At 46.6% G+C, this 70225-nt stretch overlaps 4 protein-coding genes across 7 annotated transcripts; 2 read left to right on the top strand and 2 right to left on the bottom strand.

Annotated features, from left to right (window-relative positions):
- Nucleotides 1-8011: 8011 nt before the first annotated feature.
- RYBP (ring and YY1 binding protein) lies at nucleotides 8012-20358 on the bottom strand. The gene is made up of 4 exons (XM_089552151.1): nucleotides 20062-20358; nucleotides 16471-16599; nucleotides 14039-14346; nucleotides 8012-10370 (listed from the first exon to the last, which is right to left on the bottom strand). Exons 1-3 carry the CDS (start codon nucleotides 20085-20087, stop codon nucleotides 14055-14057), a joined length of 447 nt encoding a protein of 148 aa, XP_089408277.1. The 5' UTR covers nucleotides 20088-20358; the 3' UTR covers nucleotides 8012-10370; nucleotides 14039-14054.
- A 1000-nt stretch (nucleotides 20359-21358) lies between these two features.
- Nucleotides 21359-35460, top strand: LOC149335474 (uncharacterized). 2 transcript variants are annotated; one of them, XM_089552149.1, is made up of 10 exons: nucleotides 21360-21897; nucleotides 24013-24119; nucleotides 25367-25488; nucleotides 26589-26714; nucleotides 27579-27671; nucleotides 28576-28682; nucleotides 29194-29289; nucleotides 29407-29550; nucleotides 33389-33478; nucleotides 35162-35460. In XM_089552149.1, the coding sequence occupies exons 1-10, from the start codon at nucleotides 21535-21537 to the stop codon at nucleotides 35387-35389; spliced, it is 1476 nt and encodes a 491-aa protein (XP_089408275.1). In that variant the 5' UTR covers nucleotides 21360-21534; the 3' UTR covers nucleotides 35390-35460. The 2 variants fall into 2 exon arrangements, with proteins under 2 accessions (XP_089408276.1, XP_089408275.1); XM_089552150.1 differs by lacking the exon at nucleotides 27579-27671 and having other exon boundaries at nucleotides 21359-21897.
- A 2815-nt stretch (nucleotides 35461-38275) lies between these two features.
- Pex13 (peroxisomal biogenesis factor 13) lies at nucleotides 38276-56914 on the bottom strand. 3 transcript variants are annotated; one of them, XM_089552147.1, is made up of 7 exons: nucleotides 56619-56914; nucleotides 49283-49459; nucleotides 48985-49189; nucleotides 48312-48498; nucleotides 46323-46505; nucleotides 44081-44203; nucleotides 38276-38571 (listed from the first exon to the last, which is right to left on the bottom strand). In XM_089552147.1, exons 1-7 carry the CDS (start codon nucleotides 56705-56707, stop codon nucleotides 38420-38422), a joined length of 1116 nt encoding a protein of 371 aa, XP_089408273.1. In that variant the 5' UTR covers nucleotides 56708-56914; the 3' UTR covers nucleotides 38276-38419. The 3 variants fall into 3 exon arrangements, with proteins under 3 accessions (XP_089408273.1, XP_089408271.1, XP_089408274.1); XM_089552145.1 differs by lacking the exon at nucleotides 56619-56914 and adding an exon at nucleotides 51409-51583; XM_089552148.1 differs by lacking the exons at nucleotides 44081-44203; nucleotides 56619-56914 and adding an exon at nucleotides 51409-51620.
- A 224-nt stretch (nucleotides 56915-57138) lies between these two features.
- mTTF (mitochondrial transcription termination factor) lies at nucleotides 57139-65985 on the top strand. Its single transcript, XM_089553814.1, has 4 exons — nucleotides 57139-57576; nucleotides 59023-59292; nucleotides 63609-63881; nucleotides 65684-65985. The coding sequence occupies exons 1-4, from the start codon at nucleotides 57148-57150 to the stop codon at nucleotides 65948-65950; spliced, it is 1239 nt and encodes a 412-aa protein (XP_089409940.1). The 5' UTR covers nucleotides 57139-57147; the 3' UTR covers nucleotides 65951-65985.
- Nucleotides 65986-70225: the final 4240 nt, after the last annotated feature.

Raw genomic sequence — 70225 nt, 5'->3', positions numbered from 1 at the left:
CGAGCAGGTGCTTGACCCTCTTCTTGGTCAACGGAGTGCCGCGAGTGGATGGGACTTCCTTGGGCTCCTCCGCATCTTTCTTGGCTTCATCGCTGCTCTTATCTTCATCCTCTGCGAATGCCAACAAAAAGAAATACATCAAGTGCTCAAATTTAACGAACACCTAGGAGGTGCGAGCGTAATTCCGCTTATAGCATGTGGAAAACTGCCTACAGGGTTCATATGTGGAAGCTCTACTTAATTTCTGCTAAAGACCTCTGAGGTTAGGTCACTTCCTCCACTTAAGACACTCGGATGAAGTACCTGAAATATGCTTAACAAGGAGTTGCAGGGCGCTACCAGTTGCTGAAAGTCCAGCTGGTGGACAGTAATTAAGATTTGTTATGGGCAGGCACCGATCAGAGTTTGAGCCATTACCTTCATTCCGAGTTACGTAACCACGACCGAGCGGGTCTCAGAAGCAGATAATGCAATCCACTACCAGCGTTAGCACCCTGAGTTTACTATGAGAACTCGGTGCTAGGTAGCGGCTTTCACTGCTTGGGTTAACTGACTGGTACTGTAGCTCAATTACTATGACTAGTACTTACTGAGAGGACAGTGTAATTGTCTATCATCGGCAGTTTCGCTGCATCCGCACTACACCTTCTTTTCAATGAGTTCTTCTCCCAAGAGCTTGCGTACGAAGAAAATACGTGAGGGGCACACCTCGCCGACGAATCAGGTGAGGATTTTCGGGTCGAAAGGGAACCGTTGAAAACTGAGTTTGGAAACTCGAGTTAAATCTTAGGTGAACTGTGACATAACTGTTCGGAATGGAGGGTTGACATCTTTGATCTAAGTTCCCAAAGCAGCAAAGACGCTATGAGTGACGTTGCGGTGCAGGGCTGTGGATGTCTTTAACATCTAGGTGTCATTAACGTGCACTGACATCTCACAGCGCATTGGCGTGTTTGCATTTGACCTTCACCGAAAGGCAGCTGCGTATGCAATGGCCGGGATTTCATCCACGATCATCCGCTGTGTCAAAGCCACAGAGGCACTATGGCGAATGTAATGCCTCTTAGGTGTGATGCCTTCGAGGTTATATCATTACATGGTTTGAACTCGGTGGTCAGCCTTTTGCTTACTTTGCTTCTCATCCATTTCTTGAGTCTGCCGCCAAGGACCCAAGTCTCGGCAGTCCTGATGAAGCCAACAACCCCACCAAGCGTAGGCAGTATGGCGTCGCTTTTCTTCTTCTTCGTCGTCCTCTGTAGACCAAGGCAGTTTCAAAGACCGTGAAAGAAAGAAAGAAAGAAAGAAAGAAAGAAAGAAAGAAAGAAAGAAAGGAAGGAAGAAAGAAAGGAAGAAAAGAAGAAAGAAAGAAGAAATGAAAACAGCCTATGGCATGGTGCGAACACCTCCTCTTTAAGCAGGCGCCTGCTAGAGCACCCGTTACGACAGCTCGGTCCAAGTCTGTCTACTGGGGTTGTTCTGTCTCTTGGTGCTGCCTCCCTTGGGCACAGTAACTGGAATGTGCTTTCCGCGATTCAAACTTCCCTTCAAGACCCGAAGCGGCTGTCATATCCTAAACTCCTTCTCGTGTTCAAAAATTTATCTGTAACCAAAGCTTCCTAAACGCGGCACGTTTAGCCCCGTGTCCGATTTGTCACCCATCTAACAGTGTTCGATTTGTTTATTTAAAATTTAAATCAGCAGCTCCGAATTTACTTTTATTTATTTAATTATTGCTATTACTTTTATTATTCTTGTTGTTTTTGTTATTACTTTTATCATTTTTATTTCATTTTTGAACGCTTTGAGCCCTGCCAGTCGCCGTCTGTGTCGTGGCCAATCTCCCGCAGTGCGTATGCGCCATTATCTTCTCAAGGACAACAAAAACAACAACAACAACCCAAAGCAGAAGCAGGTGATTGGTTTGGTTTGGTTTATTGGGGTTTAACGTCCCAAAGCGACTGAGGCTATGAGAGACGCCGTAGTGAAGGGCTCCGGAAATTTCGACCACCTGGGGTTCTTTAACGTGCACTGACATCGCACAGCACACGGGCCTCTAGAATTTCGCCTTCAAGAAATTCAGCCGCCGCGGCCGGGATCGAACCCGCGTCTTTCGGGCCAGCAGCCGAGCGCCGTAACCACTCAGCCACCGCGGCGGGTAGAAGCAGGTGAGACAGCTCGCCAGACAGAAGAACTCAATCAAATTCTAGATCAAGATCCAGATCGATCCCGTTTAACGGCCAACGACGGGACCCACCTGAGGCGGGCCCAGCAGTCAGGAGCGAGAAAAAAAGATTGGTTGGTTTATTTTTAAGGCGAAAGCCTTTAATGCCTCATACTGTCGTTAGCAGACGCGTCAGCAGCCATGTCGACAGACGCGTCGGCAGGAGTGTCGACAAACGCGTCGGCAGCCGTGTCGACAGACGCGTCGGCAGATTCGTCCGCCTTTCGGCGTCACTGTTTAAAAGGCTCAAGGTTCCAGCATGAATAAACACGCATCTAGTGAATGCATGCCGAAACTGGTCTACACTCCTTCTTTTAACTTTCTGTAACCTACATTCCACTCCCCCTTTTCTCAACTTATGCCTCATGGCAGACTTCTCGAATAAAAAAAAAGAAAAGAATAATAAAAATAAGAAAATAAACAAAAATAAAAACAAAATGAAAATCACATGTGAAAATAAAAATAAAAAAACAATAAAATTAAGGAAAGGAGCAATAAATAAATAAAAACATGAAAAATAGAAAGTAAATAAAAACAAACAGTGGCCAGGAAACGCTTTCGCCTTGCAGCACTTTAGAGAGCCAAAGTGCCCCCTGAATGTTTGGGGTTTAACGTCCCAAAGCGACTTAGGATATGAGGGACGCCGTAGTGAAGGGTCCGGAAATTTCGACCGCCTGTGCTTCTTTAACGTGCACTGCCATCGCACAGAACACGTGCCTCTAGAATTTCGCCTCCATCGAAATTCAGCCGCCGCGGTCGGGATCGAACCCGCGTCTTTCAAGTCAGGAGCCGAGCGCCGTAACCACTGAGCCACCGCTGCAGGAGGAGAAGGAAAAAGAATAAATGTAAATGAGAAGTAAACCTCTCGAAGCGTCAACGAAGTGAGTTGGGCTTCACGTCTCATACCATACTTATTTTTCTTTCAAATAAAACTTGTAACCACCACCATCACCCCGATCCACTGCTCAGTTTGATAAATCTGATCACTTCCCCTTCAGAAGGACTTAAACAACGGGTCGCTTAGTTGACGGCCAAGATGAAGATATTTATTGGTTTATTGAGGTTTAACGTTCCAAAGCGACCCAGGCTATGAGGGACGCCACAGTGAAGGGCTCCGGAAATTTCGACCACCTGGGGTTCTTTAACGTGCACTGACATCGCACAGTACACGGGCCTCTAGAATTTCGCCTCCATCGAAATTCGAGCGCCGCGGCCGGGATCGAACCCGCGTCTTTCGGGTCAGCGTCCGAGCGCCGTAAGCACTGAGCCACCGTGGCAAGTCATTTAGTCATTAGAATGATGCACTTAAGAATGCCAAAGAAACGAGTAAAAACAAGGTACGCAGGATGCTGAGAAAAGAGATACAGCAAGCCTTGATCGTCAATCCAAGGCTATCTTTAGGCGCGCATGCCTGAGCTCTTCTCTCCCGGGCCTTCCGAACGTTCGATCCCGCATGCTCGACCCCATTTCTCAGTCTTAACGCACTTCAGGCTAGGCAGAAGGAAGCTCCCACCTACCAAAAAGCATCGAAGCAAACAAGAAGTAGTCCTCTACTGAACACTGTCGACTAATTATATTCTTAGTCGTACAAAACTATGCCATACAGACCGAACTCTACCAGCCAGAATGTTCGCATTGTGGAGACGCTGCAGCTCTCAGGCATATAGTATATGGTCTTGCCAGGAACACCCAGATCCCCACAGATACCCAACTCCTCTCTAGAGCAGTGGGAAAACGTGTTGTCCGAATCGGACCCGGGGCCCCGGCGTAAGCTGGAGGCGAGGGCCCAATGGATCCCCAACGGGACTCCAACGGCACTCCAACGGGACTGCGAAACAGAAGGTCCGACCACCGCGCATGTTCTTTAGTCAATAAGATTGCTTCTCTCTCTCCTCCTCAACTGATCCGCGTACTTCCGCCTCAAATCTCATTAATTCATTTTCGCTCATTTTGAGCAGAGAGCACCGAATCAGGTACCAAGCAGTTGTTAAAGAGAGAGAGAGAGAAAAAACTGTTTCCTTGCCTTCTTGAATTTCGCACCCCCCCAGGGAACACTCCACGGAGCGACTTATTTCCCAAATTTGCGACGTTCTTCGGGGCAACAGTCACTCCACAGGACGTCACAAATCTTCACAGAAGGAAAAGGCAGTTCTATATGAAAGAAAATATGGCTACAGAGAAAAAAAAAATGAGAAAGAGACGGTGCTATCGGAGATAAAAATCTCCAGGACATGCCAAAAGCAAGCTTGGTGTATATCTGCAGTAATAATCAACGAAAGTCTCATTTCACTACCACACATTAAAACACGTTAGTCGACTTCACACTCACGCGTCCTGAACACTTGACAAAGTACAGTCATGGAAAAAAGTTTATGGTATGAAGATTCGCGGAGTATTCCTGCGTTCCCTTCCTAAGCAGTCATTTGGTATTAGTGCAAAAGCACTATTCCAGACGTACCAAACCCCAACGAAACGGTCGTGACGTCACAGTGCGCGAATTCCAAACAGGGCCAATTGCACACTGGCTAGTAACCATGCAACCAATTAAAGGGATCGTATAGTGATGCTCCAACTAAATGGGACTGAGTTTAGTTCATTGCTTAATTAACCAATTAGCCTAATTAAGCTTTCTAGTCAGACCAGGTAAATAAATAAAACCGAGAAGGAATTTGGTCGTGTTCGGGAATCGAACCACGGTGTCCGGAGTGCGAGACGAGCACGCTGCCACTCCGCCATGCCAGCTTTTTTTTTGTTTTTATTGCATCGTTCTTTGTTCATTCGAAACCATCGAAATGGCATGGTCCGCCCAGGGCCGTATATTCCCTGGCTCTGGGTCCGCCATGCCAGCTCGTTGGTTTCGAATGAACAAAGGCGCGTCTAGTAAATACGGTTTCTTCGTTCACTCCCATCTTCCTCCCTTCCCGTTACGGCGAGGTTCAGGTGTCCACCGAGGTATGCGAAAAAAGATACATTTCCTTTCCTCAAAAACCAATTTACCGACGAGCAAGGCGCAGAACCAAACGGGCTATGGCGTTCTGAGGACTCCCTGGCAGCGTTGCAAGACGCTGTCACGTTTCACACACAGAGGCGATGCTTAACATCTTAAAGGGACAGTGAGGAGAGCTCTATTAATATTTTTTTAAAAGCAAAATTCGATAGTTCGGCATTCCATTGCTTTGTTGCCACTTGGCCGGCAGCGAAAGATGCATTTATTTCTAAGAAATTTGAATTCGAAGTTGAAAAAGTTTTTCCCGCCGCTCTGATTCAAACTTGGGACTCTCTTATGACGACACAGGACTAAGTGACGTGAAACATGACGTGCACATGACGTAACGCAGACTCCGTGATTTCTGACAGCCAGCAGTGCGGCCTAGCAGCAGCCGAAAAGAAAGCTACCGCCGGCCGCACGTTGAAGGCATCTATCGACTATTGTGGCCGTCGCTACCGCGGCGTTTTGCCAGCGTTACGATGGGTCCCGTTCTCGAAGTCGTCAACGAAGTTCTCGCAAATAGACACCTTTAGCACACCGTGTACCTTGTTACCGTTAGCGGAATACCGGGAGCCCGCCTACCGCCGGTGAGCAGGCGCTGATTGGTAACGATGCTGCAGGCGCGCGCGTAGCTGCCGGGTACGTGGCGCCATCTGGCGACGTCAAGGAGACTTGCACATGCATTGGCTGCGCTTCAGTGATTCGTGCCTTCTCGTGTCGTAGTGTTGCTAGAATCAACGGTTCTACTGTTTTGTCCTATGACGTCATCACGCTTGTACTTGCGAGTTTGGCCCGTGGCGGCGATACCTGTATTTTGGTTCTTGCTCTTTTCTACGTTACAAGAGCTTTGTTGTCAGTATGAGTGGCGTTTTTGTAATCAGGAGCTGGTATTCTGTTGATACAAGCCAACTTCAATTTCTCCTCAGTGTCCCTTTAACAACACATCAGTTACACAAGCACCAACACTGCGCTTAAGGCTTTCACCTCACCATATATAAAGTCAACAAAGTGCACCCCCCTGAATTTTTGGGTGACTCAGGAGGCGAAACCGAAAGTTGCGGTAAAGTCGACAATGGAATTAATTGGTTTGCAGCATTAAATGCAAATAGGCCGACGAGAACTGGAAGCCATGGACACATCCAGAGATATACTATTACTAATACTGGTTTTCCTATTGCGACGTAGTGTATACTACACAAACGACAGCCTTGCCCGTGGGCTATGCGATGTCAGCGCACGTTAAAGAGCCCAAGTGGTCTAAAAGAATCTGGAGCACCCCACAACAGCGTCCAAAGCCCAAAAAGATGCCTCAAATATTTGTCGACACAAGGTCGACCCACGAAGCACAAATCAAGAACAGTTCGTGGAAAGATAGGCTTCTGCAAACATCTCGTGCTATGAGCCACCGCTTCTCCACTCTCGCAAACTTTTTGTCCACGCGGCTAGTGTCTCCATCTCAACTTGTACTTTTCTATTGATTCGTTAAATCGCAAAACGCTAATGTATCTTTTTTCAGCCTGTACACCAGCATTGCCCTTGTGTTAATTTAACCGTACCCTGTATATTGTCTTACCTATGCAACTTCATAATTCCTCAATCGTTTATGCCTCAATCCCTTGCTTTTTGAAACTGTGCTGTTACTCTTGAGCTCCGTGCGTGTTTTAACGTGGTAGTGTTAGAGACAACGTTCTGAGGAACTGCAAGGGGTTCTATGCCGCCTGCGCACCGCTCGTTCATATACCTCTTATATTCTGACAACGTATACGCAATATTGTACGTCTAATCCCCAAGCTGCGTTACCGAACCCTTTCCTTGCACCAACACACGCTAAAGTTATCAGCTATGCGTTGTAGGCCCCGTGAAAGGGCTATGCTTTCGAAAGTGAAGGCATTCTCATAAGAAAAACTGAAAAGAGCCAGTTGCACGGGCCTGCAGAAACTACCAAAGCCCTAAACCGAGGACCCCGCCGACGAGGACCGGTCTTCACAGTCGCCCTTACTACAAATGTTAAGAGTGTTAGCTCTTATAAGATGCAGGTGGCGCCACCTGCCTCGGTTGGCAGTTGTGAAAGTGGAATCCCCCCTTTCCACTTTTAGGGGCGAGTGCGGTAGGCGACGTGCGGCCTAGTGGCTTGGCCGTCTGTCTAGGCTGCAGGGGGTGGTTGGTTCGAAGCCGTCAGACAAGGGTGGGAGGCATCAGCAAAAAAAGTGGATCGAGATATCTCCCTCTCCACACTTAAGGAAGAGAAGGTTTTTGGTCAGCTCCCGCCAAAAGGCGTTTGCATAGTTACCCCCAGATTCCATGCTGTTGACAGCATTCTGAACACACTTGTGCAGCTTAGATTAAAGAATCCCTTCAGTAGAAATGGTTCAGAGCAGAGCCCTCCACTACGGCATCTCTCATAGCGTTAGTCGCTTTGGGACGTTAAACCCCATAAACCAAACCAACCAAACCAGCCTTTTGACAAGCCTAGCAACTATTCAAGGCTTGCATTTAGTTTACAATGGTCGAACAGAATATGGTTTGGTTTAGTTTATGGGGTTTAACGTCCCAAAGCGACTGAGGCTATGAGAGACGCCGTAGTGAAGGGCTCCGGAAATTTCGACCACCTGGGGTTCTTTAACGTGCACTGACATCGCACAGTACACGGGCCTCGAATTTCTCCTCCAAAGAAATTCAACCGCCGCAGCCGGGATCGAACCCGCGTCTTTCAGGTCAGCAGCCGAGCACCATAGCCACTGAGCCACCACGAATGCTCAGAGAAAATAGCACACACAGTGAGAATGCGAGGCAGCAAAGCAGGCAGTGTAAAAAAATCTTTATTTTCTGCTTCTAAAAACTCTCGCCCTGTACAATCTGTGATGGAGCCCCGAGGTCCACAGTGAAACAAGCTCACAGGCCGTACAGAGTGCAACAGGCTTGTCGAGAGCACTCTGGAATGCAAAGCAAACTACAGCCGGCGGTAGATTCTGAACTCCAGGGCAGCACTTGTGAGCAAACACAACCATACAGTCGCAATACGTTGTACAGACGCGGGCATTGTACTTCATATCCAGCTTCAGTGGCACACTGCTAGAGTGTTCAGTACAGGCCTGGTGCACTGTGTACAGCCGGAGAGGCCCTGTACCGAGGCAATAAATAATTTCCTGTACCGCAGCAGGGCCCTCAACAGAATACCTCGACGACAGCTTTTTTTTTTTCCCCCATGACCAGAAAAGGGCACTGCGAGGCATATAGCCTTTTATTTCTCGCAATGCACCATCTTGAGCGGGCCACACATGCTGCGATGCGAGAGAGTGGCAAGCTGTGCAGTGCACACAGCCGACACAGGGCACATAAAGAGATCTCTGTAGCACCTCTGTTTACACGAGGTCCATTGACATGCCTAATTTTGCCTGGTCAATTGCACCTTAATCAACTACTTGAACATACTGAGTTGCTGTCATTTCATGCCCAACATATGCACTACCATCAAGCAAAGCCAAGCCGAGAAGTGGTCGCAGCAGTGGCGGCGTAGCTACACAGCGGGAATGAAATGTCAACATACAAGAGTGAATCAATAGAAGGGGTCATAAGTGGCACAAATCACCCACGCCTCGAAGAAACATGACAACGGCAGGATGACGAAGTGATGTGCAGATGAACAGGGGTAGCATTTAGCATTCCGTTGTCAAAAAAAAAAAAAAAAAGGAATGAAACGGCACAGAAAAAGGATAGGGAAAGGATGAGAAGTATGAGACTGGAATACTTGGGCAGTGTAAGGAAAGTGGCTCGAGCTGCTAAAAGTGGTGCCAGCGAGAGGCCGAATGTAGTGCAAGCATTTTGCGACTGCCAACCTTCCGGTAGTGCTAGCCAGCCTGCTGAAGTCAAAAGAGGCCAAATGATCGCATACACACCGAGAGCAAACGCCACGGTCTTTCTACAGCTGTTTTTACTGGTCATAAAACTTCTGCCAAACTTCCATGCAGGAAAAGATTTCGCCATGATTAGAGGTGCAAGCACTGATTAGTGGAGAGCAAGCAGATGCACAGCCAGCTGACCCCATGGCAAAACCTTTGCACAGAGAGGTAACTATGCAACACAGCCAAGTTAACAGGGGAACAGATTTATGCAGATGAGAACAGTTTCTTTTCTGCACAAGAAAAACAGTACTTTAGACTAATGCTCCGTCCTTTTGTACCGCATCTGCCCATGTTCCACTCACTGGATGAAAAAACTCAGTGGTCACTGAGGTAAACCCCATTCAAACAGAAAAGTGCAGATTTCAGTCAATGTGCCAGAGTTACTCTAAGAATCCACATAGCGTTAGACAGATGTTTTAAAACCAGTTCAAAAGCATCGATAAGACCTTGCCAATCCTCATAGATAATGAGGGATCGAATACCTGCATCCTTCTAGCCTTTCATATTGGGATAGCAACAGCATGGCGATGCCATGTACGAAAAAAAACTGCATCAACACTTGTTATGCAGCGACGGTCACGCACTGTCAGCACACGCAGTCACCTTCATCCCCACAGAACTCATTTTTCCAGTTGGAAGTCGTGGCAATCCTAAGCCAGTGCTGGTCGATCGTGCACACACTGCGGAGATGGGAAACACTGGGAGACCACTGTTATCTGGATATAATTACAGAGTGCACCATCGCCCCTCGGCATGACCCACAACCTTCAGCGCTGCACGTGCTCTCAGGATGCGTCGATGCCCTACGATGACCCCCACACCCTCCATCAAACCAGTGTATGCAGAAATGTAACGGCAGTCGGTCTATGTGGGCACGATGATGCCAGGCTCCTTTTTTCACATAACGATAACACATAACACCAATCAGCAAGTCCTTGCAAGCATCCCCCTCCTAGCACTTGCGGACTGCGGGTCACATGAAGTTCGATACGTGCACAGCGGTGCGTGTCATTAACTCGAACACTACTCCAACACGCTGTTTGTCCCATTTGTTGAGGTGATGACGCAGGAGTTTTCATGACAAAAAAAAAAAAGGTCACAGCACCAGTCACTCGCGCTTAGTCACCGGAGCAAGTTTCACACGTGAAGCACCACCAAAGCTGGATGGCTTGGTATGGTAGAGGGGGGGGGGGGAGCTTGACATGGTGGAGAGTAGCTGAAGAACACACGAGTGGCCGGCAACGTTGTTTGGCAACACCTGCGTGCATGGTTGAAACGCAGTTACACAGCGTTAACAGCAACCGTCTCAGCAATGCTGCGGCCACCATTCAACAACAGTCTAACTCAATGGTGAAAAACCAGCTGCAGCTAGGATAGCAACAGGAAGACCAGACAATAAAAGAATCCCTCTTGCCTCTTACTAAATCATGTGCTCCTTCCTAACCACATCTCTCCATTCCTTATTCAAGTCTACATAACTCTAGACCTTACCACCCTATGGCTGCTGCACCTCACATTGTCAAGCACCTCCACATTCTGCACGATGTCAGCATAGGCAAAGATTATGTTCATTTCATTTTTATTTCATTTCCCAACCTGGCCTCTTCCATGTCCACTTCCGGTTCTCCTGTTTGCAGAAGGTATTCGGAATCTGTAAATTATCATGAAAACCCATTTATACTGTATAAATGCATCTAACTTTTATGTTTATGGAGATTTAATGTTCCAAAGTGACTCAGGCTATGAGGAACGCCGCAGTGAAGGGCTGAGAGAATTTCGACCACCTGGGGTTCTTTAATGAGCACTGACATCACACAGTACACGGGCCTCTAAAATTTCGCCTTCATCGAAATTCGACCACGTAGTCGAGATTGAACCTGCGTCCTTCAGGTCAGCAGCTGAGCGCCATAACCACTTAGCCACCCCGGCGGCAAAAAACGCATCCTGTTTTCCCAAAGGAAATATATGTAAAAAAAAGACCCTTGTAAGGGTCGCACCCACAACCAAAACTTCCACGACCTACACGGAAACAGCCTTTGAGATGCATGTGCACAGGAGCCTCCAGGTGCCACCCACGGATGGCGCCCGAGACCGTGGATCATCGTCATCATCGTTGACTTTTTTCTCTGCCGTGAGCTCCCGCTATCCCTATTGGCACCATCACCAGCTTCAGCTTTTTGTGGCTGTCAAAGGCACGGGAGTTGTGGTAGTTCATTTTCATCAGCATATAATGAAAGTGAGGAAGGCTCACTGAAATCCTTTTTTTACACTGCATTTCGCACTTCAGTGATCATGATGATTAGTCTTCAGAATTCATTCATTCATTTTATTTCTACTTTTGCCATACAAATTACCAAAACACTGACTGAACCCATAGCCAGAGGCTAGTGTGGGGTTCAGAAACAAAATATATGAAGGCAATGACACAGCGCTTGTGAAAAATGAAAAGCACAAAATCACGGCGAAAGACCCAAATACATCATACAACAAGGAAAGAATAAAATAATGTGCATTTTACAGCAGAATGAAAAAAAATCTTTCATGAACAACATGGTACAACAGACACAAACCGAAGCAACTGTCACATATGTCAAATAAGGCTCATAAAGTATGTTCGCAATTCTCTATTTGTTTCATGAGACTGCTTTATTTCTGGGGGTAAAGCATTCCAAACCTTGGCTTCTGAAAACTGCACCAATCTTTCGCTGTAAAAATTATAATTCGGTGGTAGATTAAAGTTACTATGTGTAAGGTTTCTTGTGAGTCGAGAAGATGAGCGAAACAGGGAGGCATTGAAAGGTTGATTATATATGACTATGTTGTTTACACACACCGCTATCTTTAAAGAGCGCAAAAGGTCAAAAGGAAGGATATCTAATAGCTGGAAAAGTGGTTTACTTGGCTTGGTATACTTGCTTTGTGTTACAATTCGGATAGCCCGTTTTTGTAATCGCCGGATCGGATCAAGGTAAGTATTGTATGTCAAACCCCATGATTCTATACAGTATGTTAAATGACTATTAATAAGTGCAAAATAAAGGGTACGCAGAGTTTGTGTGTTAAAACAATCGCGGGCCTGTAGTAAGACGTAACAGCCTGAGGCCAACTTCAAACAGACGGCGTTAATCTGATTTTTCCAGTGTTGAGCGCATCGAGCGCATCCGATATCCCACGTTTCTTGAGAGTGTGACCAACGAGCTCCTCGGGATTGCTGGTGCAAGTGTGCGCAATCCATTTTCAGAGCTGTGCAGTCGTCCAGTGGCAGTGACTGCAGGTTCTCGCTACCTCATCTTGTCCATGCAGCAGCACCCGATGCCGTGCTATGTTTTCGCCAGCTACTATATTACCATACATTTCCACGTGTAGGCTGACTCTGCCTCAACTGGGCAGCCAGAGAGAGCAAGAAAATGGACATCTACATTGTTTCCTATAGGATGGTGCAGCTCAAAGCAAAGCAACAGACGCATAACAATGCAGTCAGGAGGCAATCCATCAGAGGTGAATGAAGATCAAAACTGACAAAACTGCCCACTTCCCTGCCTTCCACACTCGCATACGCCCTGACCGAGTAGCCCGATAAAGTGGCAATCCGAACTGCCAACGCTTCTGTAGTTTGAGATTTCGGCATGACAAACAATGTGGAGATTACAAGAGGTCTGCTCTCCCGCTAGCTGCGAGTAAAATTTTTTTTTTTCAAGAGCCAGGGTAAAAAGTTGGGAGTGCACAAATTACTGAGAGTAAATCCAGTAATTATAACTGCTACTGTCTCATTATTGCACGAGAATTCTTAGATGTTGCCAGCTATATCCCTGACCATGAATCACACAACTACTGGTTCCCCTTCTGCTAAACTGTGATAGCAGAATACGGGCGTACTAACGTTGCATATGTCTCGATCATCCACCTCCCTAATCTTATTAAATTTGATGATACCTCAATTAATGCCTGCCACCTCCTTCAACTGCACTGCTAGACTAGCCTCATTCAGTAACATTCTAGTGTCAAATGTTGCCAGGTTCGGTTTCCAAAGGCAGCCTGTATAGATCCAGAGATTCTTAGCATACTACATCTCAATGCCAGGGGTTAAATGGTGTATTCCGATAGGAGGTCGTGGCCATGTACTACACCAGAGTAGTTAACTCCTGTTCTTGTATGAGGACGCATCTTTTCATTCCCTCAGTGAGCCTTTCTAGTGTGAATGTTTACTAGTATAACCTCACTGGTTCTCGCCTCTCCTCGCCAGGATCAGGCAAAACCCCAAGCCTGGTTGTTCAACTTCCTCAAAACTCACATTGTTTTCTTTTTGTTTTGCTGATGGAGAATTGCAGCAGCACCAGGATTAAACCAAGGGCCCCTCGCAAATGAGGCTGGAGGCCGATATCTATGCCACTTCCACATTACCACCTACCTCTGTAAGCACGCTTTCCTGTCTCGCACCATAAAATCAGTGAGAAGTGGCCTCCAGCGAGAAGTAAGCCACCTGCAACACGTTTGCAGTTTTTGTACACAGTTTTTACGCCCACCACAGCTACTGCACTTTCCATAGATGGCAAGCTGCAGATACTGACAATGGTACGCGGTTAAAAGCGTCACATTTGGCTCTTCACAATTACGACTTGGTAGCGCAAACACAGAGCGCCATAGGGTAACGAAAAAAGAAGCATCATGACCATCTGTTTCGATGCTCTGTTTCAAGCATTGTTCTATGCTGCGTCATTTTGTTCTTTTTTTTTGCCTCTCTGAGTCATCTGTCTGTGCTATTTTACTTGAAAAGTGTGTTCAACCAACTAGCTCAGCACCAGGTTTTGCTGACAATTTTGAGGAACAAGTTTCTTTTCCTGCATATTCTGTATTCTGCAACACAGTGACTTTAAAGGCAACTGCATGGTCAAAAGTCCAAGTATTTTGAGAAGAAGTTTTCCTGACCTGACGGGGGTCCCCACTAGCGTCCCTCGACATGCCCGTCTGAGTGAGCCCCGTCAGTGGAAGAGGAGGCGTCCGAGAGCCGCTTTGGCTGGAATTCGGTGATGATGACCGTGACGTTGTTGACCGTCACCGCCCGCTGCTGGCCCGAGGAGCGGTCGACGTTCTTCAGGCGGGGCCGGGCTGTGCCGTGGGAGCGGCCGCTCGAGCCGCCCCCGGGACCCCCAGAGCCCCGGCGGCTGCTCGAGCCCCGGCGGCCACTGCTGGGACCCAGCTGCTGTGCCACCAGCTGCGCGTTGAGGCGCGGCTTCCTGCAGAGCATCAACATCACCATCATCATCAACAACAACATCAGCAGCCTAACTATGTCCACTGCAAGACAAAGGCACCTCCCATATCCCACCAACAAACCTAGTCTTGTGCAAGCTGCGGCCACCTCATCCCCGCAAGCTTGCTTAACCTAGTTCCCCCATCTCATACTCTGCCAGCCCTGCTATGCCTGCCTTTTCGTAGAATCCACTCTGCTACCCTAAGGGCTCTCGCCAAGTCGTGCGAGCATCAAGTGCGTGACAGCGTCCATGCCCAACTAAGGCGATTGGATAAGGCTGGGTATCCAAGAGAAATTGTGGCATCAGCGGTGGAAACCCAGATTCGCGAGGTGAAATCTGGTGGGCGGTGCAAGCCAAGCGCGAAAACGCACGTACCAAACAGCGACCTGTCGTTGTGCCCTACTGGCATCAGGTCTCCTACCGCCCCAAGAAGGTCGGCGACAAGTGTGGCGTGCGTGTCGTATTTTCAGCCCCGGAAAAGCTGCGACGCATGTGCCGCCTCGTGAACGATGCCAAAAAGAGGCCCATGTGCAAAATTAAGCACATCGAATCTCTTGTTGAATGTGAAGTTGGTGTGGTATACAGCATCCCCCTCGCCTGTGGCAGACGGTACATCGGACAGACGGGACGCTGCCTCAACGAACTCTTGCTAGAGCATCGCCGGACAGCTCACTCGTTATCTGGCGGAGGTCACCTAGCTGACCACATTCGCCGTTGTTCACACAAACCAGCATGCAAGGCGTTTTTAGAAAGAACAAGTGTGATGCGAAAGTTTAAGACTCAAAAGAGCCGAGAAATTTTTGAAGCGTTCAGCATTATCAATGATAAAGAAAACTGCGTCAGCAGCCCTTCTGTGGCGCTACACAAAAAAGAAATAGATTACCTGAAGGAAAACGGGGTGATTCAGCCAGGTAGGCGATAAATAGAAGGTGCGCCGATGTGGCAAACATGAGTGGCATGGCACAGGCGCCTTCTGCATTTTTTTTGGGGGGGGTTTTTTTTTTGGATTATGGGTTTATCTTGTCACGAATCACTTTTCTTTGCGCCCCCTTTTGTACATTATAGCTGCTTGTGAAATAAACCTCAGTTGAAGTCCGGCGTTCGTCCTGTCTCGTCTTCCTTTGTCCCTGTCTTTTTAGCCGCTGGAATGTCTCACAATAGTCCTAAGGGGACATTGATTATCTTCTCTCCACATTGCATACCCTGCTTAAGCCCATTTCTTCTTTACTGCAGCTCGGATGTCACAGTAAACTGCTGTTTTCTTCACAGACTGTTGAACATTACTTTAGTTTTTTTTTTTTTTTTCCAGAGTAAATTTTAGATCCACCATACTGCTTTCACTGCTTAGACCCTGAAACGTCCCAAAGTGACTCAGGCTATGAGGGATGCTGTAGTCAAGGGCTGCGGAAATTTCGACCACCTGGGGTTCTTTAACGTGCACTGACATCGCACAGTACACGGGCCTCTAGAAATTCGCCTCCATCGAAATTCGACCGTCACGGCCGGGATCGAACTCGTGTCTTTCGGGTAAGTAGCCAAGCGCCATAACCACTGAGCCACCATGGCGGCTAGAAGTGGTTGGCCTGTATCGATGGGGTACCGTGTTTTAATCACAGAGAGATCACTCTCACTAACAGAATTCTAATTGGCTAGAATAGTACAAAAAATGAAACTCAGGTGCCGCCACTACCAGCGATTTCGCAAGTAAATTGTATGCGCCAACACTGATTTCTGGCCACTGATCCCAGAGGCTATGCTACACCACCATTCAGTCCAAAATGGTGGCAGCTATTCGGCAGGGATGCCGTGAGTTTAAATCGACTGGCGGGAAGATTTACAATCCAATTATCTCGCCGATAAATAGGTCTTTCGTAGCCGGAAACACAGCAACACAGCCAGAAAGACCCAAAGAATCAATTTTTACTGAGAAAAATAACTGTTTGGACTTGCCCTCAATGTCCTTTCAATGCGACTGCTCCGACTCTGCTCTGCTCCTTAAACACTTACACCACCACTTTGTCATGCTGCCATAAGTTGCCATTTTTTTCTCTCACCCGTCCTAAACAAGCAAAACCAATGAAGAGAGAAGGCATAAGATTCACCCACCTGGTGGAGGTTCCCTTGCGAACGTCACACATGAGACACTTGAAAGCTTCTGCGGTGTTCCGGTACGTGCAGACACTGCAGTCCCACACCTGCTCCTCCTTGGACGGTGGCGCCTGTCGCTTGGGGCGCCTGCACCAGACCGAAAATGCGGCGTGGTAAACAACACTTGCAAACTCAAAGGAAAAAAAAATCGCCATCTCCGCATTACGCCAGCTAACAGACCCACATTTAAAAGCAGACACCAAAATTTTTGCTATTGCCACTAAAATCTGAGAAATCGGAATGTTGCCAATTAGGAATGATTAGCATCTGATTCATTTTGTGCGCCTAGTCCCGAGTTGTGCAGCAGACCAAACGGAAGCCTTCAAACAAACTTGAAGGCCCTGTGACAGCTGACAACTTTTCATCCAACAAACGTCTACCTATTCTTCCTGCGACAGATATCAGAAAATGAGACGCAGAATTCTTGAACGCGGTTGGAAGTTTCTGATTCGCACTTCCCTTCTCTTCACGCAGTTTCCTTAAAAGTGACGTCCAACATTCTGACCACGAAGTGCTGGCTACTAAGACCATGCTGTCATTGAACTTTGTATGCAAGCTCCAATGAACGTATGGCGTGCAACTGTGTGTCATGAATTCGCAACACTGGGTGTTAAAAAGTTCGTTCGGCTACACCTAGTATGAATGCTATCATGTGGAACTTTGTGACGCCGTGACGAATGGACTGGTAAATACCCATGTAGCCTACAGTGGCTGTGTGAAGGCCATGTTCCAGATAATCCGCATGCTTGATGAAACTCTTCCAATCATGCCGAAGTGAGCTGTGGCTGTGTTTTGCCACTGCATGGTTTGTGCAGTATTCTTATGAAAATATGTAAAGCAAAAACTTTCTGGCTGTCATCATCAAGCAAGGCTCCCAATAGCATCTTTTTCTACTACACTAGCTGCAGTGGTTAATCCAACAGTCAATGGCAGTTTACTCAAGAGGCCTGACAACATCAATTGCAACTTTACCCAAAAGTTTTTGCGGAAAACTGACTGCATGAAGAGGAGCTGGATTGTTGCCCACAAGGCAAACAATGCGGGTTATTGCAAGCTGTTCAACACAATCATTCACATGCATCCATAACTGAAGCTCATTCATGGGCACCTGTTAACCTTAGCGTAAGGGGTCCTGCAACGACTAAACACTAGTAACTGTGCACGCACAAGCACCACCTACTATTCACCGTGCAAGTGGCCGTACGGCATTTTGGTTTTAAAGGTTATGCAACGCTCAAAACTGGAGCCATGGTATACGGATAAGAGCGACTCCAGAGAAACTTTTAAAGAAAGAAGATCCTGTTTTGAGTCTCTTCTTCAGGGGCTCCAGAGGTGATCTGAATGGCTGAAAGCAACCACACTCAAGTGCAGTGGCCCACTGCACAAGTTGGCCAAATGGGATCAGCCATGTTTGTATATGCAGTCAGCTAATAGCCCCAGTGACCTACTTATGATTTTACATGTAGTCTGAATGCGCCAAGATTAAAAAATAAACTTATACCAAGCAAGCAGCACGAAGTCCTCGTGCTCAGCAAAAATTAGATGTGCAATGATGTAGTCCTTCCAGGTGCACCACACAGTTACGTGTTGAAGCTACACTACAAAAAAAGTGTTGGCAATGGTTCTCAACTTCGCAGCTTAGCCTAGCGGCTAAACAAATATACCTTTCAGCACATGAGTACCTGCAATGCACTGTGTGTAGAGCTTTTTGGCCAGAATGGATACATGTGATTCTGTGTCTATCAGTAGAATCCCTCCACAACAACAGATAAGAAGATACCACTGTGCAGTCCCCTGGATGAAAAAATCATCCCATACTACTTTCAGAGTCAACAGTGATCTATCAGTTTGCTGAACTTTGTGATGCGGTATTCAGGTGACCTGTGCAGCAAGTCCAACTGCCTGACAACACCTACAATGTCTTGTTAAGCAAATCAGCACTAGCTGCATTCAGCGCTACGGGCAATGTTGTCGTACCCTCGACTGTAACCTGTTACTTCACGGCTGTTTTACCCTGGTACTTCTGTGTGTGGAAATTTATTGCAACATTTTCACTCTTGCATCGACCTGTTACCTTTAAGAGGCAGCATGCATTTCATGGTCACTCGGCATACACGGCTAGTTCGTACTGCTTCCGAGTAAACTGAACCTTAGACGTGCTACAGAAGAGCCCACTGCAAATAGCTGCTTAAGTAAATCATGGCTTAATATGCTGACCACAGAGCATGTTGTCGCCAGTGAGATTCTGTAAACCGGCAAATGCAATCACGTTTTGCTCTCCACGACAGTAATGTATGTTGCCGGGCTAGTTGCTTCTGCATGCTATTTTAAACAAAGGTCCACATGAACAACAAACAAAAGAGAGGATGATGAGCAGAGGCACAAATTCCAACTGTTTATCGAGACAGAGCACACGCATCATAAATGGAGTTAATACATAACGCTGAAGGCAAGTCCACATTCACGACTTTTTGCGCTTAGCTGTCACTGAAACACATGATACCACCTTATTGCATCTTTGCAGTAAAACTCAGCCTAATAAAAGTTTGTTAATACACTGCTTACATATCAGTGTGTCTTTTTGCGTTACAAATACACAACCAGGCGTGCCTTGGTGTTGCAAATACACGCGCTCCTGTCTCAATAAAGCTGAAGTGGCACTTGAGCTCATCGTCCTTTGTTATGTTATTTCTTCATGTAGCGCCTTGTTTAAAAAATCCTCATCACAGTTGGTTGAACTCTTATCAACTTTTTACGCTAGAATTTCGGCTCAACGGTCCCTTACACAATCTGGCTAGTCTTGAGAACAGGATAAGGGCCATTCTATGCTCCGTATCACATTGAGTTGCTTACCTTTACAGGTTTATACGGCTGTGAACGCTGTGTTCATGTGTTACACTACAGAGATCTTTTTCCAAATGTCTGATAGCTTGCTCTGGCGCCACAGAAGGTTCTGTCAAAAGCTTAACATTAGAAACAAGACGCGCGTGACTATGTTAGATTAGGTGCGTGTCGTTTATGACGCGATGAATATACGACTTTCGGGAGCTTGAAAGTCGCGCGAGTGGCTTATTTCAATTACACTGCTCGTAAGCGAAATGCAGACGCGGCTGTGGGCGACGACCATCGAATCATCTATAACACACCCGCTACGACACGCAAGAAATTCAGCAGTGCCGCAGCGATAGGAACAATTACGACTTTTGCCCACTCAGAAATACAAACTAGCGCGTTCATTCACGAAGCATTAAGGCCGACTTGGATGTCCGCGAACTGTCTACCCTGTCTCGGGCTGTAATATATCACGGCGAAAGAGAAAACAAAGAAAAAAATACGAGGAAAGAACGCATCTTAACTTATGACGACGAGCCAGCGGGGCCTTGCGCGCAAACAGGCTTTTTTTTTTCTGACGGTGTGAGGGCGAACGATGGCCTCCAATCAAGCTCCGCCGAGGGCTCGTCCGCTAGCCAGGTATAGTATACGCACCGGTTACGTTCGATCCCACTTTTAACTAGGGCAGCTCGTTGGAGCTTGAAACAGCGCACTTACCGATTGGGACTCTTCTTTGAGTCCATGGCCTAGGGGCCTAGACCGCGCTCCTTCGGTTGGCTGGGCAGTGATGGTTGCTGAGGTTTTGGTGGGCTAGCAAGGACGAACGTAGAAATAACTGCTGGCGCTCCATTGCTTCGAACGGCGGCGACACACTTGCAGTAGGATGGGACTCGGAGGCAGTCGTCCACTCGAGACGCCACAGCGTTCCACACACATTAGGCGCACCACAGGATAAGGGACGCGGCGTCATGAAAAGACGCTTAAGATGGCTGGCGCTTTTTAGTCACGTGACCATATGTTTTGATCTTTCAGACTTGGCATTGTCGTCAAAATTTTGACCACTCATTCTTGAATAGCGCTAGTTCACTAATAAAAATACGCTTCTCGCCTCTCGTAATTTTAGAAAAAAGTTGAGGCTACCTAACAAAACGCATGACTTTTAACGCAATACTAATAGTATAAAATTCAGTAGTATATTTATATTGCGTACGATGCAGCAACGTATAGAGATAATATACCGCAGCAACGTGTTCGCGAAGGGGAAGGGGGAAGAAAGCAAGAACATAAAAAAGAGCGCGAGATTTGATTGATACACTGTTACCTTACCTGCTTTCCTTCCAAAGCGCTTTTTACTCCCTTCGCTGTGTAGAAAAACCAGCGTCTCCTGCAGTCTTCAGAAGAAAAAAAAAAGTCCAGAAACACAGCGCAATCAAATATAAATATAGGAGGCGCCGATCGATACGGGCGGAAAGTAGGAAAAACAGGGACGGCTCTGAGGTACAGGTAGGGCCCTGACATTCATGCAGGGTCTAATCTGCAGGAAATGTTTTTGCCAGAAAGAGAAAGTAGAAGGAAGAAAACATGCACTTCTCTATTGTTGGCCTATCGCCCAGTGCGGGTGCCTTCGCGCGGATACTCCTGGATTACTACAATGACAACTTCCTTAAAAGCATGTCTGCATGGTTAGCATAAAATACAAATGGCTCAGGAAATTGCGGCCGTCCTCAACACAAAACACGAAAAATTGGTCGCAAATGCATGGATCCCACTCGCAGTAGCCGCTCTCGTCGTGCAAAGCGATCGAATATAATTTCCAGTTCGTCTTGCACGCTCATCACTCAAATAGCATCCACCCATGACGCAGCTGTCAACATAAAGCAGTTGTAGCGTCCCGTACACGAACACGTGCCGTAGTTGGACGCAAACTTGCAAATACGAAACCGAAACCGAACTAAAGAAAAGCAGGAAAATACTCGCCGAAAAGCGACCAATCGCAGCGCAGCGCTGTCCTCTCCGCAGTGGGTTCCTTATTAAATTCTGATACGCAGCAGGCTAGGAGACGGCAAGCTGCGGATTGTAAACAAGCGTCGCCGAGAGCCAAGTTCGAGCAGGCTGCACGGTTTCTCTCCGTGGATCGGGCACCTTGGACCGTTTGGTGCGAGGCATGTGAGGCAGCTATCGCCCGGTCCAATGTTGCGAGGCCCGCAGCTGCTTCTGCGGCGCTTGCTGCGGCGGCAGCAGCGCGGCTACTGCAGCTCGACACCGTCGGGACACCCCGCGCCGGCATCCAAGAGTCGGGGCGACTTGCTGTCTCTGCGCCCTTCGGAGTTGGTCGAATTCCTGCGTTCCCGAGGCATCCAGCGCTGCTACGCCGTGTGCGGCGACGGGGGTCGGGTGACCGTGTCGCATCCCGAACTGCAGGAGCTCGCCGACTGGCTCAGTTCGGGCTCCGAGCCACAGTTCCGTGGCCACGAGGCGATCCTCATGCAGCTCGGCATTCGCACCGGATGCCTGCTGACGGCTTTCCTCTGGCGCACCGACCGTGGACAGGCTGTGCGCCGTGCTTCTAATTTCTACTGAATCGAATGCTCGTTAATCGTTGTCCGGCCCCGTCAAAGGCGTGGCATAGGCTCTCCAAGCGTGGGCTAGTTAAATGACCCTTTTTGTTCGAGCTTGGTGTGCTGGCACGGGGGCCACGTTTGATGCGCCTAGAGGCGAAATTGCAGAGCACGCACGCACGCACGTGATTTGAATAGAATTGTGCGATCGATTTGTGATTGGGCAACTGGCGGCTTGTCTGAAGTTTCCGTTGGCTGTTTCCCAGCAGCGCGGGTAGGCACTGTAGCGCGGGGTCATTGGCAAATACGAAGCGAACATGTGCACGAGCCGTTTTGCGATAGTGGCCTGCCATAAGGCAGCTTGGTAAAGCGGTTTAATGAGTTCGGTTTTTATGCCTTCCACGTCGTATTTCCACACCAGTGAGAGCTTCGGAAAACAAGTTTTTAAGGCGCACCACTATGCCACCGTGTAGAACTCTGAGTATACGGGTCGCGTCGCTTATGCCCGAGATGTCAGTATTCGCGTCAGCCGCTTTGTTTTTCAGTTTGCCTGAATCCCCTGAAAGTGTTTTTGAGGTTTGCCAGTGCAGGTGGTTTGTGACAGCTTCCATTATAGCTTGTCATGCTGTTAATTGCTCCTGTAGCGAGTGTGCTCAACCCAGGCACTTTGGAGCTTTTGCTTGCTTTAAGCTTGTAGCGCTCCTTTATGCACTTATCTATTTGCTTATAATACTTCACAGGCCATTTAAAGGCACTGAGAATGGGAGCTGCATGGTGATAAGGATAAAATTTCAGACATGGCCTTGTGTATGCAGGTCGAGGATTCATGTGTTTACTTGTGAAGGCAAGAGGAAATTGTTAATGTGTTTTAAATGAAGCACTTGAGGCACTGGTGGCATCTAATGACCATTGGAGTAAATGGATTCATATAATGTCTTCGTGATCGTCTGTAGTTTCTAAGCTTCAACCTACTTCCTGCTTATAGCGCAAAATACCCGTATACTGTTCACATTTCAAAATACTATGCAAGTTAACTGACAGCACCTCACTCGTAGATATGACCTTCAGTACGATGCTGCTGTTGACTCGTGAATATCGTGCTATTGCAGAAAGTTTGCCATTAGCATAGCAAAGTAGTTTATTACTCAAGTGGTCTGGGAAAACAAGCCTGCTTTTATTTTTCTAGGTTTTAAGAACTGCGTTAGTGGAAGGTGTCCTTGTCTAAGACTAGGGTCAATAATGTCCTGGTGTTGACTCTGCTGTGTTTGTAACAGAGAGCAAAAATAATGCATCAGAACAGGCAGAGCTAGCTTGTGTCATAATGCCAAGTTCTTTAATTAGATTTGGAAACCTGTTAGGACTCTAGAGGTGGGTGCGGGGAGGCATTAGTTAGATGCATATGTGTATTTTTTATGTATGCTTTTTTTTCTTTGCTTTTTCTGTTTTGGGATAGCAGCTACACATTCTTCCTATGAAATGGGTGCCTAGCTTTCTAGACTTTGGAGTGCTATCTGATTCACTTCTTTTTTTTTTTCCATGCTCCAAAACTATTTCGCATAGACAGTGGTTAATTTCCTACTCTGTTTTTGCATGCTTTTACGTCTGTACACACATTTGCTAATACACTCGTTTCTTGTGCCATGTAGGCGCTGCAATTAAATAGAGTGCCTTTCCTGACTTTGCTTTTCTCTTCATATAGCATACCACCACCAAACTTTCCATAGACTAACTTCAAGTATAAAGTGCTTAGGGGTCACTTTCCGTAGACTTCAAAATAAAATTTGACAAAACCAGAGGGAACTTCTTAGTGGAAATCTGAAGTATACATGGCCATCAGTCTCATGAAAAAATGAATGGGGCCACGGGTTGAACTACCTGAACTGCAGGCTATGTACTGAAGATAATTCAAGCGCTGAGATCCAAAATCATTGGACACACAGGGCCAAGTTTTGTCACAAAGCACTGGCTTATGCTTGGCTTTCCACTGTAAGCTTTCTTTTGCATAGCACTGGATGGCACTCATTACTAGTCACGTTATCATCATCCCAGCATTTCATTACTTGCGGCGAGTTCAACAAGAGCATCTGTTGTGCACTCTATGTGGTTCCAGTATGGAGGCATCCGGTTGCAACCGTATTCAAGCGTTGAGCAACTGCTACGGGATGGTCTGCGTCAGTCCACCTTGCTTGGAATAAAAGCTGCCCTGGCCGGCGTCTGGTGTGTAACCGACTACACTGCCTTGAGTTGTCGATATCGATGGTGATTCCAGCTAGGTTGTACAAATATTCCATGCAGCATTTGGAGTCTAGGGTCGCCATAGTGGCGAGAAAGCTATTGAAAGTGTTCCTTTCCGTTCGGATATGGAATCACTGTGATGCTATTGTTTGCTTGTGAGCGGACTGTTCATGAGGAGGAGCGCGTTGTGCCTTTGGCGGTGTGGGCCGGGCACTTTATCTTTATTTTTATTCTGCCCAAACTAATCTCTGTTAACGAGGAGGACTTGCATTTACAACTGTGTACAGGCTTCCACAACCATGATATGATCATGTTTCAAGCACTTCTTTATTATGACCACCATGAAAGCTAGAACTTTCTGCACAATAATACACACAGTAATCCAGTACAATTGAGTTGCTACTTGATCCTACGAAAAAGTTGCACTTACTAGACAAGGAGAACAGAAGGGAGGTGATAGCCGTAAAGTGCAAGTTTTGAACACATGCCTGATTTCAAGTTTAGCTTCTTATATTGCTAATGTCTGTCTTGCATTGCTTTTTTTGAAGGTCGTGCTTCTCCATAAAGGTCGTGCTTCTCCATAATATAAACCTTTATTTTCAGGAGCTTGCATCTCCTACATAAGGTTCTAGCATTTGAATGTTTAGATTCAGTGTGTGGTAGGGGTATGCACAACTAAGGCTACAAATGCTGCTCTGAGAGGTTTCAAGCTATGCCCCTGAAATGATTGCGTGACACTCCGCACAGTTAGTGAAATTCTTGCAGAGTTTATTCTGTGTTCAAGTGTCCAGCTACAGGCTGAGAGGTTGCAACTTACTAGCGTTTCATTCTTTTATGTGCACACGTATTTGAAGTGTTAGCGCCATAGTTATTGGAAGTTTTTTTTTTTTTTTCTGCCATAATTACGGATTGACAAGGATGTTAATCTAGAGTGTTTACTAGGATTCCCAAGGTGGAATAGATTTAGCCACGTGGTTGTGCCTGGGTGGAGGCAAATGACTGGTTACTTCCTTATTTGGTTGACAAGGAAGTTGAATGCACAGACATTTTCCTTCCTGCCCCTAGCTGCTAGCCTGTTGTGCCAATTGGTGGTTTGGGCAGGAGACTTTTATTTTTCATTGTTTTTTCTGCCCACTCTAGCGTATGCCCTCTAGCTGCCAGCTTTTGCTGTTTTAAACGGGCTTCTGTGTAGCACGTGCTGGACATTAATATCGGCATACTCTGTGCAGGCTGGGTGGCGGCAAAGGCATCATTCCGCAGCCAGAGAACCGGCAGCATGTTCAACCCGAGTTCCGGCAGGCGCTCTTCTTCGACTACGGGGACTTTCTTTCCTCCCTCAACGGCTGCTATGGTGTGTGTGTGCCCTCCAATGGGCTCTTGCTGTCTTGCGCAGCTGCGGAAGGTCATTCGACTAATGTGGCTTTGATTCTTTCTGTAGCAGGTAACAGGAGTTCTCAACAGAAGTGGTCAGGAAAGGCATGCCTTTAGAGGGCATGACGCCGCATATATTTCGACGCATTGTATGTGTTTGTGTGGCTGACTGTTCTGACCAGTTCGAACCTGCCTAATTCAAACATTCGATTATTTGAACTGAATCCTTGGTGCATTCAACATCAAGTGCATTAAGGAGGGAAGAGGGTCTTAGAAATAAATTTTTATTAATGAAGTCCCAACAATGAAATCTTCAGGGAATATGCATTTTTCAAGCTGATTACAAATATGCAATTTAATTTTATGTACAACAAGTCCTTGTGCACTTATGCAATATGGTATTTAATTTTTCCGAGAGTTTGAAAGAAATTCTACTGCAGGGAACTTGTTAGACTGCATGCCATTGGTTTCTCTTGACATCAAGCTATGCAATAAGGGTAAAATTATCATCCTGCCTCTTGTAGAAGGTGAGTTATAGGATTTTGAAATCGTCAGTTTCTTCCCGTTTGTGAAGTGGCAAATTCAAAAGCCTGTAACTCAACTTCTATGATAGGCAGGATAATAATTTTGGTCTTATTGCATAGTTTGATGTGAAGACAATGCCAGTGGCATGCGTCCTAGCAAGTTTCCTGCAGCAAAGTTTATTGACAGCTCTCTGTAAAAGTTGCATAACATATCATGCAAGTGTACAAGGACTTGTTTCACATAAAATTAAATTACATATTTGGAATCAGCATGAAAAAATACACGTTTCTTGAAGATCTCATTATTATGACTTCATAAACAAAGATTCTTTTTTTCTAAGACCCTTAAAAAACACTCCCCTTCAATCTACTTACTAATTCCAAAAAAATTTTGGTCCTTTCGAGTTTGAATTGTTGAGAGTCGACTGTGAAAGCAGGTCATTCCATATGTATGCAGCGACTACCGTCATGTTGCCTTTTCAAGCAACTGTCATTACTGCGGTATAGAGTGAATAATTAGAAATGCCCGCCTGAGCATAGATTCTTTGCGGCACAGTTGCGGGCCTGGATGTTGGCGTAAACAGCCAGGACATGGCTAATGTACACGTGCGCACCCACTGGGCTGTCAACGTGCCAGGAGACATGGGTGGATCCGCCAACGCCTCACCTTTACTGGCCCGAGGTGAGGCTTCGCTTTCGCGTGATTATGGAGAGCGCCGTTTGCTTGTTTTATTGTTGCAGATACCTTCTTCGCCCACAGGACGTTATTCTAGTGAGGCAACAACAGACAATAGGCTGTTGAAAATACAGAAGTAAAAGTCTATGGTGTAGGTGTACAGTTAGATGTAAGGAAGTAATCACCGTTAATATCCAAAAGAGCATGGTCATAAAGGTGTAAAGAAAGTCCCTACTGCTCTCTCTCATGTTTGAACGAGAATGTGTCTTGCTCAGGGGATAAAATCACAACCACTGCTCTTTTACGATAGTGACTCTCTCACCTGAAATGAGAAGGACAGCTAGCGAAAAAGCTTATATCACAACTGCAGTAATGACACTTGTGTCTGTATCATTCTACTCTGAAGGGGTGGAGTTAGCTTGCAAGAATTTTTTTTCTACAAACAGATGTCGTCAAATTCACTTCAGTGATATGGACGCGTTTGTGCAAAGCTGTCACAGAATTGTGATTTTCCCTGTTTAGAGTTCATTCAGCAGTGTTTGTTTGTGAAGATTTTTAGCAACTGGCTTCTGTCTGTTCTGTTATGATGACAACAGTGTGCTTTGTCATGCTCAGCTCTGCATGTGATCGTATGCACATGCTTATGTCAGGTTGTGGCAGACATCTTGTCCATAATAGTCATCACTCTGCAACTTGAAGCAGTGTGTTTTTGCATGTGTTGCACTCAGGATAGAGTAAGTGGTCGCCGGTGAGAGCAGTTGTTGTAAGGATAGGAAGTGAAGGCCACGGTTCCTGCAGTCGCAGAAATTCGTGCCCTGGCTTTCTTAGTGAGAGTGAACACATTGCCGTCTCCCATGCTGGTTTTCACAGGTGTCATCTGTGCCCTGGAGGCCATGTTGGAGCATGCCCAAATGGGTAGCTTACGGGGAAAGCGTGTCTGTATCCAGGGTGCTGGAAGCATTGGCAAGTGCTTATTCCCATTGTGGCTTGTTCAGCATGCTTTTGTGTGTACACGTCCACCATTCAGGCATCAGCCTCACCTACATGGCGAGCCGTATGGCTGCCAGAGATGCAGGAATAATTGCTGGAATGGAATTGTTACTTGTTTCCAGAAAATAAATCACATGTTGCAGTTTGTAAAAAAGCAAGGATGACCATCTAGATGATATCTAAGGTTTTTTGAATGGTGTGTTGTGTGTTTGTGCGGTTGTGTAGCCTATAGTGTGTGTCAAACAGAGTCACTCCTGGGGCTGTATTTTGTAGTAATTCTTTTTTTTTTAGTTTATTCTTTTTCTTCCTTATCAGTGGCATGTCAAGCATGCCTTTGACACTGATGCCAGCAAAATACATTGCTTATTTAGCTGTCAATCATGATGTCACTAGCTTGTAGTGACAAATGGTAGAAGCACAAAAGAAGGACACAGGAAAAGAGTCACTACGAAGTATGGTCCATGGCAGTGTCGTACGAGTTGGCTTTTGTTGTCAGTGGGACCCCGCTCTAAGTGATCATGTAATTGAAACCCATTGCAGTAGTTGTCCTTGTAATCCGCTAGCCTAGGCAAGCCGCACTAAAAGCCAAGCCAAGGCCAAGCAGATAAGTAAGGGGAGAGAATGGAGGGATATCGCTGCACTCGCCAACTGTTTTAATTAAGCCACAGCCTATAGTTTTGCCAGTCCTTTCTGCAGTAACTACATTTCTGTGTTCTTTGACCATGCTGTTGTGTTGTGCTCAGCGTCTTGTCAGAAGTGCTGAAAGTATGCATTCCACAATGGCACCCACTAATAGGCATCTGACGATCAAGTCTTCTTGACTGACGATGTCTGGAGGTTTCGCTCTCTTGGTGAACGTTGGACTCTGTGGTTACAGGACGTGAAGTGGCGCTCAACCTTGTGGACCATGGGCTGGCGCAGCTGCATGTCACCGACGTCTACCAGAAACGCTGCGATGACATCGCCGACCTGCTTACACCGAAGGTAGGTGCTACACTGTTTCACCAGATTGCTCTGCAAAGGTTTTCCTGTCGGTTTCTTCACCGCGATGAAGGAGCTTCAGGGTAATGCCCATCTGTTGTCTGGCACTCTTAACTGGGTAAGCACTTGTGGGAACCACATTGTTAACTCGTTAGCACTTAAGAGCACAGTTTTCCATAGCCCTAGCCTGTGCAGGATTGACTGCCTCCATTAAACAGTACATGCGGAGGCAGCATTACTGTGGGCAGCTTTTCTCTGATTAATTTTTGTAGTTTAGAAAAACATATCTACTAAAATGCAGTAAATGCAACTGTAGCTTGACCGTCCAGGTAATAGATTGTGAAGAACAAGGCGCATTTTGAATCTAAGAAAATTCAGATCGTTTTCCCTCATAGTGCAGATTATAGATATTGACGAAGAAAATAGACACTAACTTGTGAGGAGAGTCTGCGACTGTTATCATTTTATTCATTTCTTCCTTGATCCCGAGCAATTCATCCCTTTCTTTATGCAGCTCGGCAATCGGCTACAAGTATCACGTGTACCCCTTGGTGATCTGAGCCTGCTGTCCGAGCCTTGTGACATTTTCGTGCCCTGCGCTGTGCCCCATGTAGGTATTGCATGGCCTAGCTGGTTTGTCATGTTGTCTTTGACACTGTCCGGGACTTTAATTGTGGTGGAAGACGACAGTTAAGGCGTTGAGTTGCACAATAAAGTCCCATTTCAGATCCTGACACCAGAAAGCATTCCTCGGGTGGAAGCCAAGATCGTCTGTGGCCCTGTGAACGAGCAGCGGCTCTCGGACGCCGACTGCGACCTCTTGGACGAGCACGGCGTCCTGTATGTGCCGGAGTACCTCTTCAACCGCATGGTGCGGACCCCCCTCGCTTTGCTCACTGACTTGTTTATTTGCAGCGCTGTGTCTAATTGATTGACTCGCGTGTGGGCTAACTTGTGCTTGCCAATTCCATGGTCACTAATGCATCTGCTGACGCTATGCCAAGCTTGCAGAAAGTGTACATGTTTGTGGGAAGTTAGCTGCAAGTTTGCTCTAATGGATCACCTTGTTCTGAGTGCTTGATCATGTGACACCTTTTAGTTACTGGACCTGGTTTTTATTTCTAGACTTTAATGTTTTCCTCAGTTATGACTGACATTTGTGTTAAAATTAATTTGCTGACAGCCTTAATTTCCTAACTTTGCTGCATGTCGGTAATGCTGTTAAAATTTGAGGTCTCTTGGTTGCCAAATTCTTAATCTGACTGCAGAAACGAGAGCTTGTCTCCGTGAATGGTTACTGTATTGTGGACTTGCATGCTGTTGTAAAAATTGAGCTCACTTTGTCGGCAACCAAAGGCACTTCACAATGGCTCACGGTCGCAGCCTTGCTGGAGTACAGTGCGAAAGGTTTGGCCGTTCTGCGAGTGCAAGGTGTCGTTTCTGGCAGCTACTGTTATCAGTTGTTTGCCTCTGTGAATGCTTGTGCTGAGGTTGCTTGAAGGTAAAAAGGCAAGGGAGGCTAGCTTTCACAAAAAGTGCAAGTACTAGTAGCTTCAACTTGAGAGGAGTGTGTGTCTTTGCTTTGCACCGAGATGGAGCATCTGTTCACGTGAGCTTGTTGTGCGAATAGCATGTCCTCCAAAACTCCATATCTTATCTCCCGTTTTCCTTTTCATCGAAATATGACCAAGACATGCCTTTACGTCGGGCTCCATGCGCTTTTCTGGAAATTTGATGGAGTTAATGTGTGCCATTGTTGAGCCATCTGGTTTTTCCTATATTAGAAGCTTGAAAAATGTGACAGGATTACAGGCAGAAAACACTGCCACAACGCTTGCGAAAGCTAAGTTAGTATTTCTCTGATGGTTCATCTGTTGTCTCTCTCCACTGCGAGTTTCTGATGTGGAACTGCCTTGAATTGCGGCTGCTTGGTAGATTGGACACTTGATACCCACTGCTTGCTATAGATGGCTTCTTGGTGTTGTTATTGGCATCCATGAACTGTGGCTGTTTGATTTATGTTCTTGTGAAGCGATAAGGCAGATGAGGCTCAAATTTAAATGACACTGAATAACTTCACAGGTTTACTGCATTTGAGCCTTTTGTTCACGGTTACCAGTGTGTTAAATAATTCAAGATAGTGGAGCTTGATTGGTGGGACTCTACTTTTGTGTAATTAGCATTGGAAGCTGCCTCCATATAGGAGGATTACAGTGTGCTGCTTACTTGCACAGCTTCGCACATGTGTTTGTGACCTTGCCTATAATAACTTTCACAGGGTCACTGCATTTGAGCCTGTTGTTCACGGTTACCAGTGTGTTAAAGAGTTCAAAGTAGTGGAGCCTCACTGGTGGGACTCTACTTTTGTGTAATGAGCATTGGCCGCTCCATCCGTATAAGAGGATTACAGTGCGCTGCTTACTTGCACAGCTTGTCACCTGTTTGTGGCCTTGCGTAGACATGAAGGGTCACATCTACTAAAGTGTGGCCACGTGTGGCAGTTATGAGCAAGTTAGGTACTTTCCAACTGCCTCTTAAAAGCCTGACTGTACGGACATTTTGAAGTTATTGTTGCCTTGAAAAAGAACAATCAGTTTTTCACCTCTTGATTGTCAGGCTCTTTAGCTGGTTGGCTTCAAGTGAGAGAATTTCATTTCGGGCACTCATTTCTTTAGTACAGTTTTGCAGTCTAAATATTTAAAAGTTGTACAGTAAAAGCTCGTTAATTCGAACTTCACGGGACCGGGAAAAAAGTTCGAATTATCCGATGTTCGAATTATCGAATGGCCGCGAAAAAACCGACAAGAACCATTTGCATTACGGTATATGTAGGGTATTTACTCGTGTAACGAACCCACTCACATAATGAACCCCCCCCCCCCCCCCCCCCCCCCCCCCCCCCGATTTTTGCCTAAGAATCTGAAAAAAAAAAAAAGCGTCAGCCGTTAACGCTTCCCTGGATCCGTTTGGCACCGTCACGGCCCACAACGCTTTTGGCGGCGCGCCAAGATTCTGCGCAGCGATAAGTGATGTTATCGCTGCGCAGCATCTTGGCGCGCCGCCAAGAAATGCGTTGTGGGCCGTGGCGGTGCCAAACGGAGGGAAGCGTTAACGACTGACGCTTTTTTTTCTTTTTTTTTCAGATTCTTAAGCCGGGGGGGGGGGGGGGGGGGTAGCTCCAGCAAGGGGGAAGCGAACTTTGGCAAAGTGCCAGCGCTTGTTCGGTTGCGCAAGCCTAGTTCAAAAGCGGGCGTCTTGTTCGCGGCTGAGCGCGTGCTTCCGTCGCGTCCGACCGATGGGTGGAAGCATGGACGACACTCGCAAAGAAAAAAAAAGTTTTTCGCTCGTAATTTGTAGCGCCGGTCCGAAGTCATAGCCTTCATGGGCGTTGGCTGGGACCGCGCTGACAGTGCTTATCCGTATTTTCGAATTAACAGGGCTCGAATTAACGAGTATTTAGATGCGAGTTCCGGAGGTTGCGCGGAAAAGAGGGTAGGCAGCCGCCAGTGCGGTCGCCAAACCCTACCCTCCGGTGCCACCGGCCACCGCGCCGGTGATGGTGCCATTTAAGCTTTACCCACTTTTCCAAGGTTTTATCTAGTTCCATCTTCTGTGCCCGTTTAGGACGTCCGCAGCTAACTATGCGGAGGAGGTGCTTTTTTTTTTTTTTTTGGCCACATGCTGTGTGCCAAGCCGCCCAGACGCGGTGGCGCGTAGTTCGAATTATCCGTAACGGAACCGACTCGCTTTCGAATTAACGGGCTTTTTTATACACAGATCTCTATGGAGCTTGGCCGGACCAAGTAGTGTAGTTCGAATTATCCGAAAATTCGAATTATCGAGTTTTGAATTAACGAGCTTTCACTGTATTACTATTATATTTATACATGGAACTATGCCGGAAAATTCAAAGAAACAAAATTGACATCTTGTGTTACACTGCATATGGTATTGTTACATTGTTTATGGAAGTGTTCCACAACTTGTACTCATGACAGTCGCAGAGCATAGAAGATTGAACCTTAAAAACTGTCAGTTTCTGGTACTTTTAGAGTCTGATAGTTGACAATTAAATAGCGGGCATCGAACCTATGGATTCACGTTGGCCGACTGTGAATAAAGCTCCCGTGTGGGAGTTGAAATCTGAATCAGTTTTTTTCTTTTGGCTGCTGCCATTTTATTTCCTGGTCACATGCCATCCTGACCGTAGATGGGCTTCTGTCAAACTATTGATTTCGAATGTGATAGTTGACCTCTCTCTTTTAGAGCATTATATCTTAGCTTATTCCCAAATTTTGTGCCATGAGTGTTGGCGCTGTCCGCAGCACACGCTTTGGAAGTGCACCAGAATGCTGCGTGCCAGGAATGGCACGGTATTTACGTTTGCGCAGAAGCGCCACCAGGGTTGGCTCTCTCGGCGAACTTGCCAAGGTGCTGGGGGGTCAGTTAGTGGTGCGGCCCGTTTCGGAAAAATTTTGTTTTCAAATTGCAGCTAACGCTGAAAAATTTACGTTACACAGTCCGAACTGTCCTGTCAACTTCAAAAAAATAGAAAATGCAGTAATTTTTATTGTCATCCTGTGCCGTGTGCGTGACAGTGCCGTGCTCAAAGCAGGCTGGTAGCCTTCTACTTGGTACCCTCTAAACGAGGGAAGCTTGAGGGGAAGCTCTGTCTGTGGTAAACACTGATGCCTTTGTTGTTTTTGCAGGCGGTGGTGAGCTCGGCATACGAGATGTACGGACGCATGCAGCCCGACCCCGAGATGGAGAAACACTTTGGCCGCAGCTGGGAGCACTCGGTGAGGCTGCACTGCAAGACAGCTTTGTACATTCACACTTGTACATTCACACTTGCACTCGTCAGCTCCTGCCTGGATTTCTTCCTATTCCCTTTCTGCATCGGTAAAAGTACAGGCGCGGACAAAAGTAAACGGAGCACGCAACTGTCTTCGAGTATTTTTCACACGTCACCTAATTGATATTTCCAGCAGTGGTGCACGCATGCTGGTAGCGGAGGTTGGTGGGCTTTCTTGTAGACAAACAACGCTTCTTCATTACCAATGGAGAAAGCGTGATTGCACTTCGAACACAATACCGTGCTCCGTTTACCTATGGCCGTGCCTGTACGTAGTAGACAAATTGAAGTTGGCTTGTATCGATAAACAACTGCGTTCTTGACGACAAAGACGCTACTTACTCTGAAAACGGAACTTCTGTAAGCTAGAAAAGGCCAGGAAAAAGTAATACAGGTGGCACCACCATCGGCTGTTTCCACTAGCAAACCGTGGTGAAGTCGGAACGTTTTTTAAACTTTTTTTCTGGCACGGATCCCGGAGGCTAAGCTGCACACCATTCACTCCGAACAGTGATCACAGAGTCCTTTTCAGTCTCAATATCACAAGTTTTGAATCGCATAGTGGGGCTATGTTTAAATCCAATAAATGCATCTTTTGCTGTCGGACAAACATGAACATAACTAGAAAGAGCCATAAGAAAAAAAATGTTGGATGGAGTCATCACTGGTGCTCCTGCAAGGATGGAGCACCACCATTGGCTCGCTTCCTTAGAAAGGGTGCATTCATGCAGTATTGGGGAAAATAAAAAATATATAAGCTGCGACACAGTGACATTGCGTTGAGCATTTGGGGGTTGTATGCGGCACGTCCCTGTACCTTGAAGCCTGATAGCAGAGTCAAGGATTGAAAGCCCCTGAGGCAAAAAGCGCTATTGACAAAATGGGTTTCAGAAATCCGATAAATGAGGCCAGTGATTAAGTATTACCTAAAATCTCAGCTTGCAGTTAACAGTTGTTAACAGCTTTCTTACTTGCAGGCTAGCAGCAGCAGATTATATGGCAGCTTTGCGCTAAACAACATGGCATCTGCTAGGCATGACGGCATTACAGGAAGGAAGACACAATGTTTTATCCCCTTAAGTCTCAGTGTCCACTTATGTGGACGTACTGTATTTTAATTTTCATGCTACCGCTGAGATATAATTGGTTGTATTTCAAACATATACAAGCCCCTCTGTGACAAGCGGCGTAGAATCGTCTGAAGTCCGACGTCCGAAATAAATGCAGAAGACTTCCTTGAACTTTCTTTTTTATTATTTTTTTTTAATGAGTCAGTACTTACAGACTCATTATTCTTACAGAACTGAACCAAGGGAAGTTTGAGACACTATAGGCAGAGCAGGTTACAATGCAAACATTTGAGGACCCATGAGAAATTATGTAATTAGTCACCATGGAGCATTTAATTTTTTTTTCGGTACAATCTAGGCACTTTTCTCACAAAAAATTTGAAGTTTTGAAAATTTCGCTCCTACTGGGCAATAATTTTTGACTGAAGGAATTATGCAAGGCCTACTCATTGGCGTGGTGAGCTGCCAATTCTTAGAGATTGCCCGTTATTCAGTGGCTGTCCGCTACGGCCACAGCATGGCGATGGTGTCAAATCTACGTTTCCCACGCATTGCAGATTGGGAACCTGGTGCGACGCGTCCTGCGCGAGTCAGCGGAGCGTGGCTGCAGCACGGTGGCTGTGGCCGATGAGTTGGCCGAGCGCTGGTCACGTCAGCTGCACCCGCTCTGGCCCGGACGTGCACGGGCACTGCTCGCCGCCTTGCTGGCACACGGCTGGCACCGGGGTCGAGACTTCTGGCGCCAGAGGCACAACTTCCCGAACACACACGGATATGCTGGATGATGAACCGGCATCCGTTTACGCAGGGCGTAAGAGTGGCGAATAAAGCGATATTCTTTTTTTTTGGCGCATCTCGGAGAGTGCCTGTTTCTGTGTGAGACTGTGTGGGTGCGTTGCACTGGCAGCGACGGTGCAGTGTACACCATGCAATTTTTTTAAAAGGCAAAAGCCTTTTCTGGCTCATGAGTGGCGTGGACAGGAAGTGCCACGCTTTCGCCAATCCACATTTCAGCAAGCCAAACCATAACCCACAATCTAATCGATAATACAAAAAGGCGCAAACTGTCAACAAAGAAAAGTAAAAGAAAATTTGGGTCTAGGCTGGAGTCGAACCCGGGCCTGCGGCCAGCTTTTTTATGCCCCCTAGGTAGGTCTTGTAGGATCTGAAGAGCCTGAGTTTGGCATGTGAGAGGGGACAATTCCGCTGTGCCACAACAGTTTGACGTTTTTTGCAGCTGAATAAAGGAGTGTCTGGTGAATCCAGGGTTGTCTCAGAAGCGTACACGAGTAATTCTGAGCATATAAATTACAGATGCCGCAATTTACAGAGTACAAAAGTAAGTTTCCAGTAAATTTACTTCTGGCTTGGCCTGTTGTAGCACCATCATGCAGCACCCACTGAAAATCCCCCTCGCACTGTACAATGCTGGCCCAGCAGATGGCGCCATAATGCAAGCACAAATGCTTTCGCATTAGTGCACATAAGTGCCTCCTTGAATTTTTTTTTAAACATACACGATACGTTGCGCACGCCTGCAACAGTGTAGCTTAAGTACTGTCATCAGCACCAAGTGAAATGTGAACAGCAAAATAAGGTCCTTGTTGAGGAGGACCGACTATTTTCGCTTTGAAAAGTGATAACAGTTTTTTAAATATGAGGATGCATAGCGCACAAAATTGAAGGGACAGAACACAAGCGCTAAACTTCCACTGAATGATCGTTATTTGGCGCGGACAACCTTATAAAGACCACGTAAGGTACAGGTACCTGTACCTTATGTGGTCTTTGTAAGGTTGTCCACGCCAAATACCACTGAAGTTTAGCGCTTGTGTTGTGTCCCTTCAATTTTGTGCGCTATGGACCCTCATGTTGACTACCCACTAGCCCGAACCCTGACCCTTTTAAGTTTTTGAAGGTAACATTTTTGTTTTTCTGTTCCTACTTCAGTTGTTTCATTGGCTTTTGATTTTATGTTGATGGTGTGGTGGCTCAGTGGTTAAGGTGCTCCGTCGCTGAGCTACAGGATTCGGGTTGAATCCTAGCCACAGCAGCTGCGTTTCGATGAAGACAAAATGCAGAATGTGCTGTGCGACGTCAGCACATGTTGCAGTACCCCAGGTGGTCTAAATTAATCCGGAGACCTCCACTACGGCATCGCTCGCAGCCAATGTGCCGCTTCCGGACATCGAACCCCACAATTTACAACTTATTTACATCAGTGCTTTCACATAAAAAGACCTTGAACAATGGCCTATCCCTTTGGAAGTGTGCTTATCAGCTCGCCAAAGGTCTCATTTTGGGCACTTTTGTTTCACTCGGTGAATTTCTAAACCAGCATTTGTATGAACTCAACTGTTGGGTAGTGCGCTTGTCTCAATGCTAGCAGGCCATATAACGCAGGTTACAAAGAGGTCGAGTCAGCTGGCCTATGCATTAGACCACATTTAACTGCATTTGCAGTGGGGAGTCGGCTTAGCAGCAGGGTATAGCAGAAGCATCAAAAGGGGTGTCTCCTCAAGGTGTTTGTACCTCCAAGACCCTGCTAGTGCACTACAGGGTCTTGGAGCTTCCTTTTTCGTGCCTGCACCAGCCTCTTTGATGAATGCCTGGTTTCATGTGTCACCATTAAAATTAGACATTGCATCTGTCCTGTCGTCTGTGTCCTTTGTCTACATTAGTTAAGTGTACACTTATTCCCAAGATCACATACTGACTGGCTCATGAGAGTCTTACTTTTTTTAGCATTGAGAACGACGCGACAACCCACAGTCGTGTCTGGATGGATAACTGCGAAGTCTGATGCCCGAAGTGTTCAGCTTGGAGATACAAACACTACTGAATGTGGGACACCGATCCACATCCTTCAGTTTACTCTTAGATTGGCTTAAAGGGACTATGAAACGATATTTAGCGGGATTAAATAAAGTGGATAAGCGATAGGTGTTCCATCACTCATCACCTTACTAGAAGAATTTTTGAGCTAGCTTCATTAACACCGAAGATATCCACGATTAAAAATGATGCTCCTCCTCTGAAAACGGGTTGGGACTGTGCCCTACCTATGAATTGCCATGCATTAATGCCCGTTTTTTGTAATTTACATAATTGCACCAGCTTTACTGCCCGTCGGTGCAGCCAGCTGCTTGAGTACCTTTTACTGCTGTCTTCGTGAGCGCATCGTGGACTCTGAGCTCAAGCCATGACTTCTTCAAGTGACTGCCGCGATGGACTTTGAACCCTACAAGCATGTAGTGTAGAAACCTGCTTCTGAATGTTGGCAACAACAGCAATGGCTCAGTGGTGGGCTCATCGGACTCGGCCAGCGCACGGGCCCACCCGAGGTGGTAGTGCACATGCCTTCTTCTGCTCTCCTTTAGCCCGGCCATGCCTGGTGACGACGGAGATGACTGCCCCCTACTGGAAGTGTACCCATGATGTCATGGCTGCAGTGAATCGCAGCATCTGGTGGCCTCTCGCTCACCATGAAGTCATCAGTACACGTGACTTACACATTCTAGAAAACAGTTTTTTAAAACCTTCCACTATGCAGTGATCAATCAACCTGTGAATTTCAGAAATTAATAATATATCGCTGGTTTCCACGGACATACTTAGTGTGAATGCTCGAAAGCATTTATTCTGCACATTAAACACATTTACACCAGAAATCTTCAAAACAGTTTCATATTCCCTTTAATCATGAGCAACTGACAAATTAGAAGAAACCGCACATTTCTACTTATTTTTGTACACCCGTATGCTATGTATGTACAGAGAAAGACCAGAGTGGAAGAGTGACATCGAAGTGGAAATTAAGGGGGCGGTGGTGCAGCCTCTGCTGCTGCACTTGTGTCCTTGCTGGGCGACCGCTGTCCGAGCACTTTGACGTAGTTTGCTGGCACCAGGCCAACACGGCTGCCATCTACACTGGCCAGCAGCCAGCCACGCACCCGGGGCTGCAACTCTGCGGCACATGCGAAAGAAAACAAAGTCACCAACATGGTTACACTGTACTAAGCTTCTGCAATGAAATGAAGAAGCAGTTGCTGAGCAGAGTCAACACTAAACATTTAAAAACTCCTATGGGTTTCCTGTTCACAAAAAGGGAGACAAGACTGGTTCCATGTTTACATGCGAAGAATATGACATAATGGTCACGATTATGTCATGTCATTGTGCCACATAATTACACCATATTGCCCATATTGCATTGTAGCGTTTGTTCGTTCACGCTCAAGGCTGCAGGAAAGGGTGTTATCATTTTTGTTTGTGATGCGAGAAGCGACCGGTCTAATCTCGATTGTTCACAGCCATGAACAGCTGCATCTACGTATTTCCAGATTACTATAGATGATCTCGACCTGTTATCTCGAAGTTTCCTTGCCGGCTTTAAATTGAACGATGCCGCGAGCAGGGGGCATTCGTAGATCGACGATTGACGAGCACGCTTGTTGCTTACGCCGCCACCGAGTGATTCAGTTCTTTTGCGGGCGCAAGTCAGCCCAAATAAAGAGCTTCGTTTGCAACTATTTCTGGTGTCTTCCTGACCGCTGGACTGCCGTCACTACAACGTGACAATATCATTATGACTTATCGTTTGCGTATAAATATGTAACTGGTCCTGGCACCCTGTTATTAACAATAAAGTCGCAGTAGTCTTAAAACGCCTTTCCTATAATTTCGACTATGGTCAGCGGCTGCCTTCTTTGTTTCATCACGCATGACCAGACAGATTTCTCTCGAGTGCAATAGGATTGCAAACACTGTGTAGCATAAATTTTCATACTATGAATATCACAGCATAATGCAGTTTGTTGAAGCACCATGAGAATGACTGAGAACAAGGTGTGCGAATATTCGAAATTTCAAACACGAACTGAACATGTTTGTTACTCGCTTCATATTCGATTTGAGAAATTTATACTCGAGAATTTCCGCACAATTAAGAGCGACTGACTACTCCGTAAATCCGACAGTTGCAAAACCGCAGTATCCGAACAGATAATCTGCAGTACAGCCCAAAGTCGTCCTCTCCATTGTCTCCATCGTTTATCGCATGAACTGACCACATTTGGATGCTGCTAAGCTCTGACCTCGCTCAAAGTTCCGCGAGTGGGCTTTCCAAGATATCACATGTGATGAGAACAAGATGGCCAACCAAGCGTTTTGAATAGGGGTGTGCGAATATCAAATTTTTCGAATACGAATCGAATACGAATGCTTGGTTCCGAATATCGAATCGAATATCGAATAATCAAGGACAGAGGCATTAAACCACTACAAAACATTTATCTGAGCACCCAAGAACATCACAGTTCAACTATCAGTGGTGAAATGAGCACAAAAGGTGTGTGTGGCTGCACAAAAAGTATCAAAGTCTCGAACATTGTTTTTCGAAGAGTGGAAATATCGGAGAAGATGGCTAGTACAGAGCATTGATCAAGGCTAGCTTGCCATACGCACAAAAGCACGTTGCTGGGATGAACATAAAAGGTTGTCGTGAAGGAAAACCGGCTGCTCCACATGGTCAGACAGAAGTAGTTCCCTTCTAGCTGAAATGACTTCTGCAGCCACAGAAAATTCCCTCTCAATTGGCACTGAACGGCACGTATTGCGAGGTATTTCGTGCACAGCTCTGACTATACCAGCTTCGCAGGTATGGCCACAAAGAAGCTCACCAGCGTAGTCAGCTACCGCATGGCCCAACGTTACGCATTGCTCTGGGCGCCGCCATGTTGTTATGTCTCTACATGTCGATAGGACTTGCGGACAGAAATGAACGGCGGTGCTCGCAATAAAATATTCGGCTAGATACGAATATTCGCATCGTGTCGAATATCCGAAACAACACGAATACTTGGATTTTGAATCGAATACGAATACTAAAAATATAATATTCGAATTATATTAGAAAATTTCGAATATTCGCACACCCCTAGTTTTGAACAATTACAAGAGAAAGCGTGCAGTTTTTTGTGTGATCCTTTCATAATGTGTTACTGTATATTGCCGCGCATAAGTCGACGTTTTTTTTTTTTAATGTCCTTCGAAAGTTGGGGGGTCGACTTATAATCGGAGTCGATGTATATGCGGAGTCTTAAAGGGACACTGAGGAGAGCACTATTAATATATTTTTTATAGCAAAATCCGATAGTTCGGCATGTCATGGCTTTGTTGCCACTTGGCCGGCAGCGAAAAATGCATTTATTTCTAAGAAATTTGGATTCGAAGTTGAAAAGGTTTTTCCCGCCGCTGTGATTCAAACTTGGGATTCGGCTATGACGACAGAGGACTAAGTGACGTGAAACATGACGTGACATGACGTGATGCAGACTCCGTGATTTCTGGCGGCCAGCAGTGCGGCCTAGCAGCAGCCGAAAAGAAAGCTACCGCCGGCCGCACGTTGAAGGCATCTATCGGCTATTGCGGCCGTCGCTACAGTCGCTTCGCTTACGTTTGCACCGGCGTTTTGCGAGCGTTACGATGGATCTCGTTCTCGAAGTCGTCAACGAAGTTCTCGCAAATAGACACCTTTAGCATACTGTGTACCTTGATACCGCTAGCGGAATACCGGGAGCCCGCCTAACGCCGGCGAGCAGGCGCTGATTGGTCCCGACGCTTCAGGCGAGCGCGTAGCTGCCCGGCACGTGGCGCCATCTGGCGACGTCAAGGAGATTTGCGCATGCATTGGCTGCGCCTCAGTGATTTGTGCTTCTCGTGTCCTAGCATTGCTAGAACCATTGGTTCTAGCAACACTGTTTTGTTATATGACGTCATGACGCTTGTACTTGCGAGTTTGGCCTGTGGCGGCGATACCTGTATCTTGGTTCTTGCTCTTTTCTACGTTACAAGAGCTTTGTTGTCAGTATGAGTGGTGTTTTTGTAATGAGGAGCTGGTATTCTGTCGATACAAGCCAACTTCAATTTCTCCTCAGTGTCCCTTTAAAGTCGGCCTGTTTTCGACCGAGTCGCGGATAATATCACGTCCCGTGCGATCGTAATTCCATAATAGTTGTCAGAGACGGTGCGAAAGTGGATAAATGTTTCTTTATGACTCGGCCTTCTGAAAAACTTTTTGGGCGAGCTAGGATCGCAGGGTGCGGCAGCATCAACCTAAATTCGGAGTGAGTGAACAACTTTATTATGCTCTAGATTTGATTTTCTTCTGCAGCTGTCAGATGGCTTCGTCCATCTGCTTGCTCAAAGGTCGGTTGCCCTTAGTCCAGGGCTCCACTGGAAGCTGCTGCCAGTTGTGCTCGCCGAATCAGACCTTCTTGGTCGACTCGGCGCTCACTGGACAGCACTCCCTCCCATTGCTCCGCACTCGGGTTTGTTATAACTGGTACCACGCTTATCTTCTGGCATGCCCACGTTATGTGGTACAGCGTGGATGGTTCTTGGCACCAAGGGCATTTGTCAGTGTATTGTGTGGGATACATTTTGTTGAGTACGTGTAGGTTCGGGTACGAGCCCGTTTGTAGCTGCCTCCACGCGACAGTCTTCTCTGGTAAGGGAGTTGTGTGGTGATAGATACCGCTTTCTGCAGCCCTTGTAATAATTTAGTATCGCCGAATAATCTCAGGGTACAGGTTCGTTCCCCTCGAGGTCGGCTCCTTTGGATGCTCGGTAATAAGTGTACCCTCGAGCTTATCCTGTCCGCCTCTTGGTTCCCTGTTACTCCCACGTGTACCGGCGTCCATACTATCGTCTGCCTGATTGGTTCTTCATTTGGTTGTCGTTGTGTTATGTGGCCCCCAGAGCGGAGTATGCGGAGCGCTCTGTGCCCTATTCTGCCACATAGGTAGTTGCGGCATGCTGGTTGTGAATCTGTAAGGATTGTTCGAGACCGTTTAGATCGATAGCCCTCCGCTGCCGCTAGAGCGACGGCCGCTTCTTCAGCCTCAGCTATCGTGCAGTCTTGCAGTGAGACGCTGGTGATCTCGCGTAGGGTCGAGTCAATCACCGTTGTTACCGCATTGCTGTTGTGCTGCCCCGCTGTTCTGGTGTATGTGGCTGCGTCCACGTATACCGTCGTTTCTTGGGGTGCTAATGTCTTTTGTAGGTATTCAGCCCTTGCCTCTCTGCGTGCTTTGTGCAGGTTGGGATCCATGTTCCTGGGAATTTGGAGTCTAACTTTTTTTTGCCCAAAGGGGGTCACGAGTTGGGGGGTCGACTTATAATTGGCAACATACGGTACATACTTAACAGCCCCATGAATGGAACTTGTCCTCTAGCCTTACCAACTCTGAGCTCCGCCATCTCCTTTTGGTCAACTGTGATATGCGGGAACACCCGAATTCAGCATGGGGCTCCCAAAGGGTGGCAGGGCAAGCGATTGCATAAAAATCTCGATTACTGCATGCTCCATTACATGCTTGCAGTGTGTAGAGTGGCTGGCGATTGCTCATTCGTCGATGTATGGGCCGCACCACCGCTCCCTTTTCGCAATGCGTACTGCACAACTACCGATGGCGGCATACAGGCAGCGCTAAGCGACTGCAGCTCGCACGTTCATATAATCCGTATCGGTGCGGAAGTGTGTTTGGAACATCCGAAATTCTGAACATTGTCCACAATGCACACCAGGTGGGGAATTCATGAATTCGTATCAACCATGTTCACATCACTGAGATGTTACTGTATTGCAATTAGAAATTATTCGAAGAAAATTACTATACGCTTTGAACCAAAAAAGTCACAATTCGCACATGCCTACACAAGAGGCCTAGAAAAAAATCGCCCCCCACCCCACCCGACAGCAATCTGGAGGCGCAAAACTATACTTAACAGTTATTTTTGTCACCACTGTTAATTATACTTTGTCTTTACTGTGTTTCATTCAGTCATACATTATTTTTTCCTTTAGCAGTCTTCTTATTTCGCTTGTTTGCACTGGATTATGAAAAAATGCACTGGCGATCATGTGATATCATGCAACAAATCTGCATAAGCAGTACTGTTTGTATATTTTGCTTTGACATTGGCTGCCTTCCCATTGTGCCTCTGAGTTTGATTTCGCTGTTGCTTTTTCGTTCCGCTGCTACAGGGGCTTTTTAGGCAGTGGTGGCTCATACATGGGAGGTGCATTTTTATGGGTGCCTGGGTGGAGGCTTTACACGCACGCACAGGAGGAGAGAGAGAGAGAGACCGCAGCTTTCTCAATGAAAGTGGTCTATACTGCTAACGCAGTAAAAACAGCACTGTAGGAGTAAAAGAATACATAACAACCGATATAATCGTAAATATATGTCTCAAATCATGAAAGTCAAGCACCATCAAAATGTACAGACTCTGCATTACTCTTGCATGTCCCTTCCCACCCCTGCTCTCTGTTTGTGAGCCTTCATAAGAAGATGAAGGACTTAGTGCTGCGTTCCTTCCACACAAAATGTTAAAGCCAGTACGGGACCCCAACGCTAATACAGCTGCAGGCAAGGACTGGCAAAAGGATTTCAGCGTCTCCTCCTCCTCACCTCTGGGAGCAAGGCGCAGTTCCTGTCCAGCAGTGAGGGCGAGCTCGTTGGGGCCCTCAGCCCGGAAGTCGTACTGGGCCAGAGCCACAAAGTGGTCGTCCACGCCGAGTGCCCATCGTGACTCTGCAGCGGAAGCGAAACGAGGCCACACCAATCAACAGTGTCATCAATGGGTAGAGTTCGTTCCATGTTGTGTGTGTACAAAATATGTGGCATTCAAGATGCATGTTCTATATTCTTCAAAGTTGCATGCAGTAGAGCCTTACTAATTCGAAGCCCGTTGCACCGCGTGAAATATTCAAGTTCAACGGGTTTTTGAATTTGGAGCAAAACTAAAAAGGCAAGCGCTACACATTGTTGAACAACTTGCAGCACATTAGTGTCACCGCGGTTGCACTCGATAAGCTGCAGGTGATGCTTAAGGGGGGACACTGGTCTTAGACCTATTTTCCTTACTTTTAGTCCAATCCTAATGAAAATGTACCGCCTTGCTCAGTTTTTTATACTGATTTCAGCAATGAAATTACCTTTCACATAAATTAGTCGGTTCCGAAGATAATTAATTTTAATTAGCCATTCATTAGTACCTCGGGGCAAAAAAAACTGCTCAATAAAAATTATTTTTAATCCATGGCTACATAGTATGCTGATTAAAGAGTGCAATAATCAAAACCATTTTTACTTATTACCCTCATTAGTAATTTTACAGCACTTGGAATATCAACGTTCAAGGTGTGAATGTAATGCATCGATAAACTTTGCGAAATTATAAATTTTTGAAGTGTGATTGAACAAATCTGCTTCGATTATTGCACACACTGTGCCTTCAGCTTCCCTTAGCAAACAATATGACATGTCTATCTGTCCTAGATGTTGAGATATCGACATACTAAGACAGCCAGATGTCCAAAATTTTCATGCCATTAAATTGTCTGCTCCAGCATAAATTCAGCCCACACGATGATCTGAATTTAATATTATGGTCAAAATGCTGGTTCCTTAAGGGAAAAAATTGGTACGGTTGGAAAATAATAGCTGCAGATTCCACAAATCTCATTTTTTGAAAAATCGATTTTTTGGTCATTTTTTGGTCTCAAAGACCAGTGTCCCCCCTTAAAGAGTAAATTTTCCCACAGCAGGAGCTCGTTTGAACCGTGCCACTGCCAGCCACCAAAAATTCCGTCGTGCTGGTCTTCGAATTAACTAGGTCAATGCAAGCTACTGGTTTGAATGAATTGGCAAAATTCACACAACAAATTATGGGGCCATAAAAATTCTACAAATTATCTGGGATTTCGAACAAACTGAATTCGAATTACTCGAGGTTTTACTGTATTTGGGTCATGTGCACAAAACTACGAGTGCTAGCAAGGCCATTCAGCTGGTTTCCAGCTGTTGTTCAGCTCCTGTTTTGGTGCTCTTTTCTTTACTTTTAACCACTACTGAAGGTCCCCGTTCAATTTTCAGCACCCAAACACACTTTTAAGACAACCAGCAGGCAGAAGTGTGGAAGTAAAACAAGGTAGTATTTGGCAACGAGTCAATTTTCAGAAGCCGTCTGTTATGAAGAGACATCAGAGCCAGATGCACACACAGAGGACAGAGGCAACAAGCACTGATCTCCAAGCTGCACTACAAGATAGCAGATTGTATGCAATGCGAGTCCCAGATTATCAAAATGTGAGGTGCACAGCCCATTCCATTCACTTTGTTTTTCCAGAAAAAATCATACATCCTGGAGAGATTCTACGGCTGAAAGCTGCTAGAAAACAGCCTGGCTGCAGGCTGCAGGACATGCAAGACAAAGCTCCAAATCACCCCTGTTTACACCCGAACAAATACATTCAATTCATTGTCCTTCGAATCACAGCAGCAAAAGCTGAACTGCCATAGGGGTTGGCCAGTTTAGTCTGTCTGACGACTACACCTACAAAACTGACAGTCTTTTTATTTATTTACAATACTGTTAAGCCCTTGCGGGCTATTACAGACCCTTGTTTACAAAATCTGTACTCTTGGCAAATAAATGTAAAAACAGGAGGAAAAAAAAGGTATACACATAGTTAACACGAAAAAAGAAGTCCACCATATATGTTTCTCCCATCTAGCAACATCTTAGCCATGCTTACGTATCAACCTTATGTGATACCTAGGTTGAGGGGCCTATGAGGGATAACTGGTTAATAAACAACTAAACAATGCCACCTGGCAACAGCGCTCCCATAGAATCGCAGTTGCTTACCCCTGCGGGCAGCTGCTGCGAAGATCCTCCAGAGGAGCCATGGTGCGCCGACAACAAAGCCGAAGAACGCCACGATGGGCCATGAAGAGCCATCGCCCGAGGGAGGGGCCGATGGCAGAGGAAGTGCCCCACCGGCACTGTTCGCCTGGCTCCAGGCAGCCTCAGCCAGGTCAGCACGGCGCCCTGCAGTTGAACACGGCAACAGGTGCAAGCTGAGCAATAACTGGCACTCGAAGGAGGGGTAAAGAAAATTTACACGACCAGGATTTCTTTAATCTGCTGAACCGCATGTCCTGTACAGACTTGAGTGGAAGTGATGCTCGCAAGCATTAATCAAAATGTATTTCTCAAATGTAGGTGTTCCCATGAACATTATGAAAAAAATTAGAGATCACTACAGCGACCCACATTGGGAGAATGCAAAAGCATTGACGCCTTCTCGACACCTCTCTTTATTAAGTATAGGCCAATTGATTAATTATAGGGCAATCCAATAAGTATTAATTAATTAATTAATGGTGAAATGATAATTTATTGATCAATTCATTAATAATTGGTCAAAAGATTAATTATAGGTCAACTGATTAATTATCAATCAACTGATCAATTATAGATTTTTTACCTTATCAGTTGATGAATGATTACCCATTTCGTTGTTCAAATTCAACGCCTTAATTGTATTTCTGTCCCCTTGATACCCATCCAACCCTCCATTGCTTTTGCTTGTAATTAATTATCAATTTCTTAACCTCATTGGTTGATAATTGATTACCCATTTCGTTGTTCAAATTCGATGCCTTAACAGCATTTCCATCCACTTACTATATATCCGTCCAAACCATTCAACTCTCCATTCCTTTTGCTTCAAATTAACTAACTGTTCCAAATCAATGAAGTGTTTCTAATCAAATACTTTGGTTTTCATTCACCAAACACATTTCAATCCATTTCGAATTTTTATTTTTCACTTTGTACAATTCCCTGCTACTGCTTGCAGTCTACGCTATTTTTCTAATTATTAGCTGCAATTAATTGGATAATCATCTTCGTCACAATTTCTTTTGCGCACCATCCTCGCACCAACCTCTATCGATTAGGACCATTCGTTTGAAGCTACCTCTTCTGAGAACGTCACAACTGCTGCGGACATGTTCTGGTGACACGACCCTGCCGATATGGCCTAGAAATGCTTATGCATTAAAAATTATGGGAGAACCTAAGCAGTTCTTATGATGTGTAAGTGTGAGAAGATTACTTGCCACTCAGTGTGTCGCTGAGTTAATGTGTGTGCATCCGCTTGCGTCTTCCCGTGGGTTACCTCTCCCCGTCTTCGCAAGCATCGTCGCCCATGGAAACTATTAATAGTTTGCACGGTGTGTGCGTTATTGTGGTTGCGTCCCACTGTCTGGTGTTGTGACGCGAGATGCTGCGGACATGACAAATGCCCGATTGTGGCTCAGATACAGTAATATTATCGCTTATGAGCGGTACGTAGAGCAGCGATGAAGTTGGCAATTTTTAAGGCCTTCTTATTTTTTTTTGCAGAGAGATTCTTTTTCTGAAGTCCACGGATAGTTTTAATGACATTTGTAGAGTCCCGCTGAGTCCAAAATGTCGGTCTCAGTAAACCTGACGGAAACTGCAGGACACAGCAAATGAAAGAGGAACTCGGACAGGGATCCACACCACACCCAGTGTAGGTGCCACGAGGTGACTTCAGAACTCTTTCGTGTATTGAACAGCAAGCAACACCCTCTAATTTCACATCACATGCATATATTCCCATTCATCCTCTAATAACAGCACTTGCCGTCTGTCGTCGGTTACCACCTCCAGTGAGCCGTCTGCCAGCCACTCTATGCTGAGCTCCCGCTAAGCCTAACACGTCTCCACACTAGCTCAACGTTTATGGCCGCATATAAAAAAAAAGTTAACACCGATAGTAAAAATATCTCATCAATGCCGCAGTGGGACTAGCAGGACACTTGCCTCTTAACAGCAACCAGGCCCGAAGAAACAGCCACCGCAAGGAGCGCACCAGGGCCAGAGCCGACAGCGTTTGAGCCAGGTGCAGCCGAAGCCGTCCAAACTGGTCCGCCACGCCTACCACGGCCCTAAACGAGCTGTATAACGCCTGGTACGTTGATTCCAGCAGCAGGCTCACTGAGGCAAATGCCTGCGACGAGTAAACAAAAAAAAAAACGAGGCACACACATCAGAAATCAAAGTTTCACTTCTAAAATGAATCTAAACAAAATCTCAAGGCTCTATATGAGGATGCTGAGCTCAATACACAACATGACGAGGAAAGGAAGAGCCTGCAAAAGCAGTGCTAAAGAAAGCTAGCTAACATAGTTAAACATCTGCCAGTCCACAAGCTTGAACATCAAGGCAAAACATGTGAGACAATAGCTGATGTTGATATACGGAGAAAGTCAATGACACATGCAGCAAGTCAATCATAAGAATATATTCGCTCCAGAATTTCATGTTATCGCTTTTTAAATCCTGCTGTGAAGCCCATGATACAACACGAGCCCAAAAGCAGAGCCTTACACCTTATTCACTAACAGCCGGTATTCTGTATGTTTCAACCTTTGGGCCTGCTTGCTAAACAAAAAATTTGGCATTCCAGGTAGCTCACCGAGTCAAAGGACCTCACCTGAACGACGGCCTCGACTGAGTGGAAGGCACCCCTGGTGCTTTGCTCAGCCAGCTGCTGCAGGGGTCCGGCTCCGTACGGACCATTTGTCCCATACATGCCACCGGTTCCGTACAGGCCGCCTGTTCCATACAGGCCACCAGTCCCGTAGTAGCCACCGCCGTAACCATAGCCACCACCTCCATATCCGTACCGACTGTACAGTCTGTACAAGGGGAAAGGGGTGTACATGAAAACCAGTCTCAGGCATCTGAAGAAGTTTGCAAGCGCTGCGCAAAGAGGCAGAAAGAGAACTCACGGGGAGATTGCTGACCCGTACGCTGAGCCATAAGCCGAGCCATAACCGTATCCGGAGCCACCTATGAGTGGCTGCTGGCTAGGTCTCGGAGGTATGGTTGGTGGCACAGAGGCGCCTAGGCTAGGCTGACCAATGGGACCATTCGGCAGAGCACCACCGCCTCCGAGGCTGTCCTCCCTGCAAAACTCATTCCCTTCAGAAAGCTGGATACACGCTTGTGGAAACGGCTGACGGTTGTAGGTAAGGGCCACTACAATTATCATCATCATAATTTCTTAGCTCCTTAGAGGCCCAAAGGACATTACTAGAGGCCATACTTTTAGGCACTAAAAAGCACGTTTTAGGCGCCATAAATAGGCGGTTAAGACTGCATTTTAGGCACCTAACGGAGAAAAATAGGCACTATAAACTTTATGAAAAGTGCACACAGTTCCGAACTTCAGCGCGCAATATCTGCCGTAAAATAAAACAAAAACACAGCAAGAATGATTTGGGACCTTAAGCAAGGTGCAAACATTGGAAGCCTTTTTTTTAAGGCTGTTGCGCAACTTTTAGTACAATACACATGCTTCAGCAGAGAAAAAGGGACGGTTACCAACCCTTTTAAAACACTTTGGTATACCTCGAAACAACCAATTCGCTTGCCATGTACAAAAGTAAAAACAATGAACACCTTAACAGGAGACCATGCATTTATAAATTGATAGAAACATTGTCAATTCAAAGCATCTGACAAATGAGTTCAGTCTTTGCTCACACAGGAATTGAACTTATTTAGTGCAGGCATACACGATGCTTCAACATTAATAAATATGTTGTCATTTGTAGCGCCATCTTGTAAACTACCACTTTAACAGCCAAAGTCATGAACAAGCTGCCACGATAAAATGGCAGAAATTAGGAAAAAGCTTGCTTCGATATTTTCGGCTGACGTGGTTGATATTGTGTACGCAGCCGACGTAGGTGCAGTGTTCACTACAGCCAACTGACGAGGTCATCTAATGTTGACACGTGTGTTGTACTCAAAACCGAAATGGATTCGAAAGCAAACGGAATCTGAAAGCAAAACCACAGCGTATTTCAGGCCCCTTTTCTGTAAAATAGGGCATTTTTAGGCACCGACGTCGGAAATACGCATTTATAGGCACTGACACCCAAAATAGGCATTTATAGTCACTATAGAAAGAGTATTAAACATATTGTCAACACCTAATTCGTGCTCATATGTAAAAATGGTGCGCCTACGAAGCGTTGAAAAAAATAGGCATTTGCCTAAAATCCGGTCTCTAGTCATTCCATATCGAGGGATGATATAAAATGCAGGGGGCAGCACACAAACGCCACCCAATGTCACACAGTTTTTAACACGCAAATATAACAAATACGGCAAGAAAAACGAAGAGTAGAAACATTCAAGAAGGTTGCTGCCCGCTGACAATGTTGCAGTGAAAAATAGAATAGTTAAATAAGGCACTCAGTGACCGTTTCGGGAGAAAAATCAATGACAATGAAAGCAGCAATGTAGAGGCCCATAGAGTTCCTTAAAATTACCTAGAGGGAATGGCGCACCGCCTATGCGAGTTTTTTAAAGACCAGTTCGTCCACCGCGGGAATGCCGGGAAGATGAGGTTTTGTGTAGGCCCTAAACTTGGACCCTTGCTCGAAATCGGTAGCTGTGATTGGAGTAAATGGCAGTGGCCTTGTAACACGACACCCGCAATACACGAGCCACAACGTAGCTTCGTCTCCTCAAAGCTTAAACGCCGCTCCAAACTCTGCCGCGAAGCGTGTCTTGAAAGCTGCGAATTCCGGTTTAGAGATTTTCCCCCGAACTTCGAAAGAACAAAATGAGGAACAATGAATGACTGCCGGCGCAACGCTTGACCGGACTCTTGGGCGCAAATACGCATCGTGTCTGGGTACGCTCTTCGTCCTCACTACTGACCGCCAAGAGCGAACTTCCCATGGCCATGAGAAACATTATGCGCGGTGCCGAAGTCTAAATGGCCAACTGGGATCACGGGCAGTTCGAAATACAGTGCCACTTCGACGAGACGCGATCGAACGACAGTAGTTCTGCTTACTTTTAGCCCCGAATATTTGGAAATCTTTTTGGTGTCACTTACCGCAATGGAGGAACCAAATAAACCGCGCCTGCTCTATTCCGAACGTGCCTGCAAGTCGGAAACCCGTGTCCGCAGTTGTGATGCGGTCGAGGATTCATTATCGTTATACGGAACTTGAAAACAAAGACGATGATATCGCAGGCCTGCGGTAGAATGCCGCCACCATCTAGATTCGTAACCTCTACTCACGGAGGAAGGAAAGAACTTCCTTCATGTCTCTACTAATGATTATGATGATGATGATGATGAAGAGATTGTGGCGATCATTCGCTGATAGGTGGACACGAATTATGCGTTCTAGATTTGAAAAACAAGCTAGAAAGAAAAATTTTGCAAATTATTCCGTGCTACACTTGGACTGCCCCACCGCGAGAGAAATGCACACGTACAGAGGCTGTGTTCGGTAGCTTTCGATGCCGTTACTGCCGGTTCCTGCTCCTCGAAAGTGGCCGACGCTCTCTCCGGCCGCATGCAACGGCGACCGCAAGAAAAAACGCAAGTGTTAAAAAGCCTTTTCACATCTGCTCACAGGAGTTGAGCTTTCAGGTTCCAGCACCAAACCACAGCAAACGGCAGCTCGACTGACTTGAAGCGCAATTAGGTTTTACTTCGGCAGTAAAAATGCAACTAGGAAGCAAGTACCGTTTACTTTGAAAGGGCATAGATAAGAAATTTTCGATGGCGTTTTTTCGAAGGGAACGCGCCCACGCAGTCAACACGAAATAATAAAATGACCTCTTTACAGCGTAGTTTCGGTTTCTGAAACTGACTGTCAAACACAGTGCTATCGACAGTGGCGGGACGTGGCAGTGAAATTCTGCGAAGTGCGCGAAGTTGTGCACCTTTACCATGGAGGGGAAAAAAAAACTAAAAGGGAGCGTGACGTCAGAATCTTGAAGCCTAGTCTTAAAAAATATAATAGAAAGCATCATGAGAAATAGGCTCATCACGCATCCTTCCTCCATGCCCTCAAGTGACAAGGCATCGGTAGCCGGATTTCGGTTTCGGTTTCGCTCTCTCGTTGTATTGTGTCAGACGATCAACACGGCTGCGCTCGAAATTTGAGAAGCACACACAGGCCATGGAGATTGGAGATTTGTATGTGCCGAGAGGCCAGTGCCTCAGTGCACCCGTGTGTTTCGCGAAGTGCGGCTGGGTCGTCTGAGCTGCGCAATGCAATGCTGCGTGCCGGGATGTAGGATCCGTACGGAAGAACGCCGTCCTGGGGTCTCATCACAATCACAAACAGAAAACTCTTGCTACTGTCACTAATGGTAGCGTCTGTCAGGTCGCAGTAACGAAAGCGACAAGGGCAGCCAGTTCTCAAGCAACGGCGTGAGCCCACAGCACCGCGTCAACTCCGAGCATCGGCTCCGAAACCGACAAACAAGCTAACGCCGAGGGCCGGGAGACCCCGCGCAGGGGCAGACGTAAAGCCTCCGGCACTCTCTCTCGACAGCGAGAGAGAGAAATACTTTACTACTGCATTTCACGTCGGAACCGCGTATGTGCGCGTGCGTATTCGGCGCGACTTGTGCCTCGAGAATAGCGGAGAATGGCGGGCCGAAGTCCGCCTGCCCGAGAAATAGAATCTTGCGCAGCGCGCCGGAGCGCTCGTTAAACACGTCCGTCCGCGTATAGCGTACAGCGACGTTAGTTCAAATGCGCAGTGCCCACCGACGAACCCTTTGATGAAAAGTTTACCTGCAGTTTTCTACAGTGCACCCAAAAACTAAGGAGAGTAATAAACAGAAGTGTTGAGACGTGGAGCCTTCAGACAACTTCGAGCTCGGTACGCATTCCGCCAAAGCTGCAGGAGAGGCACTGCTGCACTTCTGCGCTACATCGGAGCACGGACGTTCACGGACGTTAAAAAGCACCGCGATCCAAGCTGGTTGGCAGTCTGGTAACTGTGGAGGGCCTATTTCCCAAGAGTCAGTGCGCAAAAGGGCCCTCGGCAGCGGTGTCAGAGGAGGATGGCTTGCAGAGGCTGAGTGCGTCATGCTCCCTTCTAGTTTTTTTTTCCTCCATGACCTTTACCTTTAAGGAGCTCAGTTACCTTCGCCTTTTAGCCTTTTGTGCTGAACACAACAAGGATGCTAAAATGCACAGTGCTCTGTACTTTACAGCAATGCAATGAACTCTAACCGCATCAACACTGGCTTATGATGCTGCAGCTGCTGCTTATGTTAAAAACCTAAACTGACTGCAAGAAAAAGATAAACTTATAGTATACATTGCTGATGCATGTGATGCCGTAGCAGCAGATCACAGTAGCTGTGCCCTACAAGCGGAGGTTAGTATATGTCAAGGGACACTAAGTCAATGTCACTCATGTGTCAATGGGAAGTCAATCACCTGACTAAACACTGCGTTGTTCTAGGGTCACGTACCTAGCACACAGCTCGTCAAAGGTACTGCACAGTAGCAGGAAAAAAAAAAGAACCAGATTCTATTGTGCTATGTTGACGACCACAATAAAAATGTATGCAATCGTCCGTAAAGAAATGCCTTCACACTTCCTGAGCTACTTGTTATATACCATGTTATCACATGGTTAACCCTAGCACTGTACTCTTGCGCTGGCTGCCCTGTCATCCTGATTTAATGCACGGTCAATTTCAGTACATTAACTTCTACTTTGCAGCAAAGGCCACTCACAGGCATTAGGCAACCAACACAAATCAAAGCATAGAGCAATTACTAACTCATACATGCATAGTGTCGTACACATAGGGCATTGCTTTCTTCTGTAGTAACTCTAACAGCTCACTGTATAAAAGTTTTGTTCGTTGAGTGCATTCAGAAAATGATGCCAGTCTTATCGTAAGCAGTGAGCAGACTCGACAGCATCAACCACATTATGATTCCGCAAGGAAAGCAAACAATACATGTGCACTGTCATGAGAGAAACATTGCGTACAAGGAGAAAAATAACATTAGAGCCGATGTCTAGTGATTCAAGTTTTACTGCACACAATATGTACTGCATTTTCCTATACTGTCATACATGTAGGATAGCACAAAAGACTTGTGCGGAGAAAATATTTTTATCAGTAAAAGGAAGACTCTGAATGCTGAAGTGAAGTTAACATTTTATGTCTAAAAATATTCAGTTCTTTTTAATTTGCTGAAATTCTGTCATGCATGATTTACTCGGACTGGGTGATATATGACTGGGCAATAGATATACAACACATGCATTTTACATTCTCATTAAGTGAATTTTCTTCACGGCACGTTCAGCACATTCTCTCAACGAGCAACATATTGCTGTCTGCAGGTTCAGGTAGAAAACCTTTACGTAGCCTAAACTCTAGCATCAATATTGTTTGAGAATGGGAGAAGAATTTTTGTGAGAATTTTGATACCATTAACTTTACCCACCTAAAATGCTTGGTTTCAAAACCGAACCATCGCTTGCACCATTTAAAGGTTTACATCACTCGAAAGAGTGCAAATTTCTTGTCTTTTTATTATCGTCAGTTTGACAGAACCTACTGAATTACTGAAGTCAGGACCAGCACTCAAAGAAAAAAGTTCTTACGATGTCTTAGTACGAAATTATAATCATTTTGAAATTATCTTACACTTTGTAGTAATACATTTTCACAAGGAGTACCTCCGGAATCTCCACAGAACAAAAAGAGCTTGCTACAAAAGGTTTGACAAGTGCACAAGTCAAACTCTAAAGCTTATTTGCACAGCGACAACTGTTTGCATCTTTTGTCACTTTTGAACAGAAGGAAAATGTAGAGCAGGACCATTCAAATAGTGGCACAAAGCCCTGAAGTACCCTTGCATAAAGTGAGATGTGTGTTTGACCCTATCCTAACATATCTAGTGACCTTGGGCATTGCCTGTCTTATCTCTGTGAAGTGCTTTGACACAACCACTCCACTTATTTGCATGAAATACAGACACAGTCCGCTCTGTCTTCTCGCTGCCAATGCCAAGGTTATGTTGCTGAACTATGTCAGAAAAAGGTATTAATTAGTAAGCTCAAGAGTAAACTGACTGCGTGTGGAAAGAACACACACACAAATGTGTACGCAAGCCAAATGAAGTGGCCAGAGCAGTGCAAGGCACACGCTGTTTAAGCATAAACAATTTTCATTTCTTTTCCATCGCGTCTTAAAATTTTAGTGGTCCTCTCTCGGCGTCGCAATGAGAGTTACTCACCTAAAAGCAATTCAACAAGGTTACTTGGCATTCGACCATAAGATAACAGACTGGGCGCTGCACATTTTTAATACACGATGTATTGGCTGCTACCTCCTCCTCGCAGATATGCTGGGAATCGAACCCACAACCTCGAGCCCAGCGCAACGCCTCGCTCACAACGCAAGCACGGAGGATGGTTTTTAGGATGGAGCTTATGGTTTTTATGGTTTATGGGGCTTAACGTCCCGAAGCGACTCAGGCTATGAGGGACGCCGTAGTGAAGGGCTCCGGAAATTTCGACCGCCTGGGGTTCTATAACGTGCACTCACATCGCACAGTACACGGGCCTCTAGAATTTCGCCTCCATCGAAATTCGACCACAGCGGCCGGTCTCAGGAACTTGACAGCGTGCAAACAACAACGTGTAAGACGGGAGATACCGCCGTGTACGAAGACCCAATCGCCAGACCGCTGAACCTATTCCTAATACCACAAACCGCGCTGTTTAATGCGGTGGCGGCACAACTGCAATCGTCACAGCTCTACTACAATGCAACCCATGGATGTCGGTGCGCAGTTCCACTCCAGCAGAGCCGGAAGCGGCCTGTGTATATAGAAAGCGCGTAAGGTCGTTCAGGCGGCCTCACGGAAGGCGACACAGAATCGCACCCCCTCTCCAGCCTTCCTCATAAGGTCCACACGCATAGCACCTCCAAAAACTTAAACCAAGGCATGGCTAGCAGAGCCTCGGTCATCATACACCACAGATTTCGTGCCAAACAATTTCAGCTTCTTCGTAGCACACTTACTACTTTCAGAGACTCAGCATAATACCGAGGCGGCTACGCAACACCGCGTTCAAGCGAGGAACTCATTAAATTACCTGCTCTTTTTTTCCTCTAACGTCAGCGGCCAAGGAGCACATTACAATTCGACGGCCGCACCGCTTCTGAGAGATCGAAACGAAGCTCTGCTTCTACCCGCACTAGGGGATCCCATCACATTTATGTTTCTTTAAAAAGCAGGAGCGCTGTCGGGTCACTCACCAGGAAGAGTTGTTTACTGGCCCTGCGGTCGTTGAGGAAGACGGACGACCCGCAGAGCACGTCTCCCAAGGTTTCAGCGGCGACGTCATTGCGGCGATCTCCAACACCTCGCGCAAACAGCCCCTCGACTTTCAGGTGCCACTTGCACTACGATCACACCGAGATCGCGCACCTAATAAGAAGAAATCATTAGAGCGGGCTCAGTGGTGACAGCTACTCTCAAAACATAGCAAGGCCAGTCCCAGCTCTTCCGCAATATTTCACGCGGCTGCCATATTTACATTCATGCCGGTTTTAACCAGTTGTAACGCTACCGCAGTCTCCCATCCACTATCGCTGTTTATTCAAGCAAGAACATTTTTAAGGTAAACTAAAAAGCAATAAAACTAATAAGCAAAAATAATTTATTGTTTCTGCATAAATAAATGTTTTTAATAGTTTTAATTATTTATACTGCGTTAAAACTTGAGATTTCAGAATAACACACGCGTCCAATCCAATCCTGAGTGACAGCCGATAACATGCCGGCATGGCGGCGTGCGGGATTGTTTGGTTTCGCTCGCTCGTCATCGGGCGCCGGTGTCCCCGCCGTTTCCCGTTGTCATCTTCGGTAAAGTGCTTACTAACGTCAGGGACGACCCGTGCGTTGGAGCACTGCTGGGTTCCAGAAGCGTGCACAGCATTGCGCTGCCTGCGATTGTGCACGCAAGCTTCGCAACAACAAGATCGCCATGACCCGTTGTGTTCACTGCTGGGCTTCGGGAGCGACTCCGAGTACCGCGCTTGGCGTCGCGAGCACGAGCAGTTGTTGTCCAGCGTGCCCGAACGGCGTATGGTGGCGGTTTGCCGATGGCTGCTGGACAGTCGTCTCGATCCGAGCGCGCTGCGCGACCGGCCTGCTTTGCTCAGGGTCTCGACGACATCCCTGAAACGACGCATGGCCGTCATCGAACGAGAGGTAGGGACTACCCGTGGAAAAGTTGTCACGGTCGCCCGTTTCGCGAATAAGCACACGGACAAACCAAAATACGTAGAAAAGAGCGCCGGAATGGGGTGGTGTTGCACAGCGGGATGTGGTAGGTGGGGTGTTTTCATAGTCAGTAGATAACGGGGATCGTAAGTTCTCTGCAAACTTTATAGTTTAAATCCCAGCTTGGAATACTCTTGGGAGGAACACAAATGTGAAGGAGCGGTTACTTGAAGGCGCAGTTATCACGTCTTCGTCTTCTTGATAGAACGCGCGCTTTCTCTTGAATATCACGAAGAGGCGACAGGTTTACAATAGCACGCCATTCGAGTGATTTCTATGGCGACCGGCGGTTGTAGTACGGCACCTTGTTATTTTAGTCTCAAGTTTGGTCTCAGGGTTGGTTTACATATGTACAGAAAAAAAAAATTCAAATTATATAACCAGCAGTAATTATTGTTCACATGCATGTTTGCTTCCTATGCAGTTGACAGATCAAGCCATGTGTTTTAGATAAGTTGTTATTGGAACCAGCTGATTTCATTATTTTGCACAGTGGTTAAGAATGCTAGGCTGTATTTGTTGTATGGATCAGTGTCACATATATATTAAGCGCCATTTTCTGTTTCATTCCAAAACAAATATTTTTAACCTAAATTACATTCAGACTTCAAGAAAGACAGTTCGTTAGCTTTTCAGGGCTAAATAGCATTGTAAAATTTTGTTACAAAATGTCGTAATGAATGCAAATATCAACATTGAAATGCCTGGACTTGTCAAGGGGACACCGAAGAATCGTGGAATAATCTTTGTTTCGAACATGCACATTAGGCTTGAAATTGCTAAAAAAAATTTATGATTTGGCTGGCGGCAAAATCTGCCTGCATAAAAATGACGGATGATGTGCTACCTTGCTCGCTGTTTCGCGAAGTATTGTTTATCGCGTTCGCTGTATGGTATAAAAGGCACCTTATTTGTGACATGAAGGATGTTAAATATCGCCTAAAACAAAGAAACCGCTGCTAGTTGGAGTACACTCTCAGAGAAAACTAAGTTTGCATGTACACATTTGTAAACAAAGCGCCTTAAAAGGTTAAATTGGTACTTACGTGCACGTTTCCTACTTGCACTTAAATTGAGAAGTTCAAGAACTTGTACTCTTGTACCGTTTTTTTTTTATTGTATTCAATATTGCCTTTGGTCACTTTAGTTTAAGTTTTTCAGCTGTGGATGGACTGTTTTCTGGGCTCAGTCAAACTCCTGCCAGCTACTTTCCAGCTGTGCATGAGTTTCTGAATCGTTTTCTTGAGAAAAGTGAAGTGCGTTAAATGGAATATTGTTCTCGCTGCTCGAGCCTGTATTGCTTCCTTGTCTAATCATATTAAATCTCAGGGAATCAATTCTGGATCGTTATTCCTTTTCTTTCCTGTGGTACAGGCGGAAAGCACAGAGCTGAGTGCGGAGGCCAGGCTGACGCTGCTGTCATACACAGAGTCCCTACTGATGTTTGTGTCCCTAAAGTGGGGTGTGTGTGCGACGCTCAAAGACCGCGTGCACACAATGTGTGAAGCCCTGTCCCTTTCTGAGAAAGAAGGCCTTTTGCTGTTCGCAAAGCTGCCCTGTCTACTCAGCCACGAACCTGGCCGTCTTGAGCGGATGCTCAAATTCCTGAAGGAGTGTGGACTTTCCCGGGACGCTTTGCTCAAGGTCAGGTCCAGCACTGCATTTGCTTTGCAACTCTTGTGACGAAGCAGTGCTATTTCTTGCTCCTGATGTTAAGACCATCTTTTTCTATAAACAGCGTAATTTTTTGATGCATTGCTGCTTATAGATGCTTAATTTTGGGTTTTTTGAGGTTAGCCATCAAGCATTTGCAGGTGGCAAAGGGCATGTTTTGTGTAGTAAATTTAATGAGTTGGTAATGAACATAGAATTGCTCAGAATCTGTTCACTGAGGTGTTAAATGTTGAAAACAAAAAAAAAATATTGTGAGGGGTGGCACAAAGCTGTTAGTTCTCCAATGAAAAACTTTCCTGGTTGATATGGGAGCACTAATATGGGAAGAGCTCTCATCTAAGTTAGTTGCTCTGTACATTTGTTTCGAGGAAGTGTGGATAGTTTTGGAAGCAATGACTTTCTAGCATCTGATAGTTTTGACACTTAGGTGCTCTTATTTATTGACTGTACAGTTTTTGTATTGTCACCATTGCAGTGTCATAAAAGCTGGGTACAGGTTGGGGCATAAAACCCAGAAGGATTGCTGTCAAGCATCAAATCATGTGTGCCCACTTATAGTGTGAGCAGCTTCATGCTTGTGCACATCACCTATGCCACTTTGCTGCAAGTGTAGGAGATGGACTCTGTTGGAAAAAAAAAATAAATAAAAGAAAACAGAAGCGAGACACAGAATTATGAAGGGACACATCAATGTGGGGGCCACCGCGGTGGCTCAGTGATTATGGCGCTCGGCTGCTCAACCGAAAGATGCGGGTTCGATCCCTGCTGGGGTAGTTGAATTTCGATGGCGGCGAAATTCTAGAGGCCCATGTACTATGCGACGTTAGTGCATGTTAAAGATCCTCAGGTGGCCAAAATTTCAGGAGCCCTTCACCACATATGCGTCCCTCATAGCCCGAGTCCCTTTGGGACGTTAAACCCCCGTAAACCTTAAACCAAACAACATTGTGAGCTTTAAAGTTGGTTGCCAGGGGACCTCATATGAGGCCTGTGTCCACGCCATGCGAGTTGCCCAACTAGCTGGCAAGTGGACGGAGCTCTCCGTGAAGCCCAGGCCCATGGACTCTTCGACAAGTAGGAGCCCAGCCTTGAGAACTTTTTATTTTTTGCTTGCTTTAAAATAAAGCTTTCGTGTGTAAGTTTAGGGATTTCATGTTGCATGACCACATTGCAGGTTGTTTACTGTTATGCACAAAAATGTATACATTTCTATTTACATCAGTGTTTTTCTGTGGTGCTAGATCAGACTAATTTTGTTTATTTCAATTGCAAAGACTATACACTAGTTTGAAAAAAATTAGGGGCAACCGCATTTACCTGTTTATCATTTTCCCAAATATTTTTTTCATTCTTCTGGTCCCAGTCAAACTGCTGTTATTTAAATCTCTATTCATATCGGACCTATATTATTTTCACCTTATATGGAGCATGCAAGCTAACCTTCAGATACTTCACTGTATACAAAGAAAAGCTCTTTGAGTGGTATTTGATCATCCCTGGGTCTACCCCAAGAGCTCCCCAACGTCTTGATTGTAATAAACATTCTTCATCTGTACAACTTAAGCCAAGCTCAAAGCTGCTAACAAGACATCAAACAGAACATTTCCGTTTCATCTAATCTGGTGGAACTTGTAATGGTGATACCAGCGTATTCACCTCGTTGGACCAGGTTGTTTTCTATACTTACCCCACGAAATAACTGCAGCACTCAGATGCTCTGTTATTTGCTCTCATTAATTTTGACTACAGTAGCTCACAGTGGCCTTGTAATTCCTTTCTGTTCTAAAGCTAATTTACTGGATTCCCTCAAAAGTTAACTATTGTTTCTTCGTTTGCTACATTCTTAGTGCCTTGTGCACATGATGTGATCGCATCTTTGTCGGTCAACATAGGTCTTGCGAAAACTATGGACAGGTAATTGTACTACAGCTTTAAACTCGCACTATAATGCCTGCACTACTGAATTTGTTTGCTCTATGCCCTAATCTTTTTTTTTTTCTTATGTGACTAGTTGTTTGTGCCATTATTCTTAACTGCCATTGACTGGTTGTATTCATCTGTGTGATTCCCTGTCTCTATCTGTAAGCTCCTTGGTTTTGCTCTTTGTAGTTTAGCTGCTGCAACTATGCCTTTTTACATTTGGCACAGAAGCCATTCAAGCTCCTCAGAACTTTTTCTTCTGGTGTCCTCTATGTTTTTTCCACAGACTGCGACATATTACTAGCGTTAAAATACACACAAAGGACAGAGCAGAAACACAGGACAGACGCTAGTTGATCCACAGACTGCGACATATTACTAGCGTTAAAATACACACAAAGGACAGAGCAGAAACACAAGACAGACGCTAGTTGATCCACAGACTGCGACATATTACTAGCGTTAAAATACACACAAAGGACAGAGCAGAAACACAGGACAGACGCTAGTTGATCCACAGACTGCGACATATTACTAGCGTTAAAATACACACAAAGGACAGAGCAGAAACACAGGACAGACGCTAGTTGATCCACAGACTGCGACATATTACTAGCGTTAAAATACACACAAAGGACAGAGCAGAAACACAGGACAGACGCTAGTTGATCCACAGACTGCGACATATTACTAGCGTTAAAATACACACAAAGGACAGAGCAGAAACACAGGACAGACGCTAGTTGATCCACAGACTGCGACATATTACTAGCGTTAAAATACACACAAAGGACAGAGCAGAAACACAGGACAGACGCTAGTTGATCCACAGACTGCGACATATTACTAGCGTTAAAATACACACAAAGGACAGAGCAGAAACACAGGACAGACGCTAGTTGATCCACAGACTGCGACATATTACTAGCGTTAAAATACACACAAAGGACAGAGCAGAAACACAAGACAGACGCTAGTTGATCCACAGACTGCGACATATTACTAGCGTTAAAATACACACAAAGGACAGAGCAGAAACACAGGACAGACGCTAGTTGATCCACAGACTGCGACATATTACTAGCGTTAAAATACACACAAAGGACAGAGCAGAAACACAGGACAGACGCTAGTTGATCCACAGACTGCGACATATTACTAGCGTTAAAATACACACAAAGGACAGAGCAGAAACACAGGACAGACGCTAGTTGATCCACAGACTGCGACATATTACTAGCGTTAAAATACACACAAAGGACAGAGCAGAAACACAGGACAGACGCTAGTTGATCCACAGACTGCGACATATTACTAGCGTTAAAATACACACAAAGGACAGAGCAGAAACACAGGACAGACGCTAGTTGATCCACAGACTGCGACATATTACTAGCGTTAAAATACACACAAAGGACAGAGCAGAAACACAGGACAGACGCTAGTTGATCCACAGACTGCGACATATTACTAGCGTTAAAATACACACAAAGGACAGAGCAGAATCACAGGACAGACGCTAGTTGATCCACAGACTGCGACATATTACTAGCGTTAAAATACACACAAAGGACAGAGCAGAAACACAGGACAGACGCTAGTTGATCCACAGACTGCGACATATTACTAGCGTTAAAATACACACAAAGGACAGAGCAGAAACACAGGACAGACGCTAGTTGATCCACAGACTGCGACATATTACTAGCGTTAAAATACACACAAAGGACAGAGCAGAAACACAGGACAGACGCTAGTTGATCCACAGACTGCGACATATTACTAGCGTTAAAATACACACAAAGGACAGAGCAGAAACACAGGACAGACGCTAGTTGATCCACAGACTGCGACATATTACTAGCGTTAAAATACACACAAAGAACAGAGCAGAAACACAGGACAGACGCTAGTTGATCCACAGACTGCGACATATTACTAGCGTTAAAATACACGCAAAGGACAGAGCAGAAACACAGGACAGACGCTAGTTGATCCACAGACTGCGACATATTACTAGCGTTAAAATACACACAAAGGACAGAGCAGGAACACGCAGGGCAGACGGTAGAGAGCAGAAACACATAGGACAGACGCTAGCGTCTATTCTGTTTGTTTCTGCTCTCTGTCGTTTGTGTGCATTTTAACGCTACTAATATGTCGCAGTCTGTGGATCAAAAGCACCAACTAGCCCAACTTTATTCTTTAGTAAAGACTGATTGATTGCTACTGAACTGATATTCGATTCGATATTGGAAGACATTTTACCTTCATATTCATATTTGATTCATATTCGAAAATTTCAATATTCCCACGCCTCTACTTTTGCGCAGTGTGGTCACCGTACCCACGTCTGTGTATTGCAGGACCCATGGGTGTTCCGGCACAGCGAGTCCCTGATGGCGTCAAGGGCGAAACGTTGCCGGGCGCTGGGCGTGCCGGTGCGCACGTGGCTGCTTCGGTGCCCCGAGGAAGTGCTCGAGCGCCACCTGCACCTATGGCGGGCCTCAAAGCGGGCGCTGGGCACCCACCCAGACACACCAGAATACCTGGCCGACAGGCTGCACTGCACCCACCTCGAGGAGCTGGTGCGCCGCCATCCGCGGCTGCTCAGCATCCGACCACCAAAACTCAAGGAGGTGAGTGGCTTGTGTGCAAACTTAAAGGTGCAGTGAAGAGGAATCTGAACTCATCTTTTTGCCGCGGGAACTCAATCTACACGTTCCGAGCATTCTTAGAAACTTCGATCTATTGCCCTGTGTGGCCGATTTCCCCAATTAAATCGAATTAACGTCCGGCTCCCGCCTTTTTTTTTTTTAATTCTCCCCTGTACGGTGGGCGGAGTCGACCAACGCGTGGAGTGCCTTTCACCCAGTTCCGTGGCAGCTTGCCGCTCTGCCATCGGCGGAGTAATACGTAGTAGTCCGTAGAAGCAAATTGTCCGTGCGTATTTTTATTTCTGCGGGCTTATTTTGCGGCTATATTATCTGCGAATGAAACTATTTATTCACTGAAACCTAAAAAAACAAAATAAAGCGAAAGCAAAGCCTCCACGGAGCTGGCTGAAAGCACTCCACGCATTGGTCGACTCCGCCCACCGTACGAGGGAGAATTCGAAAAAAAATGTGGGAGCCGGACGTTAATTCGGTTTAATTAGGGAAATCGGCCACACAGGGCCCTAAATCAATGTTTCTAAGAATGCTCAGAACGTGTAGATCGAGTTCCCGCGGTAAAAAGACGAGTTCAGATTCCTCTTCAGTGCACCTTTAATGAAAAGATAAGACAGTTAGGACATGTGCTGTTAAGACATTGGAAAAAGGTATCCGTGTCGCACCTGATCTGTCATCTTTTCTTGAAGTCTGCTCTTTACCTTTAATACTGAAAAAAATTATGCTCCCCCAGGTTTTTGCATTGATGTATGTACAGTTGCGTATTTAGGGCATACTTGACTCACGAAACTACGGTAGACTGAATCGAAATTTTGTCTCTGCCATCAGCAGTTCATGTAAACTGTCTTCAATTTAAGAGGGAAGTAAGCATGAAGTACGTTAGTGGATGGCTTTTGCTGCATCTGTGAGCAGCACAGGAGACAGAACAACTGCACATGACTTCTGTACCCAGACCACCTTTGTAGAGAAGAGTGAATGAAGCATTTTTACAGTCCACACCCGAGTTGTCAGCAGTGCCAGTTGTAGAGTCTAGCACGTGGCTGATATGATGCGCGGCTGGAGAATGGGTTGAACATTCGGCAGTAGAACTGCCCAGCTCACCCATTAGGAATGAACATAAAGAAGAGAAAGCGTTATTATTGTGGGGCTTGAGAACAAGGCCAGTAGATGTGTTCTGCTAGGATAACAAGCAGCTATGTGGCAGGAACTTTGAGGGTAATGAAAAGGGTTGAACTTAAGTTGGCGATATTGCAGGAAGCTATGTGAAGTTCGGGATATTACAGAAAGCTATGGGAAGTAAAATTATTGGCATAATGTTCACTGGAAGAGCGTAGATGGGGCCAGGGGAATACACGTGAGGTAATGGTGTCGTAGCTGAGATTAAGAACAAACAGGCAAATGCAGGGCAGGCATATAATGCGAAAGGAAGATAATAAGGGGTAGCTGGGAGTCAGGCGGGCAGACGAGGTTAAGAAGTTTCCAAGGATAAGGTGGTTGCAGCTGGCACTAGGACAGGATTACCTAAATAAAGACCCATGGCCTTTGCCCTTCAGTGGACTGATGATGATGATTATGATGATGACTCACTACAGACTTCGCAGTCCTGGCAGTCCAGGTCAGTGAATAACAAGGCAGATACAAAAGTACCAGTATGGATGCAGGTGTCTTGACGTACTCGCATTCGCAGTGGTAAATGGTAGCGTGCATGCACTGTTTGTTGAATATGGGATGACGAGACTGAAAGCCGCGGTCTTTGTACACGTGTGGCGCAGGTGCTGGACCTGCTGTTCTCCAGCGGCTACAGCGCCGAGCAAGTGTGCCAGTGCCCGCGCGTGCTAAGCTCGAGCGTCAGCAAGCTGCGAAGGCGACTGCAGTGGCTGGCCGCCCGCCATGCACCTCTACCGTCACTCTACACACTCGGCCTGCCTGAGAAGGCCTTCGAGCGTAACTTCCGCAAGCTCGTCGGCGACCACCACTACCATCATGAAGGGGAGCCATTGCCCTTGCCCCTGCCCGAAGACCGCGCCGAACCTGAATAAATTGCTCTGGACTTTCCTGTCCTTCCTTTTTTCCAGTTTCGGCGTTTCTGGTGCCGTGAATCAACTGCATTTTGTTGCATTAACTAGTGAGAAACCAACCGTGTCCTCTGGCGCTGTGGTGCTACAAAGGGCAGGGGGTACGATGGTGAGCTTTGCTAGGATGCTGGCAGATAAGGTGTAGCTGTATCGCGGGGATGGAGGGAGGGGTGGTGACCGGGGCCAGCGGTTGGTCTAAGAACATTGACTGGGGCGGCAACGCCGCATGTGCTTATCATTCAAGCGTTCATGTTTTAAGTGTCCAGGTTGTGATTAAAATGAGGTTTCCCTACATTTCTGAGCTTTTCCAAAAACGAGTTGCTGTGCATATTGATACAATTGCATTTACACGACAATCAGGAAATGTTAGAACTTCTTGCCAGTTCTGACTGCTAATTCATCCAGTGGCTGAAACATTATGCATTAATTGTCACAATGTGTTCGATATTTTTTAAAACAGTAATTGGTGGTTTGTCTGGACCTTTTTGCTGGAAATATATGAATGTTTTCACTAAGTTTTTCCATGTGGAGTTATACAGTGTATACGAACTTTGCACTTGAGCATCTGCCTCGTTTATATATGGGAGCTGCTGATGCTCGGTGGGCTCAGTGCGGGAGCATCGATGGCCTTGGGTACAGTATCCTTGGTAACTGCAGGGTACCCACCGGTTTTCCTATGGATAGATAATTTCCCCTGGCCTGTTGCCTGCGGCCTCTGTGGGGTGCAGTGCTTTAAAAAATTCCTCGAAAATTATGCTTTCTCATTAATTCGTCGCAGTAGCGCAGCAGGCCTGGCTTTTGCGATTTGCGTTTAAATGAAGAGACCACCAACACCTGATTGAGCACGTTTGAATGGCTCCTCTGCCAGCAACGTTACCAGCTTGACGGCAACTTCACGGCCGTGTGAGCCACGCTAGTAACGTGATGTGTTGTGCCAACTGATGGTCACGCGCCTTTTGGCTAAATTGTCATAGTGCCATTAAGTACAAAAAAAATTTGTTCAAAAAACATCAAAGGTGATTACGTAAGTACTCAAATGGCTTCCTTTCCCCCTGCATTATCCGTGAATGTCCGTGGATCACGGAAATCCAAAGCACACACCAGCAAGACTACTATTTGCGTGCTTTCTCGGCCCGTGAACGACAGCGTTCTAAATTAAGAAGATGCTTTTTATTTATTTATTTTGGGCATACTGCAGTCCATGTAGGCCCACGAAGGAGAGGCTTCAGCCATTCTACATAATAACACAATGCAAAGGACTGGGAATGGGAACGCAAACGATCCATTTCATTCACGAGATCCGGGAACAAAAGCATTCTGTGGGGACGGCAGTTCCGCTCTACTGCTACACAGGGTGAAACTATGCACTTGTTGGTGATGATCAAAATTATTATTGTTATTATTATATGCAAAGTGCTGTTTGCAGCGGCGTTGACAACGCGACGTCTCGGACGTCATGCTGGAACAACAAGCATAGCTTCCATATGCTGCAAGTGCGGGAGGGTGGCGACACGAGGACTAAAAAAAAAAACTCGCCGGCAGGTCACTATACTTTGCAACGAGAGATTCAGCGACAGCTGGGCAGTATTGTATGCGAATACAATATTGCTTATTCTATTTGCCTTCTCCTCTGGTGGAGCGTCTACGTATTGCGCCATTATGCAGCCAAGCATGATTCACAGTGATGGGATCTCCGCGCGTTGCAGCGGCGTCATATGCGCGACGTCACCGCATGCTGAACAATTGGCGTGGCGCGGTTCGCTGTCTCTTTCTTTCCTCTTTGCGCTCCGTGCTCAACGAGGTGTGGACGAGCGGCGCCCTCCATGAGGCCTGGCAAACTGCTGTTTGTGATAAAGATGAAGTGTGGAAGGTGCGCTGCACGCACTCGCGCGCACGGTGTACCATCCCCAAGCTAATGGGCTCGTGGAACGATTCAATCGAGTGCTTAAGTCCTATATTCAGCTGGCTCTGTGCGAGCGACGCGACCTACGTACAGCGATTGTGGACTACCTCGGTGTCTACCGCTGTACGCCTCATGCCACGACAGGGCTTGCACCAGCTGTCCTACTTCATGGCCGGTTGCCCCGCACAAGACTGAACGTCGTAGGACTGCCGGATCAGTGCTTCTCAACGGATCCGACAAAAGCGCTTAAGCTTTTGCGGCAGAGGCTTCAGGAGAAGCAAGCGCAGTACAAGCTTATGCGGACCAGCGGAGTGGCGCCAAGTGTCGTCACTTTCAGATTGGCCAGTACGTGCGTGTTCGCAAGCCCACTGTGCGAGGCAAACTGTCAGCTCGCCGTTTTCGGAGCCTCGGAAGGTTGTGGAGCAGCGTGGACCTGCATCTTATCTGCTGGATGATGGGCGAGTGTGGATCTCGTCCAAGTTTTCTGCGGTTCGCCCAGAAGTAGTTCAGCAGCAACTGTCCTCCCCAGCTCCAGCGGCCCTTTTCGCTGATATTTCGCCGCCTATCGACGGCAACAGAATGCCGCCGCCCAGTCCACAGTGCGGAACCGTGGTCCAGGGTTCTTCTTCGGACGCGCCTTCAATTCATCTGATGCCAGCCGCTCAAGTTAGCTACCCGGGCCCTTCAGCGCACCTGGTTTCGCAGCCTCAATCGCAATCGGCAGCCGCTCCTCAACCCTCGTGTAGTACATCCACAGCGGCAACTGTGGCTTCACTTCCTGCGCCGCCTCGCCGAAGTACTCGCAAAAAGAAGCGGCCCGCATGGTTCAAAGACTATGACATCCGCTAGACATTTTTTTTTTTAAGTGCGGCGGAAATGTGATAAAGATGAAGTGTGGAAGGTGCGCTGCACGCACTCGCGCGCACGGGAGTCGAGAAGACGACGAAGTAGGAGAATACAGATCGGCTCGACCGTATGCTACGTGTACTGTTTCATTGCTAATTATCATTACTATGATACAACACTGTTGTGGTGCCCATCCTGAAACGGGGCCAGCAGAAGAAGCTGCTTAGCTCCTACCGGCCAATCTCCCTCGCCTCGGCCGCTGGGAAAACGATGGAGGCCATGGCCCTTCGCAGGCTCGAATGGATTGTATCCACCTGCGACGCTCTCTCGCCACAGCAGAGTGGTTTTCGCCGCCTACGCTGCACAGCCGACTGCCTCTCTGACGTCGTCGCCACACTCGAACAGGCCCGCGCCTGCGGAGAGGCGCGGGCTTCTTCGTCCTCCTCGACGTCAAGAGCGCCTTCGACTTCGTGCCACACTGGACCATCACCGACGCTCTCGCAGCCCTCGGCATCAGTGGAAGGCTCTACACTATACCTTCGCTCCTTCCTCGAGTGCCGCCGCATGTGTGTGCGAGTGAATAACTCCACCAGCTCCCAACACCCTCTTCCATGTGGCGTGCCTCAAGGTAGTGTGCTCAGCCCCTTCCTTTTTAATGTCGTCCTCGCGCAGCTCCCAAACTGTATTCCGCCACGCGCACGAAACTGCGTCCGCATTGCAATTTACGCGGATGGCATCGCCGTATTCGCGCGCTCCCCAACCCGCCATGGGCGCTCAGCTCGCATCAAAATTCAGGCTACCCTGAATGCAATTGCGAGCTATCTACAGGGCATAGGCCTCACACTCTCCCCGGGGAAAAGTGAGGCGCTCATGGTGCACCCAAACAATGCAGCGGCGCAAAAACGAACGGCCTCACTCACCCTGAATGGCACCCAGCTCCCCTACCACATGGTGTCATTGATGAGGCCCTATGCCTCCTGGGCGTCACCGGCCGGCTCCTGGAGTTCATCCGGGCCTTCCTACGGGGCCGCACCTTCCGGGTCCGAGTTGGCGGCCAGCTGAGCTCTCCCCGTCCCGTCCTGAAGGGGGTCCCCCAGGGCTCAGTCCTGAACCCTCAGCTCTTCAACCTGGCCATGGCCGGGCTACCAGCTGCCCTCACGACCACGTCCTCCCACAAGGTGCAGTGCTCAATCTATGCGGACGACGTGGAGCTCTGGGTGAGAGGGGCACCCAAGAGGATCCGGTCGATGCGCACCGCCCTCCAGAGAGCCCTGGACACCTCAAGGACGTACCTGGAGTCCTTCGGCCTCACCGGGTCCTCTACCAAGACCGAGGCCCTCCTTTATCATCCAAAGGGTCTCCGGGCACGCATCAACACCCTGAGGCTTGATGGGACCCGACTCATATGGAAGGACCAGGTGCGTCACCTAGGCCTCCAAATTGACCGCCGCCTCTCATGGATCCCAGCCACAAAGGCCCTCCTGCCTCTA

The sequence above is a fragment of the Amblyomma mixtum genome, chromosome 7 (genome assembly GCF_055824585.1).
Source record: "Amblyomma mixtum isolate Tamu chromosome 7, ASM5582458v1, whole genome shotgun sequence".
In the NCBI taxonomy this organism is placed as follows: domain Eukaryota; kingdom Metazoa; phylum Arthropoda; class Arachnida; order Ixodida; family Ixodidae; genus Amblyomma; species Amblyomma mixtum.
This window is presented reverse-complemented; position numbering and strand designations above follow the sequence as displayed.

What these genes read in the sequence shown, in the direction of transcription:
- RYBP (XM_089552151.1), bottom strand. Translation starts at nt 20,087, where the DNA reads ATGGACTCAAAGAAGAGTCCCAATCG. An exon ending in TCAAAGAAGAGTCCCAATCG is followed by an intron (nt 16,600 to 20,061) that starts GTAAGTGCGCTG and finishes GGTCTGGTGCAG; the next exon opens with GCGCCCCAAGCGACAGGCGC. An exon ending in CGCAAGGGAACCTCCACCAG is followed by an intron (nt 14,347 to 16,470) that starts GTGGGTGAATCT and finishes GATGCTCTGCAG; the next exon opens with GAAGCCGCGCCTCAACGCGC.
- LOC149335474 (XM_089552149.1), top strand. Translation starts at nt 21,535, where the DNA reads ATGTTGCGAGGCCCGCAGCTGCTTCTGCGGCGCTTGCTGCGGCGGCAG. An exon ending in CTCACCTTTACTGGCCCGAG is followed by an intron (nt 26,715 to 27,578) that starts GTGAGGCTTCGC and finishes TGGTTTTCACAG; the next exon opens with GTGTCATCTGTGCCCTGGAG. An exon ending in AGTACCTCTTCAACCGCATG is followed by an intron (nt 29,551 to 33,388) that starts GTGCGGACCCCC and finishes TTGTTTTTGCAG; the next exon opens with GCGGTGGTGAGCTCGGCATA.
- Pex13 (XM_089552145.1), bottom strand. Translation starts at nt 51,506, where the DNA reads ATGAATCCTCGACCGCATCACAACTGCGGACACGGGTTTCCGACTTGC. An exon ending in TACGGGTCAGCAATCTCCCC is followed by an intron (nt 49,190 to 49,282) that starts GTGAGTTCTCTT and finishes CCCCTTGTACAG; the next exon opens with ACTGTACAGTCGGTACGGAT. An exon ending in CGCAGCAGCTGCCCGCAGGG is followed by an intron (nt 44,204 to 46,322) that starts GTAAGCAACTGC and finishes CTTCCGCTGCAG; the next exon opens with AGTCACGATGGGCACTCGGC.
- mTTF (XM_089553814.1), top strand. Translation starts at nt 57,148, where the DNA reads ATGGCGGCGTGCGGGATTGTTTGGTTTCGCTCGCTCGTCATCGGGCGC. An exon ending in CCCGGGACGCTTTGCTCAAG is followed by an intron (nt 59,293 to 63,608) that starts GTCAGGTCCAGC and finishes TGTGTATTGCAG; the next exon opens with GACCCATGGGTGTTCCGGCA. An exon ending in GACCACCAAAACTCAAGGAG is followed by an intron (nt 63,882 to 65,683) that starts GTGAGTGGCTTG and finishes CGTGTGGCGCAG; the next exon opens with GTGCTGGACCTGCTGTTCTC.